Source organism: Diceros bicornis, chromosome 18 (genome assembly GCF_020826845.1).
Source record: "Diceros bicornis minor isolate mBicDic1 chromosome 18, mDicBic1.mat.cur, whole genome shotgun sequence".
NCBI classification, from domain to species: Eukaryota; Metazoa; Chordata; class Mammalia; order Perissodactyla; family Rhinocerotidae; genus Diceros; species Diceros bicornis.
Window position 1 is genome coordinate 30,424,897 of NC_080757.1, and position 71,510 is coordinate 30,496,406.

General features: G+C 46.4%; 1 protein-coding gene and 1 long non-coding RNA gene across 4 annotated transcripts; both read right to left on the minus strand.

Moving 5' to 3' along the window:
* Nucleotides 1-292: 292 nt before the first annotated feature.
* On the minus strand, nt 293-29,999 carry AKAP1 (A-kinase anchoring protein 1). Of its 3 annotated transcripts, none has more exons than XM_058560603.1 (11): nt 29,927-29,999; nt 11,732-13,370; nt 8,939-9,072; nt 7,221-7,347; nt 6,523-6,650; nt 4,977-5,154; nt 3,338-3,488; nt 2,797-2,864; nt 1,294-1,367; nt 1,012-1,074; nt 293-474 (listed from the first exon to the last, which is right to left on the minus strand). In XM_058560603.1, the coding sequence occupies exons 2-11, from the start codon at nt 13,344-13,346 to the stop codon at nt 400-402; spliced, it is 2,613 nt and encodes an 870-aa protein (XP_058416586.1). In that variant the 5' UTR covers nt 13,347-13,370; nt 29,927-29,999; the 3' UTR covers nt 293-399. The 3 variants fall into 3 exon arrangements, with proteins under 3 accessions (XP_058416586.1, XP_058416588.1, XP_058416589.1); XM_058560605.1 differs by lacking the exon at nt 29,927-29,999 and adding an exon at nt 28,578-29,310; XM_058560606.1 differs by lacking the exon at nt 29,927-29,999 and adding an exon at nt 28,161-28,284.
* Nucleotides 30,000-35,002: 5,003 nt separating this feature from the next.
* On the minus strand, nt 35,003-50,896 carry LOC131417319 (uncharacterized). The gene is made up of 3 exons (XR_009222704.1): nt 50,553-50,896; nt 35,248-35,331; nt 35,003-35,165 (listed from the first exon to the last, which is right to left on the minus strand). It is a non-coding gene; the product is annotated as an uncharacterized LOC131417319 (long non-coding RNA).
* Nucleotides 50,897-71,510: the final 20,614 nt, after the last annotated feature.

Below are 71,510 nucleotides of genomic sequence, written 5' to 3' on the forward strand. Positions count from 1 at the left end.
CCTGAAGAAAGATTTTGAAAAGAAACCCTCTCGAGCAAGCAACACATTCCTTGGTCTGTTTGCTACAGTTGGTTTGGTTTTGGGTAGAGGAAGTAGGAAGGAGTAAAGGAGAAATAGGACAAGCTGGTTGAGATAGTTTTTCTTCCACTTTTTTTTTTTAAACAGCTTGGAAGCAGGTTATACCGACTGGCTTGTTAAACACCATCCTATGGCTTGAAAAGAACCCACAGTTCCCTCCTTGTCTCAGAGGCGAAACGTCTTCTTAACACGACTCGAGTATGAAAGAAAGGACTTTCTGGGGAGGACGTTTGTTATTCTGATGTCAAGTCTTTGCCTGGAGTGCCAAGCCCAATTTCAACAGTGCAAAAAAGACTCCAGAATCGGCTGTGAGGGCGGGGGTCAGAGGCTCGCGTAGTAGCTGTCCACCCACTGAGCAAGTCCTCGCTCCACCAGCGACCGGTTTATCAACACCACCTAGAAGACAAGGTCCCCTTGAGAGCTTTGCCCACAGCACGCAGGGGTCATTTCTCAAGCCAGCGTGGGCTCTCTCTACGGTGCCAGGCCGCCACCGCAGGCAACAGGTACAAGAGTGATGGGGCGGGGGGCATGACTCATTTTCTAGGCCAACAGGGGTGTTTACTTAAGCGTTCTGTTGGCATGAGGACAGGCTTTTCAATACACTGAAGAAATCTAAGCTTTAATACCATGAGATGGAGGAGAGGAAAACCAACGGACAGAAGGTCCAGAAAGTTCCACTGACATTTTGTCGTGGGGCCTGTCCTGTGCACTGTGTGGTGCTCAGCAACATCCTCGGTCTCTACTCACTAGATGACACTAGTATCACCACTCCCACCTGTGGCAAACCAAAAACACCGCTGGAGATTGGATCAGTGCCCCCCAGGAGACATTCAGCATAGTTATATCCTCTGATTAGCTTATGAGGAAACAATGGTAGAATCAATCCATTCCTGCTGGCCAGTAACTTGGAAGGAAAAGAAGGACAGAACTTACTTCATCTCCAACCACACTCCATAGCTGAATCAGAGGAAGGCCAGTCGGACTGTAACTTGTCACCTGAAAAAACAAAACAAACAAAAAAAACCCAAGCATGTTTAGAAGCTACCCCATGCACCTCTCATTAAAAACTGCCGGCCAACCCAGGGCCCAAGCCACAGGAAGGAAGGAATGCAAACGTCAGTTCCCACGAAGCCCAGATACTTGATAGGCAAGGCCCAGAGGCTCCTCAGACGGACCCTGTCCAGCCCGCCCCCCTCCCACCCTCCAGCCACACACCTGAGCCAGCAGCGCTGTGTTTCCTGTCATCTCGCTCATAGCTGCATCCGCCTCAGGTGAAAAGCGGTCGTCATCTTTAGGATGAGAAGGGAAAGTGGTATTTAGATTCTCACTGCAACAAAGTATTCTCGTCACTTATACAACTTCCGGAGTCTTCCAAGTAGAACGCTTCAGACAGTGCTATGGAACTTGAGAAGAGCCCAGGCCTCCTCCTGACTCCAGCTGGATACACTCAGGGTCCCTGCTACATGCTACCTACCCACTGGGGAGAGAGGACCAAAGGGACAGAAACTCTGCCTTCAGTGGAAATATCACCACCACCACTACTGGGGAGCTGAATGGGCTGAGCACGTTGTATATGTTCTTCCACCGAATCAGTAACACCCTATGAGACGGCAGGTGTTATCCCCGCTTTCCAGGTGAGAACACAGAGACAAGGGTTGATGGCCAAAGGCCAACTAGCTCCCAGAGAACTGAAGGTGGATTCAAATCCAGGCAGTTGGCCACACAGCCCAATCTGGGCAGTGACTCTATAGTGGGCAGGGCACCGAGGCAGCCTTCTTCTTCACATAAAAGCTACATATAAGAACACACCCACGGCAAGAGATGGTGAGGATGGGAGAGGCAGGTTTACGAACGTCCAGGAAAGGCTCAGGAAGGAGGGAGTGTTTCAGCTGGGTCTGGACAGAGTGTTTAGATGGACAGAGATGGAAGGAAGGCTGGGCAAGAGCAATAAAGGAAAATAAACAAAGCCTTTGCCCAGCGTTCTAGCTGACAGGACTCCAGCTAGGCTGAGGTGTTTCTAATGCACTTTGTTGCTTTAGACAAGATCAAGATTAGAAAGGGCAAACCTGGGAAGGGAGGAGTGTGGAAAGAATGGATTCGTACCTACAAATATGCCCTAGGACCTGCCATGAACAGCTGCCACGTGACCACCGTCCACCTACCAGTTGCTGGGTTAATGTAATTCCCTCGGCCACCCTGAAGACAGGTGCTACCCCCATTTTCCAGAGGGGAAAAGTCAAGGCTAAGTAACTTGCTCAGGATTGCACTACCATTTCCCCTCCCTCCAGTGAGGCGATCAAAATCTAAGACACCACACAGGTGAGTGTTAGCATGGTCCCCACAGTGCCACCAGGGGCCAGGGCCCAGGTGTGCAGTGCCATGGGCCTCAATGCTTGCCTTCAACCACAGGTGCGAAGACTCAGGGTCTCAACTACGTTCTGGAAGGTGCCTGTGTTGGAAGCCTCTCAAAGTTGGAGGCCTGGCTCAAGTCTAGAGCAGGGGACCTGAAAAAGTGGTCCATGGACCAGCAGCACTGGCATCACTGGAGAACTTGTTAGAAATGCAAGTTCTGGGCCTCCGCCTGGAACTAGTCAATCAGAAACTCTGATAAAGGCAGCAGTCTGTTAGCATAAGCCCTCCAGGTAAGAATGAGGGCTCCCAAAGAGAAAGACCTGCTCTCAACAACTGCCCCCCTAAGCCAGAGGCCCCACCTGTTACCTGACAGGGGCATCACGCTGTCCAGAAGGACCTCTGCTCCCTGGAACGGCAGGGTCACAAAGTCAGACCTACAAAGGCAAGAAAGGAACACATTTAACACGGACTTGAATGCCGACTCCACTCCTGCTGGTATTTACCTTCTGCTTAGCGCCATGACCCCCACAACACAGGATGGAGCGAAGCCGAGGCACACGTGATGGGCGGCAGGCCACAGCTCCCGGCAGGCTTGAATGCAGGCCGCCAGCCTTGCTGCAGCCTGACCTCAGAGCTACTTCTCGCAACAAACTCCCTGAAAGAGGTCTGCTTCCTCTGCTGTATGAAACTTGGGAGAATTCTTCCACAAGACAGGCCTTTCTAGCTCAGTTTAGCTGAAGTGAGCAATGGAGTTTGTTGATACCAGACTCTGCTAAAATAGAGTAGGCAGCAGGAGGGAAGAATTAACCCGTGTCCCAGGCTTGTAGAACTGAGCCAGCTATGCAGAAGTCACACATCTCCTAACAAGCAGGGCATGTGCCTGTCTGTCTGAGGGGTCTTGACTCACCGGATTTGCCGGAGCACGTCCACTTTCACTCTCTTATAGCCACCGTAGTCCACATAGCGAATCTCGACTTCGTTGGTCTCCTCGTAGGAGGCCACCACTTGGGCTCGCCACCAGGCACCATCCACGCCAGGAGCAGCACAGATGACCGTTACTGTAGGGTAGGAAGAGAGCGTGTGGACACACCTGGCCCAGGGCAGGGCACCAAGGGTCACCCTGCTCAATGCTACCCACCTCCCCATGTTACTTCTCAGAAGCCTGAACCTCCACAGGGCAGAGGAACGGCAAGGAGTCCCCAAAGCCCCTAAGCCCAAGAGTGGTCCACGGAAGGACCTGGGCATGGGAAATTCGGCCTAGCATGTGTGCTGCCCAAAAAGCATTCATCCAGATCCATTGACTCTGAAACTTTCCAAAGCCTGAGATGGACACAGACTAACTGGAATAAACAAAGTAAAATCCAAAACTCAGGGAATGGGGACTTATATTCTTAAGGGAAAGTCCCAGAAAGAATCAAGACCCTCCAAGTGCAGCAGATCTCAGTGGCCTGGTATCTAGAGTCTGTTCTAGTCCACGACCACTCAGAAGTTGATCAGAAGGGGACTCCCAGGCCTAGAGCCCACTTCTAGCCTTTACTTCAGGAAGGTGCTGAGAGCTCTGATGCCCTGGGGAGCCAACAAGGCCAGAGAGCAAGTGCCCCAGAGGTCACCAACCCCACCCTGGGACAGCAGGGGCGGGACAGATGGAACCACGGGGTGACGTCACCCAGCAACACCCTTAGCAGCTGCCCCCGGCCAGCTGGGATGAGGGCCTGTGACACAGCTGCCCACACTGTGTCCTGACCCTGACCCCTGGTGCAGTCACCTCTGGGACTCTAGTTTGGTCTTTATCGCTGGGTTGAGGCAACATTAGAAAATCTGAGAAAAACTAAATCCTTATTCCTCCAAAGGAAAAACCATACAAAACGCTACAGATAATGTCCAAGGTTTTCCTGATGCCTGGAAGCCCACCGGGGGGGAGGGGGGGGGTGTCTCCAGGTTAGGAGTCCCTAATGGGATGGGTGGAGAGATGGTCTGACGTTCGATTCTTGCTAACAAGGACAAGACCACAGTGACGAAGGACGGGCTCGGGAGTGCAACTGGGTTCAGATCCCAGCTCCTGCTCAGGTGTCACTCGGGCAAGTCACTTGACTTCAGAGGCTCAGTTTTCTCATCTGTCAAATGGAGACAGCCAACCCACCGCAGGGGTCTGCTGCTCTTGCAGGGAGCTTCTACAGAAACCAGCATCTGCATCAGGTACTTTACACATGACACATACAGTACCCAACCCTAAGTCCTGGGACAAGCGGGCATCAGCCCCATTTAAGAGATGAGTGGCAGAGCGGGGATCTGAATGCATGTGTCAACACTCCACTCCAACCCCCTCATTCTCTCCACCAATGGAAACACCAGCTTGGGCTAGCCAGGACACTCAGATCAGAGTACTCCACACCAGTGGCAAGAGCTTAAGGAAGCTGTTCCCATGAAGGATTCCAGAACAGCCTCCTCCTGGTCAAGACCAAGAGCAGAACAGGCCACCCCAACACTTCTCCCCATGGCCTGGTCAGAGCCCAGGGCTCCCCTCTGACTTCTCGAGCAGCACTTACTTTCCACCGGGGTGGGCAAGGTGGGGATTCCAGGCTGGGAGTAGCAGAGGTACATCTGCTGGTCCAGGCTGCGCAGCGCGTGGAAGGTAGGGTGTGTGTGCTGCTGCACAAACAGGTGCCCAGCGTTGACCTGGTTGACCACGATCACCTCCACAGTGATGCCGTCGGGGAGCATGAGCTGCAGAGAAGAGGAAGGGGCAGCAGGCACTGCAGCAATCCTTCTCATGTCTGGGAGAAGCCCCAAGGCCCAGGGCAAGTCTCTGAACTGGCGTATGTTCCAAACGGGCATGGCAACCCAAAGCAACATGGCACCCAGATGGTAGAGGTTCAAGGAAAACTACTTTAGCCATGGAAGGTGTGTGACCCCACTGGAGCCCTTGTCCTGCAATACCATGAGTAGCCACTACAGGCGGGCGCCTCACCTCAGGGCTGGGCAAGGAGGCTGCCAGGAGCCAGCTGTGGATGTAGGGTTGAGCTCCCCCTGGCCTAGGCCAAGTCCACATGCCAGAGCTTCCCCTCCCCCCACCTCCTCTGATGAATCAGTAACATCCAGGGAAGGCAACCCAGAATGAAGCAGTCACTGACAACATGGAACCCGAGAATAAGAGGTGGGCAGGCCTTCAGGCCCTGCAGCCAGCTCCTTTGGGCCTGCAGCTGACCCCAGGAGCTGAAGGTTTGACAATGTCTCTCTACTCTGCCTTTCTGCCAGCAAGGGTCCATTTTCAAGGTCTGCAACAGTCTGAGTCATATTTGCTCTTCTTCTCTACACTCCAGACATCCTCCCAACTGATACTCACTTTGGAACTTGGAATGTAGGTTTGCTCAGTTGCCAGGCCCCCCATTAAAGGCCTTAAAGGGGCCAAGACTGGTCTCTAGAAGACTTGTCTTTAGACACCAGTTTTGCTGATGCTAAGCTACAGGCAACATCTAGGTGTCCCGGACACAGTAGGGGGTCTAGTCCACTTTCCAGCCAGGTGGCCTCCGCCCCTGCCCCCAGAGCTGCTGGTTGAGGCATCTGGAATCTCTCCTCCAGTCCTACCAAGGCACGCAGAGAACAAGGGAAGGGAGCCTTACCAACCACTCAATTATTTAAAAATAAAGGAACACCAATGACCCATTACAAGCCCATCCAAGCCCACAATGGTGGGTCCCACCCAGGCCTCAGAGGTGTTGGACTGTGACCCTGGACACACCTTGGAGTCCCAAACCAGTCTGGACACACCCAGTCTCCTGGATGGACTATAACCCTTTCTAGGCAAATGCCTTGAAAACACAAAGGGTGCCCAGGTGGCAGAGCCAGGGGCGAGTGGTCCTTCCAGGTGGGGCATGAGAGGCCTCTGGCTTCCTACCAGCACTCCAGCCCCAAACCTGGCCCAGAGAGAACACAGGCTAGAAGAAGAACTGACCAGTAGAGGCCAGAGGTGAGAGGACACAGGCCTCAGTGAGCTCTTGGCCTTCTTGGCCCATGGTCTTGGGAGTTTCTTGTCTGGGGTAGGTTGCGGGGAAAGGGGCACAAGCAGTCCTAGTCCCCTGGAAGCATGCTCACCCAGGAAGTCATTGGAAGAGAAGGCAGTGCCAGCGAAGGCAGTGGGGGCGCGTAGATATTGGTGAGGTTCAGTTCCTTGAACTTCTTCCCAATCAAGTTCAGCGCTTTGTCTACATGATGCTGAGAGCCTAAATGGGGGGTGGAAGCAGGACACAGTCAGAGTGGGTAAGACAAACACAGCAAAACCAAACTCACACACACTCCCCATTCCACCGGACGTTTCCTACAGTTAAGTACATCTTTAAGGTGTCAAAATGCCAAGCTTTGCCTTAGGAAGAAAGGCATCTCAAAGGGCTTGAAACCTGTTGACCTCTCAAAGGATGCTGTGGTGACCCGTGCTCTGAATGCAACAGGAGGCAAGCAGATGTGCAAGACTCGGTCCTCAGCGACCAGAGGGGACCCACACTTCTGCTCTGTGAGGGAGCCGTGTGGGGCAGGGGCCTCTGTAAACCCAGGACTCCGGCCCACCCGTCCGGGTGCCCACGCCTCCCCTGGCCAGATCTGGGAGAGGGACCCAAGTCTCCTCAAGCACCTGAATGGGAGAGGAGGGCTGAAGGGAAGACACCCAACGCTCCCCTCACCTGGGCTGAGCAGGGTTCTCTATTCAGAGACTTAGATCCAAAAGGGGAGCAACTGAGACTCAGATGCTCTATATTCCAGGGAAGAAAACCAAACACAGGGCAGCAGCGGCCCCTGACCTTCTATGTGGCAGATCTGGATGTTCTGGGTGTAAGGCAGGGTGGAGATGTAGATCTTGGCACCAGATGTTTGCTTCAGAAAACTCACATACCGTCCCTGCTTGCCGATTAGCCGACCGACTAGGTGCTTCCAGAGAGAAAGAAAGAGATGAGAGAGTTAAGGGGAAACCAATTCCCTACATTCCCAAGACCTGCCTCTGTTTTACACAAGGTCAAGGTCAAACACATCATTAACCATTAACATGTCAGCACTCATTTGCCAGGCACTGTTGTAAGCACTCACATTTACTCAAGTACCTATGAAACAGACACCTTTATCACCATTTTACAGACGAGGACACAAGCCCAGAGAAGCTAAGCAACTTGCCCAAGCTCACACAGCTACTAAGCAGTTGAACTAGGCAGTCTGGCTCCAGGACTCAGCAGTTCCCATGTCATCCCCGACAGCGTGACCCAAATCCAGAAAGCTGCAAAGGCAGCGTCTTCTCCCAAACCCACACTGTGAGATGCTTCACCAGCACAAGGTCGACTTACTCCTCCTCCACCTCTTCCGGTCTACTCACGTCCCAAGATAAAGGGGCTCACTTTGAAAGTAAAGGTCCAAGAAAGAACCCCTGGGCTCCTGCTGCCAACTGACAGCAGGCTGGAGCCTCAGAGCACAAGTGCCAGCACACCAGAGCTCAAGGCGGGCAGAGGCAGCCAAACTTAGGCATGAGCTAAGACAAGCTCTGAAATCATCCCAAACGACCCCACCCCAGCAGAGCAACCAGGGCCATGGTCCCTCGGCACCCAGAGCAGCCTGGATGTGCTCTCTGCAACCACTGAAGGAGAAAAGGACAGGATCACTCGACCTTAGGGTCACTGGGGGAGGAGGCAACCGAGGCAGCCAGCACCCCAGGTCAGAGCAGCCTGGGGACCCAGAGTTCAAACCTAGCCAAGTCTCCACCGCAGCAGGGAGCTAAGTGCCCCAGGAGAATGCAACTATTTCAGAGCCCCAGAGATAAAAACCAAGATCAAGCTAGTAAGTAAGTTTGAACAGCAAGAAGCTAGAAACCACTTAAGCACCCTGGAACTGGGGACCGGTGAAGTAAACTGACATTCACACAATGAATAATGCAGTTAAAATTACATTTTCAAAGAATAACACAGGAAAATTAAATTGTTAAATATTTAAAAGCATTAATTAAAGCAACATAATCCCAGTTTTGTTTAAAAACCACAGGGTGCAAGACAAGGAAGAAATAAAAGTCTTCCCAGTCGCTCTCGGGGGTACAATTAGAGCGGATTTTTATTTTCTTCATACATTTCTATACTTCTCAAGTTCTCTAGAATACAGATTTACGCTGTGCTCAATTATAACTACACTCCGCGCTGGAGAGCTTGAGCAGAGCGAAGGGACTCCTGGCTGGCCCATGTCCTCAGTCTGGTCTTCGCTGGCACCTCCAAACAGATCTGAGCCCCAGCACACATAAGAAAAGCCCCAGGGGAGGCAGGTAGGCCTGTGAGTTAAAAGAGGACAAGCAGGACACCCCTGAAGGCAGCAGGAGGAATTCCATTCTGCAGGAAGCTCTCTGAACCTTGCAAAGTGTGGCGTTCCCTTTCCCCTCAGCCTCTGGCTCACTCGGGGGCTTCTTTTGGTTTGCTGTCCCTCGCTCGGACCCCTCCCCATAAACCTGATGACCCTGGCCCCGAGGGAACTGTGAGCTTGCAGGTCTTACCTTGGGCACCTCGATCTCCCAGATGATGAGGTCGACCTTGTTAGGACTGGAGCCTGCCTGGGCACTCGGGAAACCATCAGTCTTCCTCAGGCCACAGCAGCCATCCACCGAGTCCATGCTGTTCCCGTCCGAACCTGCAGGGGAGTAAGCAGCATGCACAGACACACAGACGCCGGCTCAGAGCAGTTAACAATGCACCACTTCCAAACTCACACTCCCGGGAGGCCCCCGCCCCACACCCCCTCCTCAAGCTTGGCAGGTGACTGTCAACTCGCAGTCTAGAAGACTCAGAACAACCCCAATGAAAGGAGGACTGGGGGTGTAGATACACCTAATTTTAGCCTGTCACTTACAGTCCCACTTGCTTAATTGGCAGCCGCGCCCAGCCACAGCTGCTGGAGCAGAGACAAGTGGTGAACTGGGAAGAAAGACGCTGGCCCAGGAAGGGGAGGCCATGGGGCGGGGGAGGGGACAGGCCAACAGGTCCACATGGTCCCAGGAGCTGGGTATTAGGTGCAGGCCTCCAAGAAGGCCAACCAGTCACAACTGGTCCACAACTTTCCAACTATGCCAGCCCCCTCAGATGAAGGGTCCCTAGTCCCCAAGGCCCCAGGCCTGCCCGGGCTCATGGGCAGTGGCCTTCGGCCAAGCAGAGCTAGACAGAGTCCTCCCTTGCTCTCATCCCGGATCAGGGCCCTGCCAGCAGTGGATGAAGGAAGGCCTCCCTTCCCTCTGCTCGGGCCTGACTTGTGCAACTCTGAATGCTCTTCTGGGCTCATGGCAGGTCTTAACCCCCTGGTCAGAAACTGAGCTGAAGCTCACTCCCAAGAGGACAGAGTGGGAAGCAGCACCCTGGCACCCACTTGGCTGCTCCACTCTCTCTCAGGAGTGCACCAGGGGGACCATCACAGCAAAAGGGGGGCCAGACCAGCTTAAGAAAAGTGGCTGTGGCTTAAATGTGGACGACTCAATCGCCAGAAATAGATCACTCCTGAGATTCTACTAATTAGGTTATTTTCCACATGGTTTCTCCACACCCGGGGTGTAATCCTTTGCCAGGCAGCCCATGTACTATCTGGAGGCAGAGGAGGAAGGCTTACAAGAGATTCCACTCCCAGCTAAGGAAGAGTCACCTTCAAAGTGACCTCCTCCCTCCATACCAGGAGCTCAGAATGGGCTTCACGCAGGGAAACCTCCCCATCTGAGAGAAGCCTGCTTAGCCAGCCTGCTAGAAGGAGAAGCAGGCTGACGGGGGCTCCGCTCATATGCAGCCCCCAGCCTCTGCCGGACAGAACGGGGCTGGCCAATATCTGCCACCCAGACAACACCTAGAGGTGGCTCAGACCACACCAGGACTGTAGCAGGCTGCACTCAAAGGCCAGCTTCCACTCAGCTGGGTGGTCCCAGGACCACTCTAAGACTCAACTTTCTCAGACACAAGGCAAGGCTACCATGAGAATGCACGGAAGGCACGAGCCTGGAGCTTGGCGCCAGTGAGCGCTCGGGGAATGGAACTCCCAGGCTTCCACCTGCCGTCCCCACCCATCACCTCGGCTCAGTCACAGCCTTCACTTCCGCGAGGCTTGAACTCAGAAGCCTTCAACACATCTGAGTAGCTACTACTTTCAGTCTAGAGTTGGCATGCCGAGGCTCAGGGGCTCGTTAATTAAGCTGAGGGGCAACAGGCAAAAGGAAATCCCTTTATTCTTAAAAGGTTTTCACCCACTTTAGTTTTTTTTTTTTTTAAGAAAAAACATTTTAACATCCCTGAAGTTAGGGTGCACCATACCGTCTCTGGCCTTCTACACCATAATCAGCTGCGTTTTTCTTTTAGAGGTACGTAAAACAGTAGTATCTTAATCAATAGCATCTTAGAGATGACAAAATGTAGTGTGTGGTACACACCAGATGCTGCTGAAAGTAGCAAAATTCCCAAGAAAGATTCCCAGCCTTTCTGGAGCTGAAAAGGTAGGGAATGGCTCCAGGACAAGCAAGTCAGAGACCTACGCGGGGACGTGGCGGCCTCCTCCATGAGATAAATGAAAACACCCCGGGATAGCTGCAAAACCAGCGTCAGGAGCTGCTGACCTGTGAGCTAGCGGTCTGAACTGTCTACGCTGGGGTCAGCACTCGAAAAACCCAGGGGACACTTCGTTACCAAAGGGCCCCTCTTTCCCGGGAGGCGGAGCTGCAGCGGCACAGAAAGAAAGTGGCTGAGGCTTTCTGCGAACGAATGGGTGACGGCAACACGGCGGGGAGCGCGAGCCTCCCGCAAGTACTCAATTCAAAGCTGGGGCCATTCTCTGGGCACTTACCCGGAAAGAGCTTCTGGAGAAGGAAAGCAGGTGAAGACATGGGAACAAGCACATGATTAAAAGGAAATCAACCATTAAAAAAGCTCACACCCATTCTTGGTACTCAAGGGAAGTAAAGCTAAGGATGCCTCTCCATTAATAAAAACCATTAAGAGGTTTAAAAGAGAATGAGAGGCACACACAGGTTCATCAGTGAACCCAACTTAGAGCTGGTTCCTTCAGAAGGGCTGGGGAGGGTCAATGGCTGCCCAGTCAAGTTAAAGCTCCCATGGCTTTGGGGTTCAGGGCAGCCTAACTTCCCAGTTACCCACCAGCTCTACGCTGTACCCCGACTTTCTGCAGGCCAGCTGGGACACAGAGTTGAAAAGACCATTACTGCAGAAGTAGCAAATGCAGAGGCAGACCAGCAGCCTTTCCCTACAGGATAAAGGGACAGCCCCCTGGTCCTCTAAGTAAGGAACACCCAAGACCCTCCTACCTCCCGAATGATCTGCTTCCGCATCCATGGTCCATCCATCCTCAGTCCCCAAGTCTGACAACTCTCCCTTCAGCACCCCATTGCTGAAGGGCACAGTACTTTCTGGCAGCGGCGGGGTGATGGCCTTGTCCCTGGGGCTTGAGTTGGTCTCAGTACACGAGTCTTCGAGCCCTGAAGTGCTGACAGAATCTGAGCATTGCCCAGAGGAGGCCACTGAAGAGACACCCTGGCTGCAGTCAGACGTGCAGGTGACACAGCCAGCTTCTTCCACCAGGACGCTTGCCTCGTCTAGCGACTCTCCGAGGGTGGTGGCCGGTGGTGGGCAGGGGGCCAGGGAGATGTGGTGCGCGGAGTTCTTTGGCTTCCCGTCCTTGGTGGGGCTGGACAGAGGGCTAGTGAGGCAGCTCACGTACGTCTTTGGTGGTGGCAGGTCCTCTGCCGGCAGGCCTGGCGAGGGAAGGGCAGCATCTGACGGGCCCGCGGCTGCCTCCACTGTGGCCAGAGTGGGCTCTCCCACATCTTGCACCAGGGCAGATTTCTGGCTGACCGAGACACAGCTCTCCTCCGCCTGCCCTTGGAGCTGACCAGCTGAGGCCTGATACACTCGACCTGCAATCTTGCCCCTCGTGGCGGCCAGCACTTCTTCGGTTGCCTCCAAGATCACTTTGGAAATGATCTGGAATGCAGCCTGTTCAATCTTCTCATTTTTATCCAAGGTCTCTTCTTTGCCCAGTTCTCCTGTGAAGTCTCCGTCCCAGGCTCTGCTACCTCTGACCTGGGGTGCCGGCATCTCATCATCCTTCGCCAGCTCTGCATGAGCCGACTCGAAGCTACTCAACAACTTCCCTACTGCACCCTCTTCCACCCGAAGCGGGCTGCTCTTTCCTTCCTCTCCCCCTCCTCCCAAGGGAGCTAGGCCGGGAGCCTTGCCATTCTGCAATTCAGAGCCATGCTCCTGGGACAACATACCTTCTTCCAGCACATTTTCTCCCAACACTGCATCACCAGTGCCTTCCGCCCCACCTGTCTCTCTTGCCTTCTCCCCAGGGCCGTGCTTCTCGGTGGGGACTACAGACTGGCCTTGCTGGCCCCGCCCTGCCGTCCTGAACACAGACTCTCGCTTACACGCCTCAACTGCTTCATGGGGGAACGGAACACCCTTCGGGGATGGAAAGGGACACTCTGGAGGAATAGACTTGGCTTCATCGCCCGTCAGGGCTAGTTCCACCCTTGCACTGTCGTCTTTGTGCGTTCCTGGTCGAAATCTCAAGTCCGTGGCGTTAGGAAGGCTGCTTGAGGACTCTGATCTACGATAGGCTGGATGGGCCCACAGCAAGGCTGGGGGCTCTGTGGAAGGATTGCTTGCGGTGGACAGCTCCTTCTCTGGTGGCTGTGAGACACTGGGGGGTGTGGACACTACACCAGGACAGGCGTCTTCCACAGGGAGTGGTTCACTGATGGCAGGGTCGGCCCTCAGCTGCACAGCGCTGGCTTCTACCTGTTTTTCATGGCTGTTTACGTGCTCTTTTTTACGAGAGAAAAACCACCACCAGCCGAGGAGTGCCAGCATTCCAGGCAATGCCAAGGGGAAAAGCGAACGGAACTGGATGGCCATCCTGGAGGCTTGAAGTAATTATACCTGGGAGAGGAGGAAAGGGAGAGAGGGATGCTGTGAGAGCCAGGTAAGAGGATCCTGATGCGACTGCACAGGAAAGACAACCAACAGGTTACGACAGAGCTGTTTGCTCTCCCTTTCCCTGCCCCCAACAAGAGCATCCCTCCCTCTGTCGGCACCCAAGACTCCGGGTGATCCACTGGAGGTGGGTGGGCAGGAAGAGATACACCCCCCTTCTACTCCTTCATCCACACACACTCCCTTGAAACAAGCTGAGCCTTCTCTTGAACCCAACTCTCTTTCTTCATCACTTCTCGATGCCAAATTCTCCCTATGTTCCCTCAAAGGGCTGGTTATGTCTAGTGTTTTAGTTCTCTGAACTCCCAGAACAATTATCTATTCAGGTGGCGTTGGAGCATTTTTAAACACCCATGGAATCCACATATACATATCACTCATACATACCGACGAAATCATGAATCAATGAAACAATAGTTACACAGCAACAGAGAGCCAGAAGGATGAATACGGTTTTTAAAAGGATAAGGGGATGCTCCAGGGTGAGGAACCAGCAAAACACACACAGTGGCATGGAGACACAGGTCATGCTCAGAGAATCAAGTTGTTTAGTGGGCTCGATGAAGGTCCTGGAGCCTGGACTTTATCCAGTAGGCAATAGAGAACCAGTATAGGTCTGCAGGGCTTACACTCCAAACTATGTTTCCAGGTGATTCTGGGAGCAGGATGAATCATATATCAAGCAAAAAGAACCCGGAGACCTAAGTCAGTTAGATCCAGGCAAGGAGAAATGATAGGGGCCTAGAAAAAGGCAGTAGACATGTAAAGGAGATAGGAAACTCAATTTTCTTCATCTGTAAGATGGGGACATGTCTCATAAAGAATGGCTAGTATAAGGATTAGTTGAGATATGTATTAAGTGCTTTGCAGAGTTAGCTCTCATTAGAGCTATGTGATGGACTTATTCTAGAAAGCTTGTGTTCAGCGCCTCCCAGGCCAGCAAATTTTATTCTGTCTGCAAAAATTTATAAGTCTTCTTAAAACCAAAAATCCTTCACTGATATGGTGAATTACATCTTAATTTGGGTTTGCGCTTTGTTGCAGAGATAAATGTAAATGCTTTAACAACGCCTACTGGTTTAATTTACTTATATTAACGTTCTCTGGCAAAACCAGAGCCTCCAGTTCCTAGGGTGGTTCTAACGTTCAGCCAAGGCTGGGAACAACTGCTCTAGGACTTCTCTTCTCAAAGTGCAGTCTATGGACCAGAAGCATTGAGCGTCACCCAGAACCTGCTAGAAATATAGTCCAGAGGTCCATATAAGAATGCCCACTGGGGTGTCATCTGAAACAAAATTCAGAGGAATCACTGCTAAATAGATTGTAGGATCCATGGACATATCAGTGTTAGGGAAGGAAGCTGATCTCACATACTGGCATGGAAAAATCGCTGTGAGCCAGAAAATAAAAGATGTAGACCACCGTGTGTGTGTGTGTGTGTGTGTGTGTGTGTGTGTGTGTGTGTGATCTCTATGTCCACATAATATCACGGAAAAACGGGAGGATCCACACCAAGCCTTTCAGCTGTGGGAGAGGAGAAGGTTTTGTACCTTGATCTTGTATCCTACAACCTTGCTGAACTCATTTATTATTATAATAGTTTTTTCTTATCTGCGAATAGAGACAGTCTTCCTTCTTCCTTTCAGAAAGAGAGATTTTTAATTTCTGTAACAATGGTTCTCCAACTTGGCTGCACATTAGCATCACTTGGGAAGCTTTAAATTCCCAAGGCAGCACCCAGATCAAAGAAATCAGAATCTGAGGGTGAGGCTTGGCACCAGGTTTTTTAACCCAGGTGATTCCAATGTGCCATTAAGTTGGAGAATCACTGTTGTGCAAAAACTTGCACACACCAAAAAAGTGGTAGATTACAGGAGATTTGCTTATGTTCAGTGTCTTTCATGTAAAAACGAGAAGGAAAAGAGGCTAGGCGGGGAAGGTGCTCTCAAGATAAGGCAGTCCGCCCCTGACGGGGCCTGTTGTCAGGAGATCAAGTCCTATCAACAGGTCACACGCAACAGGAAGTGGGGCTGGGGTCTGAACCTAGGCTTTCTTCTCGTCCGTAAATTTAGGTTGATTCCTTATTAACTAGGCAATCCCATTTCAGCAGGGTTTATAGTCATGATTCCCACAGTTTTGTAGCAATTCTCTGATCTCAGAAAAAGATGAAAAGGGGTAGAGAGGAAGAAAAAGAATCCTCTGTCTCAATGACCCATAGGGGGCAGTCTCCCCATTTTACACACCAAGGGCCCAAGGCCAAAGTTACATTGGTGTGTATGTGTGTAAGGGAGGGAACTGCTACCCAAGACACAAACTGCCTCTCAGAACGGCTGGGAGAAGCCCCCCACCTCTCTGCCCCTTTGGAACTTAACAGTTGATCCCGGGGTTCTGCCCCTCCAGCAGTTGCCCTCCCCCCGCCCCCCAGAAGTTGGCTATACTACAATAAGGCAGAGGCCCAACACTCAAACATATCTTCCAGTCTGGCTTTGGTCCTTACCCCAGGAGATCCACACGCAACCCAGGCCTGCCCCACGTGTCGCTGCCCCTCCCCGCTTCTGTTCCCAGTCCTAGTTCACACTGACACAGAACCAGCCACCGGGGGCCACAACACGTGCTCCCTGCCTGCTGCTCTGTAGCTCACGGGTACACTGCTGCCACTCTCCTCCCCAACCCTCCCAGCCCAGCTTGTTCTCAAGAGACTGAGGCTCTAAGCCCCCGGACCCGCACCCACAAGACAAGCAGCTGTAGCTACTCAGCTAGTTACAGCTCAGGAGACACTGTTTCTGTGCCACTTCCATGCCAGATACCCCCTGTTGTGCCGGGAGGGCCTCCCAGAAGGCGTTTAATACTGCTACCCTGAGGCCGCGTCACTCAACCCACGAAATCCTGAATGTCCCACCGGGATCCCCAGCGCCCACCACTCGGACTAGAGCCGAGAGACCCTAAGCTGAGAACCAGGAGCCATCACTTCTACATGGTGAGAGCAGCTCCGGGCAAAGCCCTCCTCCCCATGACCACCTCCAGGGACAGGCACTGCCTGACATGGAGTTGGAATGCTCCAGGCACTTCAGAAAAGAGGTCTGAGATCCCCAGATAGGAGGGGAAGACCCGGTTTATTTTTTCCTTGCTGCCAGGGGACTGTGATTAGTGACATGAGCCATCTCCACCAAGGAGAGAGCCAAAAGCCCGTGGGATCAGCAGCCGCTCCACCCAAAGGTGGTGTGTTGATGGAGCCTAGCCAGGTTTCGCTAAAGGCGCCAGCTGCCTGGAGACACCTCACAGGGAGCTCTGGGTGACTGAAGCCCCCACTTCCCACCGTCACCTCCTTAGCCCTTCATTTCCAACTACCCGAGCCAATCTCACCTCCATCAAACAGACTTGTTGGGAATCAGCGAGGTGCCATTTCCCTGCTTTATGTGGTCTATAGGCCTGGATGAGGTAGCGTAGGATGCACCAAGCTTCCTGAAGTCTCAGACAGGGCACCCTTCACACACGCGCACGTGCGTGCACAGACACATTTCAGCCTTAGAAGGCTCTCTGCTACCTTCCTTTTCTGGGCACAGACTCTTGAGTTGCTCTCTTTGCCCTGGTTTTCTGTGTTTTTTTTTTTTTTTTTTTTTTTTTTTAACCTGAACCTCCCAAGATATAAGTGGCATTTAACACTGTGAGTCCAGGGGCCGGCCTGGTGGTGCAGCGGTTAAGTGCACGTGCTCCACTTCAGCGGCCTGGGGTTTGCAGGTTCGGATCCCGGACATGCACCGATGCACTGCTTGTTAAGCCATGCTGTGGCGGCGTCCCACATAAAGTACAGAAAGATGGGCACGGATGTTAGCTCAGGGCCAGTCTTCCTCAGCAAAAAAAAAAAAGAGGAGGATTGGCATCGGATGTTAGCTCAGGGCTAGCCCTCACAAAAAAAACCACAAAACACTGTGAGTCCAAAGGCCTTCACACTCACAAGCTAACTGAAGGCGGTCCCCCACCTCCTGAGGCCCAGGACACTCAGGCAGACCTGCTTCCAGTCAGGGAAAAGCCCCCCAGAAGGATGCAGAGCACTGCCATCGGGTTGGTGGAGAGGAGACTGGGCTATTTTGAATCTGCTGGAATTAAATAGCTGCCCGCTTATTTTTAGCAGGTCCATTTGCCAGGAATAGCTGCATGCTGGCTGGCTGCCCAGCGGTCACACAGAGCTGAAGGCAGGCACGGGCCACAGCCCCACCACAAGGCCTCGGCTTCCCCTGCTCACTCCAGGTTCTAAAAGGATTCCTTCTTTCTCCCAGAGGAACATGCCCTTCTCAGAACAGCTTACTTCTGGAGAAGTAATGGCCTCACTTCCAACCTCAACGACCTACCAGTCACTGAGGTCTAGAGCCTTCTGCTAAACAAGAAAACCAACCTCCGGGAATGCTACAAAGAGTGTTGGTCACAGTGACTAAGCCAATTTGGCTTCGGTTATTGCGGAAAAAGAGCTACATGTAATTTTAATTGACGGGAAAGTCCATCATAAAAACAAGAGCTTAGGAGCCAAGAGCCTAACAAGTCACGGCTTGGGCCTGGTCAGGGAAGCCACATCCACTCTGTGTTCTGAATGGACTTTTATAGACCCTCTAAGTTGAAATTCAAACATTTCCATTATTCCAGGGTTATCTGTTCACACTGCCAAAGACTGTCCCGGGGTGCTCACCAACAGAAGGAGGCTCAAGACACTCCCTCTCTACAGTGCCCAGCACATCAAGTCCTTGCTGAGGGGCTTTCCCCTTGAAGAAGGCCTTCCAAGGACAGGGAAAAGCTACATGATCCAGAACCTAAAGCCCCGCACTTGCTGTCACTGCATTCAGAGTAACAGTGGGCTGTGGGTCACACCAAGGGGCCCCCTCCCTCCTTCCCCCCATCCCCTCCCCCGAGTATGCTGGAGGAAGACCACAAACACAGAGGTCTTGGCAAGACCACAATAGTGCCTCTTGGTTTATACAGGATGCATTTACCTAATTCCGCATCAAGTTGAGATTACGCACATACATTCAAATATGTTTACATTGCTGCAAGCAAGTTTGTGTCCACCAGAAGCTCACAATCCCAGTGGAAGAATCTCTGTGTGTGTGTCGCTCTCACACACACACACCTGCACCAAGCTGAGCCCGACTTCAGAAGTGGGCAGAGAGAACCCAAGGAAGGCTGTCTCCAAGAAGGGGAGAATTTCCTGAGGTTGCAATGGTGGGTTAAGGACATAAATTAAGGTTCTAAACCCAAGGTGCCTTTGGGGGTGGAAGGGGGCAGCAAGTCCCAGAGAAGAGCAGAACAAGTCTCGGGAGCCGAAGCCGAAGAGCTGGTAGGGGCCAGACAAAAGGAGTTTGACCTTTACTGTCAAGGCAACGGGAAGCAGAGTCGCAGCAGTTGCCACACGGCCAAAGCAGAGCAAGTCACAAGAGGCAAAGGTCTGGGTGATCCCCAAGTGGCGACTGCAGTCTGATATTGGCAGCCACTTAGTCACAGGCAGCTACTGAGCACTTGAAATGTGACCAGTGTGACTGAGGAACTGAATTTTAAACTTTAATGTTAATTTAAATTTAAGCAGCCACATACAGCTGGTGGCTACCTAGAAGACAGTGCAGTTCTAGAGGGTGTTCCCAGAAGACCTGAGGGAAACACAAGAGCTGGATAAATGCTACCATGGCCAACGCCTACCTTGCTGGGCAGTGTCTGGTCCTGCCACTGAGGGTGAAGGACGATGGTAAGCTGGGCCACTCAACCTCAGCAGCATGGCTGGGGCCCAGGAATCAGAGTGCTGGAGCCATGCCTCAGAGGTGTGTTGGTCTCAGCCCAGCCTGGTGTTCACAGGCTTGTGACCCTCATCCTTAGGGGGCCTGAGTGAGCCGTGACTTATGTTGGCACCCTATAGATTCCAAATTAGCTCACAGTGGGGCTGGGAGGTCCTTCCCAGGACTGTCCCCCACACCCTCCATTGTGATGGTCCCGCAGAGCAGCCAGACCAGCCACACGCCCCGTTCTGGGTAAACCCGCAGTCCAAAAGTCACAGGACACTTCCCAGCCCGCACTCCAGGAGGATGGAGGATTATCCCAGTAACATCATCTGCTCAGCGAAGCCTTCTCCAGCCAAAATGGAAACCCAGAGTCAGGTCCCAGGAGCTCCAGCTAAGAAGAGGCAGAAGTGAAAAATCCCATCTCTGGACATGGTCTCAAATTAAGAGCTCTTCTTCCTCCAGTTCAATTAAAAATTAAACTCACTCCCAGTTTGGAAAACTTGGTAAAACAGAGAACCACACAAGGGTGAACGGCCCAGCCTCCCTCCTCCTCTGCTGACCAACCCCATGGCAGGTCCAGTCTCATGAGGCTTCAAGTGATAAAGGATAAAAACAGCACCGCCTGCAAAGGTGTTCCCATTGCTTTATTTAGCGGGTAGGAATGTGGTTTTAGAAAACTTTTTAACAACTACATCACATCCACCCTGCCCCTCATCCCCAGCTCTTGCTTTACAAGTGATTTCTGAGGATGATAAAGAGCAGGTGCCAGGAAAGTGGTCCCGGGTACACGGAGCCCCCACCCACCACCACAGAACACTCCACAAGACTGCCCGGAAGGTATGAAGCTGGGATCTGACAACGAGGTTACTTAAAAGCTAATCAAGATGATACATGCCTTCAAAAGGAATCAGAAAAGATGTCAGTGTGAAGCAAAGACCCTTCACATCACCGCCTCAGGTGGGCAAAGCAAAGGTAAGACACTGATTTTCCAAAAATCAGTGCAGACAGTGCAATATGACCAACTCCGAAATCACAAAGGCATAAGGTAATGTCTATTCAACAAATAGTTATTGGCACCTACAGAGTACAAAGCACAGTGGGACACAGAAATGAATCAGACAAATGCACTGTTCTCGAGGCACTTTCAAGTCTTTCCGTTTCTTTTAGGGCAAAACCCCCCAATGACTTCTTCTCCAGTGGGCCTGTTACTGCCATCCTCTGCCACTGACCAACTGAGAAGTCTGGTCCAAGAATCAGGCAAATGTCTTGGCTAGGGCGGGGGGTAAACAGGAATCAGCCTGCCCGTTTCCCCAGAATAGAACGTTCTAATGTCCTGGGGTGGGGGATGAGAGGATATTAGTCTGAATGCCAGCACTGTGGGAGCCAAGGGGGGTTGGGCTGCACCATTCAATATGCGGACTTTCATTCAGTACCCATTTTCACCACTACCTGGTGCCCAAATCGAGATCCTCTCTCATTTAAACTACTCCATAAAGTAAAGCCAGATCTTCTGCTGGCATGGTAGAAAGGATCTGGGGGCCTAGTCATCTTTGCCAACTTTCTACCAACCCTTCTGTCTTCAGCCACACCCCCCCAACCCATGCCTTCAAAGGGTCCTGTCCTTGGGCATGAATCAGCTTGCTTCTTGTTGACTGCCCACCCTCGCACACCTTCTCAGCAAGCTGCTGGAAGATGGGCTCCACCAAGACAAGGGAGTAAACCAAGAAAGGAGGGGGCACCGACCCAGGAAGCCACCCAAGAGAAGGGTGGAGAAAGGGAGAAGGAATTCCCAGGATGACGGGGAAGCAGAGCCAGGGACGGGGTGCTTCCCAGGAGCACCACAGAACTGCTGAGTACCTGGAGTGTTTAAGCACAATGAGAGGAGTTTCCCACCAAGGACAGGAGCTCAACAACATGGCCGAGGCCCAGGGAAGAGTCAGAGAACTGGTGAGAGAGAGACAGAAAACTAAGCTAAAGAAACAAAAGACATTAACTGGGAGAGGAGAAGGGAGGGGGAGACAAGAAAGGAAACATGGAAAACTAAGAACTTCACAGCCATAAGCAATGTCTACAGCAACGTACACTCCGAATAGCAACTTGACCACGTTGTGCTACCTCTACACTGAGAGCATGAGGGGAGATTAAGCGTAGCACTGAGCCAAGCAGAAAAACAAATCAGATAACATTAAAAAGGAAAGAGGAGGAGTGTACTATTTAGAAATAAAGGTAAATGGCAGCAAGGACAGGGAATTGAAAGCAGCTGCCTCTAGAAGAGAAAGGATGGATGGGGAGCACTCAGGGCAAATGGCTATTCTTCCAAACCTTGTGCAGACTCAAAAGTCCAATCTTTCTACCAGCAATGCTCTGATAGAAAATACATACATTCTGAAGCTATATACAAGTAGCAATGGATGCTCTATTACCATACAGCTTTGTTTCTTGTTAACCATCATAATATATAAATATGTATTAGTGTCAACTCACCTATGTACAAATATGTAATGCTTTATTTTTCCATAATAATAGATGCCAATTTTGCTTCAGAGACCCCAACTGCCCTGCTGACATAATAGCAATAATCAAAAATGAATGTGCTTATTGATAGTTAGACCCTTTGGAGCCGAGGGATCTGGTCTCCCCACCCAATGCCAGCATCAGGTAGCAGGACCCCTCAGGGCTAGTCATTTAATAAAGACTTTAATACTCTACTCACTGTGAGCCAGGTTCCACTGGAGATGCTTCCTCAGGAAGCAAAGGTGGAGGGAGGAGTAGGGAGTCACATTTCAGATAACAGGATAGCAGAGAAGATTCAACAATCAAACATAATAAACCTGCAGCCTCTCTCCACGGTTTCAGAGAACTGAGCCCTACTGAACCCTAAGCATCCCGCGTCAGTAATGAATTAACTATACTCCCTGTGCATCCAGAATGGTACTCGTTGGGAGAGTTGAGAAACAGTCACTCGATCACCTTCTGTGTTCTGTAGTTTAGATGAAGAACTCAGGCTGAGAAAGGCTGGATAAAGCATGCTTGGGAGAGCGGGGAGCTTTAGATAGAACAGTCCGGGAACGCCTCTCCGAAGAGGGGGCAACAGAGCTGAAGCAGCCCTGCCAAGATCAGAGAGGACAGGGAAAGGAGAGGGGGAGAAAGTTCCAGGCAGGGTGTGCCAAAGTCCTAAGGCAGGAACACTTGGCTGACTCAAGAGACAGCAAGAAGAGGAGGCGAAGATGAGGTTGGAGGGCTGCTGCCAGAGAAATGGCTCCCAGCGTCACTGGGCAGGAGCATTGCTGCAAGTCAAGAACCCAGAGGAACAGGTTCCCCGAACTTCCTCCAGAGAGGAGAACAGAGTTGTACAAAGAGCAAAGGGGCGGTAGTTTCCTAATTAATAAACAGAAGCTGATTCCAGAATCTATTCCAGAAACAGGATGCTTCTGTGGCTGGTAGCATGACAGGTACACAGGGACTCACTTTTTACTTGGTTTTCAGCAAATGCATTCGCCAGGAAGAGCTGGGTTTGCACCACACATTAGCCTTCGAGATCCTCTGCTAGACCCTTACCCTCAGCTCCCACTCCCTCAAATGACTTTGTTCGGGTAAGGTGGTGTTGCCCCCAGCGGGGCAGATGGGGACACACACACAGCCCCACACAAGCCCTTACTGCTACTTTGAATCAGACTTTGCGAAAACAACCTCGCTCTCCAGCCAACATAAACCATAGGCAACAGAGGGCCTTATATGGCTCGAAGCTTTCTTAATCAGAAACAAATAGATGGGCTGGAGTTGGCAGCTCCAAGTTAGACGGAAGGAGGAACAAAAAAAAAAAAAGAGAAAAGAAAGGATGGCCGTGAGGAACATAACTTGTTTGTCAAACTCCTTTTTCATATCTCTTCAGCCTCAGTGGCTCCCCACTAAGAATTCCTACTGAGGGGCACGGCTTTGCCTCCTCTCATGTTTCTATTTTGGTTTAAGCGAAAGGACTCCAGTAATCAGGCTGCCAGCAGATCCACAGTTGTACAGGGTTTTTAGTGTTCGTTTAGTGGCCTGCCCTTAGGTTGGGCGACTTCCCATAAAAACGAGATTATGTGATTTCCTGCGATTGGCTGCTGAGGCACAAGGGGTCCTCATTCCCCTGGGCAGCAGTCCTGAACTAGGGAGTTCCCAGCTCACTGGGCTCCCTCGGTCACATGCCTGCCTGGCCCAGGAGGCGGAGTTGGGCCCCTGCCACAGATCCGCAATAGAAAAGGCAGCCCCAGAGACCTGTTAAGGAGCCACCTCCCACACATACACACCCTATGACAGTTTCTAGGGTGGCTTTTTTCTCCTTCCTCTCCTGATTTGGAGGCAGCAGCAGTGTTGGCACCAGGACCTGCCCGGTACACTGAAGCCACATGCACTCGGCCCTCCTAAAGGATGCCACCTGCTAAAAATAGCACAGCAGCACATTCTTGGCCGGGTGGGCCTCACCAAAGTCAGAGGACAAAGCAAAGAGGCTATTCCCAGCACAGCTGTTTCTCACCAGAGACAGAGCTTAGGGCACACCAGAGTGCAGGCCTCCTTCCAAGGCAGCTCAGAGCAAGTTCCTCCTGCTCCTTTCTCTTTGGAGGGACAGGAAGGAGGTGCAAGAAGGAGATCTAGAGAAGACTGTACTGGCTTTCAGACGGCTGTCCCAGGCCAAGGCCGGAGGAGAAGGGGTGGGATGGCAGTGCAGCATGCGGCTGAGGACTGGGACTGAGCAGATCGTGTTTCCTCCTTCAACAGGGACCAAGCTACTCCCAGGTGACAGCCTGTTGAGGGCCAGGGGATGGTCTCGTGACCTCCATGTGAGGTCTGACAGGCCACATTATTATTAGCTGGGGAATGAGTTAGTTCAAGGTTGTCTTTTCAACCAGGCGATTGAGCTAAACCCCAGTCTTCAGAGCAGTTTTCCAGGCCCTAAGGCACAGCTACTAGTCTAAGAGGCTGTCTTAGTCATGGTCATTACTTGTGTATCTCCAAGACACTGAATGGTTGCATAATTCTGATGATAAAACATGGCTTTGGAAAGACAAGGGCATTAAAGAGTAGGATCCGGAGCTTCAGTTTCCTGGAAAATGAAAATGTTCTATAAAATGGGTACAAATACCTCCCTCATAGAGCTGAAATGAGGCTGAAATGACTCAAAACACCTAATAGTCTGACTCAGTTTGTGGGACAAATGATTTTAATCTTTTAAAAACCCAGTTTCATTTTCTGGATGAGGATGGAGGGACAACGGGGCCGTAAATATGAAACGGTCTCTGAGCATTGAGCTGGAGACAGAACCTCGATCTAGGTCCAAGGCCGGTCCAGCCTTCACTGTGTCCTGGGATCAGCTGACTTCCTCAGGGCCTCAGTTTCCTCATACAAGCTAGAAATACTTAATCTCATAGGGTTGAGAGAATAAGAAAGAGAATAGTTTGAAAAGAACCCTCCTAAGATGCCAGGTATACAGTAGATGCTCACTAAGTGTCTGTTACGCATCTTATGCTGTCTGGCTCCAAGAAAAGAGAGATCTCACATTATATGTCAAAGCACAGTCTAGCAGAGTTCAAACTCAGCATGCTCAGGACGAAACGAGGGGGCATCTGGAAATAAAGCTCGCTCCCCAGAGCTAGCCTCACACCAACACTGCAGGAGCCCCACTGTGACCCACCTCTTCTCAGTGCCTTCTGGAAAAATGGACTGGAGGGGCAGGATAAAAACGACACTAGTGGGGCCAGCCCCGTGGCGTAGTGGTTAAAGTTTGGCACTCTCAGCTTTGGTGGCCTAGGTTCACGGGTTCAGATGCTGGACACAGACCTACACCACTCGTCAGCCATGCTGTGGTGGTGACCCACATACAAAATAGAGGAAGATTGCTACAGATGTTAGCTCAGGGCTAATCTTCCTCAGCAAAAAAAAAAAAAAAAAAAGCCACTAGTTTGTAAGGGTCTGCAATTGGTTGAGCAGCAGGCCCACACTGGGATCCCACAGGAAGTCATCAGGTGGGTGAAGGACCAAGCAGCAGGTGTGCTGATATCTGAAGACCAAGGACAGTGAGTGCAAGCCTTGGAGAACCAGCAAGGACCTTTATGATAATAAACAGGCTCTCAAACCAAAACAGCTTCCTAAGGGCTTAGTATCTGGCCCTTGTGCCTCATGCTTCCATCCCCAGACCCCTCACTAGGCTCCTCTCTCAAACTGTTTCATAATTGATCATTGCCCTCCCACCTGGCAGGCTGGAACTTATTCTTAACATGCCATGGAGAGAGCTGATACGTAAATAATTTGTCACCAAAGCGGCTGGGTCTGTGGACTATGGAAGACTAAGCCCAAACATACAGAGCTTTATAAGGTAAGGCAGCTTTTAGAGTCGGGCAAAGAACTAAGACCAGCACTGTCCTATAGAACTTTCTGTGATGATGAAAATGTTCTAGACCTGCACTGTCCAGTACTGCAGCCACCAGCCACATGAGGACACTGAGCACTTGAAACATGACCAATGTCACTGAAGAACTGATTTTCAAATTTCATTTAATGCTTAAAAAAGTTTAACTAGCCACACACGACTAGTAGCTACCCTATAGGACAGGGCAGCTCTAGACCCTCTCTGCTAAGCATTGATTTAGGAGAAGAGAATAGAGATATCTTAAAAATTAAAAATATTTAGCACAGTAGCACCTTAGAGCTAAGAGAACTTGAGATGCACCTGAAACAGTGGGTTGAGTTTTTTTAGTCTTGCGAGCCCAAACACACCTCTCCCTCCCAATACACAACCCTGTAGGCAACTCCATCTTCCCGCAGCCCCAGGCACTTCAGTCTAACTCCAGGGCTCCCAGGAGCATAATCTGAACACCTTTGATGCTGACCAACCCTCTTTTTCAGCTAAAGAAACTGAGACCCCCAGGGGTCCAAAAGACCTGCCTAGAACCACAGCCAGGTTTCAGCCCTCATCCCCCAATCCAGGGCTCTCACCAGCTAAACCCAGCAGTAAAACAAGCCTCCTCAGCCCTCAGCGCTGTGTACCTTTACTTCTAGAACTCACCGGGGACCCTGCTTTGTTCCTAAGTGCATGGGCCTCAGTGACACCCTGCTAAGTGAAGGCAGCCAGCCAGTATTACCAGATAGGAACAGAATGTTTACTGTCAACTGCTGCAAACTATCAACTGAGCTGTAGAAATGTCCACATGGCAGGGACCTGGAGAGAACTAAGATCATTCAGTAGAACCATCTCAGTAGGAGGAAAAGAAAGTTAAGGACACCTTGAAAGCTACTTATTACTGAAAGCCAGTCCTCCAAATGCTGAAGGATAACACACACTCCTTCACTGCAACAATCAGCTTAGAAAGATGAGGAGAAAAACCCATGAATTTGACCTCCTTGGTCAAAAGCCTCCCAGAGGATCTAGTTTAAGTCCAAACCCACACCTGTCAGTCTCTCTACCCCTCAATTTGTATTTTCATTAGCCACTGAAACAATCCTGATGGCCCGCAGCTTCACCCTCCTCCTCAACTGTACTCAGAGGTGTGAGGATTAAAGGATTAGGGACACGTTTGCTTGTAACTCATCTAGCACAGTAACTGTCAAGGAAAAGCATCCTCTAAACATCAGTTCCCACATCCCCGCCAGCTACTTCTCCAGCCAGACTGTCCTACTCAGAACATTGTCACTGACATGTTTTCCACAACCCAAGTTTAAAACTAGGTACTAGGGCCAGCAGGTTTGCCCAGCGGAGTGCCACATACAGTGGGTACTTAATGCTGAATGATCACAAAGGTGAAACCCATGTGAGGCATTACGCCAGAAAGGGATGTGGAAGAAACAGAACTTGCCTTAAGAAGCAAGGTTTCGGATTAAAATACATCCCACGTAAATTAGAAATTCAAACAGTATGAGATTATTCCAGTGGGACAAGAGGCCCACAGGACCCACCACCTCCCCAGAGCAGAGGAACACTCCTCAGAATGGCCAGCTGAAAGTATTAACACAAAACTGTCAACTGCCCCACAACAGCACAGACCAACCTGCACTCACAGGGAAGATTAGGAAGGAGCGGCCTGGGTAGAATGGGCTGGCAGGCAGCAGCTCGTCAAGGACATGGGGTGCACAGTCCCCCAGGCCCTGAAACGTGTGTTCCATCGGGTCATGTTGTTGCAGGCTAGAGCCAGGAGGCTGGCTGGCAAAGTGTGGGGAAACCACTTTGTTTTCCTTTTCCTTTCAACCAAGTTTCCAGGTCAGAGGCTGGAGGGGAGGGGAACTTCTAATAAAATTCAAATCACGCTAGTGATTCAAGAGAAAATGTTAGTCTCAGAATTCTTTAGGAGGAAAAGCAACAATGCTTGAGCACTATCATGTACCAGGCCTAGCGCCAAGTCTCACAAACACTATATTATCTCAATATGTCTTTGGGATGAGGAGAGAGAACACCGCAAAGGGTAAAATTCACCTTCACCACAAACGATGGCTATGAGTTGGCTGGGTCCAAAGCCAAGAATAATGTGGGTTACCAGGTAGAGCAAAACAAATTGCTTTAAAATATTGATGCTCAGCAACCTTACACTGGAGACACATCCACTTGGCACCTGAGCAGGCCACTTACATCAGACACCTTCACTGTCATGCTGCAGTGGCCAGGTGTGAATGTATTTCCTAGAAACAGCTGGGAGGAGGAACTGACATTCATACAAAGGGCTCCAGCTAGACACAAATCCATTCACAGGCTTGGATAAGATCAGTTACCTGCAAATTCTGGGCCATCACCTAACAATACACGTGACAATACAGCCTATTTCACCCAGGTAGGCACTGAAACTTCTGTGATTTGCATACCTGTAGGATCTAGAGGACCTCCCCTAGCCCTGGGCCATACTTCATCTGAGAATATACCCAGCAATTATTACCCAGAACCCACAAAACTAGTGAAGTGGTGAAAGAGCAAAGGTTCAACACAAGTCCAAAAGCTCCCAAAACAAAACTTAACTTGTTTCCAGTGCTCAGAAAGTCTTAAATAATCAGCAGGTGAACCACTTGAGAGCCAAGAACAGAGGAATCTGATAAATGTTCAAATGCTGCTGCTCTCTCTTCATTTCAAAGATGCTCTGTACCTTTAAGAGCAAAAGAGATGGATGTTGCTTACTAAGATTCCAAGCTTTGTTTTCTAAATAGTTAAAAAAAAAAAAAAAACCACTAATTTGGGGAAGACTTAGTTACAAGAGCACAATAAGGTGTTCCTTCATCAGTAATTGTGAGCAACCAACAGATTATGATGCACCACGGGGCCAGAAGCCCATAGCTCCCTGCAGGAAATAAATTTAAACACCAAGAAGCCCGCTGCAGCCTTACTTCAGTAAGGGCAAGATGGCTTGTTTAACCTAATTGCCGTGCCCAGACACCCTACCTGGCTTGAGAGGCCTCCCCTCACACCTGGAGCGAAGTCCACCGGCTTTGTGTTAGCGGCGGCCGGGGAGCAGGAAAGCGCCCGCCAACCTGGGCGTCTCCGCCGGAGAGGAAGATCGCGAAATACCCGGCACTTCCAAGCTGTCTCGGGTCAGGTCGGCACCGCCCACCACCAACAGCTCCTTTCCTTCCTTAAGCCTCTCTTGGAAGGGAAACGGGAGGAACCGTATGCCAGGGCACAAAATAGTTGAACTGGCGAAAGCCCGCCCCCGAAGCGTCCAGACTACAGCCTCTCCAAGCATAATTTTGACCCTAACCCCGAAACTAGCGTGGTCCCTCCAGACCGCCGGCCGGCTGGGGGCGGTGTGCAGGCGGAGCGCGACATGTGACCCACGCGCCCCGGGGCATGAAGTCAGCGGGCGCACCGGGCAGGACGGCCTCGCCTCTCCGGACACCCTTTAAGGGGCTGCAAATGCTTATCCTCTCGAGACACCAAGGCTTTGACCTCGGGACCCTAACTAGGTTCAAGCGGTCCCTCTGCCCAAAACAGGGTTCCAATCACAACCGGTCTCCTAGCCTATCCTCCCGGGTCCGCAAACCAAGCCCTTTCTCCTGGTTCGCCGCACTGAACTCCCAGGGGCTGAGCTACCTGCTCGGGTGGGCAACCGCCAGGCCTAGGTGGGGAGCAAGCCAGGGCGAGCTAAAGGGGCCCAGAAGTCGGGGAGGTTCCTGAAGTGACCAATTCAACTCCAACCCCTCAGGACGGGGAAACGAGTGCCCGCGGGCCGTAGGGGACCTCCTCGCCCTTCTGAGCACCAGGCCCTGCCCAGAGCCCGCCCCCCCGCCGCCGCTCCCGGCTAAGACTGGGTACACACGACCTTTGAAAAGTAAACGCGTGTGGGGTTGGGCGACCTTGGGTGGGACGCGCTCAGGTCTGTCTCACCGGAGGGCGTGCGCGCTCCGGGAAAGTTAAGCCGAAGACCGGTCCCCGGGGCGTCGCGTCCTCGCCCCTCGCCCCCGAGGATGATGACGCGCGTGGGGGGCAGAGCGCGGCTGCAGAGCGCGCCCCCCAGCCACGCACACGCGACCTGTCAGCAGGAGCCCGCGGGCAGACAACCCTGGCAGGGGAGGACGAGGGGGCGCGCAGAACGACGAAAGGGAAAGAAGGGCCTGCTTGACAGCAGGAGACGGGCCGGAGACCCTCTGCACGCGCTCGGCGTCCGGAGCCTTCGGTCCCCGGGACACCTGGAGCGCGCGTCGCACCCCGCACCTGCAGACTCGGCTCCCCATCACCCCGACGGCGTCGCCCTCAGGGCCCCGGCAGGTGGTCCCGAGGCGGCCCCAACTTACCAGCTCCTCGGCGACCGCCGGGATGCAGAGTCCTGGCGCCGCCGCCCCCCGCCTCCCGCCTCGGCCCCGCGGCCCGGCCCCGCAGAGCTGCGCCGCGGCCGCTCCCCCACGTGCTCGCCCAGGCCGGTGGAACACAGAGACATTAAATACTGAGGACGCGCAGCGACGTGCCCGCGGCGCGACGCAAGGCCCCGCCCCCCGCCCTCGCGCCCCCGCGCCCGCTCGGCTCACCTGCGCGTGCGCGCCGCCGGCCGTTCCCGCCCAGGCCTCTCCCAGCTGCGCCAGAGGGGGCGCGGTCAGGAGGGCTCAGCCAACATCCCGCCGCCGCCGCCCACAGTCGGGTCCTGCTCGTGCTCTCGCGAGATGAGCTGTAATCTCGGCGGAGCTCGGGAGAGGGGCCTGGCCGGAGCTTTCAGAACCCCGGGAACCTCGAAGTTCTGCCCCGCCCGGTCCCAGCGCGGGTTCTCCCGCCTCGGCTCTGGGCGATCTCGAGCGGTCAGTTAGACCATCTGCCTGCCTCGTCATGGAGAGCCCCCTGAAAAAGGCCAAGGGGCCGGTGAGGGGCAGGGCTCCCTTTGCTTCCCTGCAACTGTCATTACATTGTATGCATAATCAGGTGGCCATTAATAATTGCTCAATAATAACCGCGTAATGGGAGTACTTGCCACCACTTAAATGCAAGGTGCTTGCCCATTTTCACACCTTGGTGATGTCGAAGCGAAACACTTTCCTCTAAGTGGGTTTGGCTTTTGGAATAATTCCCATGAAGAAATAATCACCATGAGTCACTGACTCCGCTAGGAAACTTGGGAAAATAAATTGCCCCCAGACAAGTGGACAGGGTGGGGTTCCCGCTGGCCAGGCCTGCTCTCAGTCTTAAGGCATAGGGACTTTAAGTGAACATTTGTTTGGGCACAATATAGAAAAGAGATCATGCTAAGAACAAACCATTACTTGGGAAAATGCTTCATCTTCATTGGTGATCAAATGCAAATTTAAATGGCAGTGAGATAGCATTTACCTATTGAGTTTTAAGTATAAATTCCTATAGTATATATGAATCCCGATTGCACGGTGTGATTAATGCCATGAAGGAAACAAATAGGAAGCTGAAATAGAAAAGAAATAACAAGAAGAGATCTATTTTAGGTGGTGTAGTTGGAAAAGGACTAAGGTGAAATTTAAACTGAAGCCTACTAGGTGAGAAGGAGCTGGCCTTGCAAATTGTATTTGGGAGTAGGAGTTGGAGAGTATGCCCAGCAGAGGCAACAACACAGGCAAAACAGCTTCTTGTGAACTGGAAGATCAGGGTGGATGGAATCTCGGGGGTGGGTGTGTGTGTGGGGTGGGGGGACAGTGCTGGAAAAGAAGGTTGGAGACCTAGAGGGAGGAGGTTTTATTTTTTGAGGGAACTGCGCTGCCTTACAAACCATAGTAAAGCTTGAATTGTATTCTACTCTGCTCAGCCCCAAAGCCAGGCATGCTTCTGTCTCAGGGCCTTTGCACTTGCTATTCCCTCCAACTGGAATATTCTGCAGAGCTCACTCCCTTACCTCTTTCAAGTCCTTTGCTCAAAGGTCACCTACTCAGTTTCAGTGAAGCCTTCCCTGGACTCCCTATTTAAAATTGTAACCACACACACACACACACACTTCCCTGTTCCTTATCCCTTCTTTATTTTTCTTCATAGTACTTACCACTATCTACATACTATATACCTCATTTGTTCATGAGAGGACACATTATTGAGGGCATGGCACATGGAGGACACTCAGTAAAAATGGCTTCAGTGAATGAATGGGAAGCCATTAAAGAGAGTTAAGTAGAGAGTGACACAACATAATTTCTGTTTTTAAAAGGGAGCTGTAGCTGCCGTGGAAAGAATGGATTAGAGGAAGACCAGCACAGAAGTGGGGAGACGAGTTGGGAGGCTGATGCAGTGGTCCAGGTGAGAAATGATGCTGGCCTGAGCTAAGAGTCATGGCAGTGGGTATGAAGAGACTGCTTGGGACTCAAGATATATTTTGGAAGTAGTAGCAACAAGACTCACTCATGTTATTGGGGGTAAGGAAAAGGGGACAATGAATGATGCTTCCTCTGGCTTGAGTTACTGTGTGAAATGGGGTACAATTTATTGAGATGGGGCAAGATGGGGGCAGAGAATCCATAGTTTCATTTCGGACCCCTTACGTTTGTACTGTGTTTGTGACATCTAAATGCAAACAGTAATTAAGTTGGATGTGCAAGCCTGGAGCTCAGAGGAGTGGTCTGGGTGGGAAATACAAATATGTATTGAAAATCACGTACAAAGCAGATATTTTAAAGAAGGACAATGCCCTGGTGATGGTGGAGGTGGGAAGTGCCTACAGGGAAGAAATTGAAAAAATGATGTCTAGTGGGGTAAGTCCTGGAAGCATTGGTAGGAAAAAATGAGGAGAGGGAGAGAGTAGAAGAAAGAGGAGATGAGGCTCTGAATGTGGTGATGAGAGGGAGGGACAGAAAGCAGGGGGCAAATGCGATCAATATGTCAGTCATATCCTGTGCTTGGAGACAGGGGCAGAGCCTGCCAGGATGGAAGGAATGAGGAAGAATAAAGGAAAGGGGTAACCGGAATACAAGGGAAAGTACAAGACAGGAGTCAAAGGGGAGAGCACAGGATGAACTGAAACCACAACCAGAGATCAACCCAGCAGCTGTGGCTGAGGAGGTGGCCACAGGTCAGGGCAGTTCAGAGGTCACGGGGTGGCCCTAGTATAAGATTAGAAGGTGCTATGAGAAGGGAGGTGAGGGTGGAAGGTGATCCTAAGAACTTGGCCATGAGGAAAATAGGACTACATTGTTAGACTTAAACTTGAACATCAGCTCAAAATGGGCAAAGTGTCTGCTGAAGGCAAAGATTTTAAGATAGGATGCATAAAACAGCTTCAAGGAAATCCACGAACCCCCTGAAATTGCTCACATGGTTTTATAAGTATGATGTTTTTCTGCAGAAATAGTTATGGATAACTTCTATCAGATTCTGTGATCCTGACATAAAAAAAAAAAAAAAGAATAAGGATCTGGTAAATAGAGCAAGAGAGAAGGTAATGCTGTATCTAAAAAAAAAGATTATGTCAGTCAGAAGGAAGGGATGAATAATAAAGCACTAAAAGGAGACAAAAAAGAAGTGGGCAGTGCCCACTTAAGGGAGGAGGTCCCCAACACAAGCTAATGTAGAAGCTGCCTTCTCTGATAAGTGGAAACGGTCTGATCAGAAGCCGATGCAATGATTCATTGAAAGTCTATAACGCACACCACCCTTCATTCTGACTCCATCCTCACCAGGCAACCTTCTGGTATAATTCTGCTCAAGGAGAGAAGTCGTGGTTGGACATGTGGAAGGCACTGGTCCGCCTGAGAGGTAGATTTTTGTCATTGTAAATTACGTAAGTGGCCCTCTTGTTTTCTACATCTGGTGTGGTTTGTGAATGCTTTTTGTTTGACTCAGCTTTCAGTTCTGGGACTCGAACATGGTGAAGTTTCTGAGCCTGTCATAAAGCTGAGTGAGGGCTTGATGCCGGGCCTTAGGGAATTTCATCAAAACATCATCTTGTGAGGCTCTTTTATAAAGTCAGCCAGTTGTTTTCTCTTGATAGCCCCTCCAACTTAAGGGGGCACATAGTTGAGAAATGTCCTGCCTTTCCTACTGGAAGCATCTACAGAAGGAACTTTTTCAGTGCAAACAAATATGAACTGTCTCCTTTATGGGCAATACAGTGAAGGAGTGTCTTTACTCCTTCAGTTTAACAGAATAAACAAGTGGAACCCAACCCCTCCCACTCTCCACCCCACTCGCTATTCCCTTAAACTGAAGAAGCACTTGGTTATGGCCTGGGGCCATGTGTGTTTGCAGGGAAGAATAAATGATCTGCTCCTAGACGAGTCAATGGAAAGAGATGGGGAATAACAATATTAATGGCCAATACTTAATGAGCACTTAATGCCCAGCACTGTGCAAAGTACTTTATCCTAATCCTCCACCAACCTCAAAAACTAGATACTCTTGTTATACTGTATACATTTTACATTCCCTTTAGTCACACAGCTGCAGAGGCAAGGTTTTAACGCAAGCAATCTGACTTGGAGCCCATGGATTAACCAACTCACTAACTGCTGCTGTAGGCAGACCTAAAGATCCTAGGAGCAGATTTATACAGGGGCATGTCTGCTATAGATTGAATTGTGTCCCCCCCAAAAAGTTATGTTGAAGTCCTAATCCCCAGTACCTCAGAATGGGACCTTATTTGGAAATGGGGCAGATGTAATTTGTTGAGGTCATAGTGGAGTAGATTGGGCCCCTAATGCAGTACGGCTGGTGTGCTTATAAGAAGATGGCCACGTGAAGACAGAGATACACAGGGAGAACACCGTGTGACAACAGAGGATTGGATTTATGCATCTGCAAGCCAAGGAAAGTCCAAGATTGCCAGCAAACCACCAGAAGTGAGGAAGAGGCTGGGAAGGATTCCTCTACTGGTTTCAGAGGGAGCTCAGTCCTATTGACAACTTGATTTTGGACTTCTTTCCTCCAGAACCATGAGACAATAAATCTACTATTTTAAGCCACCCAGTTTTTGGTACTTTGTTACAGCAGTCCTAGGAAACTGACACAGTGCCCTTCTTTCCTGAACCCATGGATGCCAGGTAGAAAAAGGGAATGTGAAGTCATTCAGCAGGTGATAAAAGGGGGCTGTCCCCTTCCTCCCCTCCAGACCCAATGTGCCCTGGCTTCACAGGGCAGAGGCCCCATCCAAGTGGCTATGATGAAGGGGCCTCGAATAGACACTACCCAGGCTCTGGCACCAACACCACCACATACTTTCTGGGACTTTTCTAGCCATGTAGTTAAGTTCTTAATTCTGGTTCTGTTCAGTGGTGGCTGGCAGGGGTATGGCTGGCCATTTCCCAGAGTACCCTCCAGTTTTCCCAGCTTCTTCGAATGGTGGTTCAGTTTGGAAATTGAGCCTAAGAAACTCTGCAAACTACTTCAGGCAGGGTGAAGTTCTACCCAAAACCAGTTTAGGCCTTCAACTACAGCCATGCTCGTGCATGTAAAGAAGCAATTAAATCATCAGAGACTGTTACCTACCTCATTTTATTCCATGGGAGGTGTCTCTTTCTGGCCCAATTGTTAGATCCTCCCAGGAGGCCACCTGACCATGCTGGGCACCTGTGTATGGATGTTTGAATTGCTTGGGCTCTGTAAGAAAACTGTTGTGAGCCCCCTCTGGGTGGGGTTTATAATCTGTTGTACAGTGTTTTTTTTTTGTTAGTTTGCATACCTTTCTATGCACCATTGCAGCTGGGATGGTCTGAAACCACAAGATCCAGGAGTCTCAATTAACTGCAGGGAAACAGGAACTTCCCTGGGGATGAGACATTTAGCCAAGGTGACCCACTCCCAGGAGAGATGAGGCAGAGCATAGAGCAATATGGGAGCTCAGACACTTCACCCAAATTTTCCATTGTCCCCAGCCTCCACACACCCCCTGCCATTTCACTTACTCTATTTATTCTAAAACCTGGCAAGTTTCTTAGTAACCTCTGTCTACTGTTTGATCAGGCACTGCAGTTTCCCACAGACTAATGCATTCTACCTAGGACTGCCACTAGGCCATACAGTGGCATTGAGCAAATTAGGCAACAGGTGTCCCTTCCCCCAGACACATACTGCCCTGCACCAGGCCCCTGGTGAGCAGAGTAAAATAGCACAGCCTGGATTTCAGCTGCCACTGCCCTTGGGCTGGATGCCCTTCTGCAGGACATGACCTGCACGACCCTCCATGACATTCCTGCAGTTGGGAGCAAGTCCTAACAGAGCTAGTGCTGTCACCAGGACACAATCAGCCAACCAGACCTCTGCGAGTTTTCTGCACTGCACTGCAATGGCTTCATTCATTTAATTTCTGCCAAAGCCTGAAGTATTGGCTTGCTTGGCAAAGGTACTTAAAGAACACTTGTTATCTAAGTAACTTTACCTAGCCTCTCAGTTTCCTCATTTGTAAAATGAAGATAATAATCGAACGCTACTTCATGGGGTTGTTGTGAAGATTAAAAGTGATAATCCATATAAAGTACTTTGCACAGTGCTGAGCCCAAGAAATAAAAGCTATTATTCCATTTCAAGTGCTTTCATCAATCAATCAAGAGCAAGTCAAGATTCATTCAACAAATAGGCATCAAACAACTATTCTGTGCCAGGCCTCATGTAAGGTGCTGTGGTTACCAAGGTAAATACCCCAATCTGGTAAGGAAGGTGGATATGAACACACGTAAAGGGGTCAGTGCTGTGACAGAAGTAAGTACTAGGTGGGATGAGAGGTAATAAATGTCTGTGAGTTTCATTCTGCTTCTAAAGGGTTAGGGAAGCTTGACTGTATCACTGGTACTCTTTCTGCATTTGACATTCATCAAAATAAAACGAATTGCTTCAGTTACCTCTTGTTGCGTACCAAACTACCCCAAACAACCACTAATTGTTAGCTTATGAGGATGGTTTTTCCTGCTCCACATGTTGTTGGCTGGGGGACTTGATGGAGGTTGGAGGATCCAAGATGGTGTCACTCACAAGTCTAGTGCCTCAGCTGTGATGGCTGGAACAGCTGGGATGGCCAAGCATTTCTTTCTTTCTCCCTGTGGTCTCTCCAGCAAGGAAGCTTGACCTCTCTACATAGTGGCTTGGGTCTCCAAGAGGATGAAGGCTGAAGCTGCCAGGTGTCTTCAATCTAGGCCCAGACTTGGGCAGCATCACTCATACTGCATTCTCTTGGTCAAAAGAAGTCCCCAGGCCAGCCCAGGTTCAAGGGGAATGTCAATAGACTCCAGATGGGAGAAGAGGTAGAGAATTGAGGACATTTTTAACTTACCACTTCTATTATCTAATATTCCACTTCACAGCCAATTTATGACTTGGGAGGTATCTAATTGGTGAGATTCTGTGGCTGCTTCAGGAACCAGTGGTGTGAAATGCAGCGTAGCATAACAGTGGTAAAACAGAAGGTTCAAATCTTCATTTCAGTACTAACGCGCTGAATGACCCTTGGGCAAGTTGCTAAACCTCCCTTCCCAGCCTTTCCTCATCTGTAAAATGAGGGGCAGTAAGATCAAACCCCCCCTGGTTGTTTTGAGAATTAGAGAGAATGCAAGGAAAGTGTTGGTGCATGGTAGATGAGGTTGCTGAGCAGTGCCCTAATACTGTTGTTGTTATTAGGTTTCTTGCCTTATTCTTTTTTATTTGTGAGGAAGATTAGCCCTGAGCTAACATCCATTGCCGATCCTCCTCTTTTTGCTGGGGAAGATTGGCACTGGGCTAACATCCTTGCCCATCTTCCTCTACTTTATATGGGACACCACCACAGCATGGCTTGACGAGTGGTGCATCGGTCCGCACCTGAGATCCGAACCTGCAAACCCCGGGCCACTGAAGTGGAGCGCCCAAACTTAACCCCTACGCCACCAGGCTGGCTCCTCTTGCCTTGTTCTTAAGTAAGGTAATATGACGGGTACATTTGGAGTCATTCCTTCCGTCATGGGAACACTCAACAGACCTCTAGTATTGCCTGCCCCTCCCTGAAAGCCTCAGCAATTAGGCCATGGAGTTGGGGCATGGCTTCGTGAATTTCTTCAACCTTTTGGAAAGCAATTTAGTAATCATTAACAAGAGTCATAAAAAACGTTCATATCCTTTGACCCAATAACCAGATTTTCAGAAAATTATCCCAAGGGAATTGGTTCAAAAGGAAAGCAAAATCCATACACATCAAGTTCTTCATTGCCATTTTCTCTAGAGCAACTAAAAATAGAGAAACAGCTTAAATGTCCAATATAGTAAGGGAATGGTGAGCTAAATTTTGATACAAAGAAGTACTTGCTAGGGTATTATACAATTCCTAAAATGACAGTTATAATCACTATATGATAGCATGGGCATTTTAAAAAATAAAATTCTAAGTGACAAATTCAGAAATCAAAAATTTCTCTACATGAACAAGAACTAGAGCCAGACATGGAAACAAACATTTGTTAGTGTTTGGGAGGTGGGCTTGGAATTAATTTGTTTTCTTTAAAAATATTATTTATTGGGGCCGGCCCGGTGGCGTGAGCGGTTAAATGCGTGCTCTGCTACAGCGGCCCAGGGTTCGCCGGTTCAGATCCCGGGTGTGCACTGACGCACCGCTTGGCAAGCCATGCTGTGGCGGCGTCCCATATAAAGTGAAGGAAGATGGGCATGGATGTTAGCCCACGGCCAGTCTTCCTCAGCAAAAAGAGGAGGATTGGCAGATGTTAGCTCAGGGCCGATATTCCTCACACACACACACACACACACACACACACACACACACAAATATATATATATTATTTTAATCTAAATTAGAAGAAAAATTTAGGAAGGCCGTATGGAAAAATGGTTTATTAAAGCAGAAAGGCCACAAAATAAATGCCAGAGACTAAATTGCACTTTTAAAAATACAAACGCTTAAGCTTCTCTGAAGACTCTGATTCAGAGGTTCCCAGGTAGGGCCCAGTTATTTATATTTTTTCAGAGCTCCACAAATGATTTTGATGTACAGCAGGGTGAGACCCACTGAGATAGGCACTCATCATTATCCTTTCAAATGATCTAATAAACACTCTCTCTGATCAGGAATAGCAATACAAAGAAAACTTACATAATTAGAACGTTTTTACCCTAATAAAATATCTTCCTACTTGTGGGCCTTTTCCATTTCCATTTATTTAGCTGTGCTCTGACAAATTTGTAGTCTTTGTACATAATCCAGAATACGGAAAGGACAGCTTTTGATAAATTTGTGTGGTTCTGTACCTTGTAAGGAAAAAACATGGCACAAGAGCTGATAGTCTGGGGTTAGCAGGAAGAGGGACAGAAGCAAAAAAAAAAAAGTCATCTCCATGTCACTCAAAAGGAATTGACGGAATTACAAGGATGATCTCCCACTGTGACCAGCTGTGGCCCTTTCCTGAGGAATAGAAGTAGTGGGTAGTCTCATGAGATTAATATGCATATTTTTCTTTCTTTTATAATGCTGGCATTAACTCATAGGGAGTTATTGTTAAAGACTAAAGAGTAGAAACAGAAAAAGCCAAATAGAGCCTTGTTCTACCTAGCTTAGCTTTCATAAAATATAGTGAAAAAGACAGTCGATTCTTTGAAAAAATCCTAGAATTAACTAGTTTTCATGATGACTGTGTTTCCTGAGACCATCATTTCTCAAAGTGTGCTCTTTGTAAAAAGTAGTTCCTCAGAAGGCTGGAAGGTATTACTTGAAAAGAGGTTCCATGATGAAATAAGTTTGGATTGCAGGATGTAACAAGTTAGAGAGGTTTCTTTGCAGGACTTCTCAGGGCCTTTGTGAATCTCCAAGAAAAGAATATAACATGAAATATGAAAACCTTCTCTTGGTTGATGGAACATACTTTGCAAAACGCTTCCATAGACCTTGTGATTTCCAGTAAGAGCTAAATAAATGTTACTTATGAAAACAAGAGAAATTAATACTGGGTATTATGGTCCTATGTTTACATTACTTAATTTGTATTTTTCGCCTAAGGAAAATTAACTTTCATGTGAAAATTAGGAGATAATATATAGAAAATTCAATAGCCTCTCCAGAAAAACTCTTGGAACTGATGATAAAGTTCATTCAAGTTTCTGGACATAAGATCCTTGCCAAAAAAATTGCTTTCCTATACACCAATAACAAACAGTTAGAAATTTTAGTTTTAAAATTACCATTTCTAATAGGACCCAAATCTGCACACTGTCTACGAATAAGTATAATAAAATATGGTCAAGACTTCTATGGAGAAAACTTAAAGTCTTTATTGACAGACATAAAAGAATTCCTAAACAAATGGAGAGATACCATGTTTGTGGTTGGGGAGACTCAATGTGGGAAAGATGACAATCTCCATTTTTCACATCCTTTGCTTCCTAATTAAGACATATTTCTCTTCTCACCTTTCAGTCTCTTGTTTCTTGTAATATCTAAAAATGAAGAAGGTATCAGCTCCTTCATTGTCGGAATTCTTCTGCCTGTCTTAGCAAGCCTCTAGTGAGACATGTTTAGAGCTCCATCTGGAGACGCCCAATAATATCCTGGGGATTGTTTGTAAGCTTTCTAGTATGGTGCAAAAAGTTCTTAAATGTATTAGTGCAGTATCAGATTCCATGAGTGGCCTATGCAATTTATTTGTGTCTTCCAATTAGCAGATATCTCCTTGGATACCTTAGCTAGAAAGAGCTTTTCTTGTGCTCAAAATTGCCCAATTTAATTTACAAAATGGAGTGCCGTAGATATAAATGAAGGTGTCTTCTTGGCTCACAACAATACTCCCAGTGGCCACATTTGTGCTACATTTCTTCTGATGATAGAGTCAACCCCACGTCACGGAGGTAGGCAAGTGATCCAGTGTGGGTCAGTTATAAGGCCTCATTCCTCTGGCCTGTAATTGGACCAGGTAGTGGACACATGACCCAGGCTGGGCTGATCAGTCTTTCCAAATGGAGGAAAGAATAAAGCTAACAGGAAAAGAGCAGAAGAGATAAGGACTAATATTTTTGAACTTCTGGCTCCAGTCACCCCTGCATTTTAATGGTTGAGGATATGAGCCAATAAAGTTCCCCCTTTTTGCTTAAATTAGTTCAGTATAGCTTTCTGTCTCTTGCAACCAAAGAATCTTCACACTAAGTAACCAGGTGGAAGCTTCCATGCTTCGATTTCCCAGGAGTCTACACAGGCTACTACTAGTAATACAGCCAGAAGTTATTCAGGGAAGCAGAAACACTACAAGTTATGGGAAAACGAATTGAGTACAGGAAGGAGACCTTACAGAATGGTGGGAGGAGCTGGGGAAGTGAAGGACCAGGAGGAAAGTTGGGGATCAGAAGAGAGGTCACCATTTGATCAATCTGAGAAGCTAAGCACATCCAGCACTGAAATGGCATGGCTGCGGCAAGGCTCAGGGAGGTCAGTGGAAAGCCGTGCCTCTGGGTAGCTACTCCGTGTGTGGGTCACTGTCAAGGATCTGGCAGTGAGCTGAGGGCCACTGTCAATCAATAGGGTCAGCAGTTGGTAAGAAGAGGTAGATGGGGAGCAGAGAACAAGGATAAGCTGGAGCCCAGGGGCACCTCTGCATCTATCTGTAGCCACTTCTAACCATGACAGGCTTCAGAGGGTAACGGCTACTGCTTTATCTCCACCTTCCATCTCATGCAAATTCCTCTTTTGACCAACTCCTACCTGAAACCATACAGAGAAGGGAACTCTGGGAAATGTATAGCCCAGCTTATTCAAATTGGCACAGTACAAATTGCCCTAACCTTTATCTAGGCAGCCACACGTGGAGAACTTCCTGTGAAGGTTCTCCTGTAGACAAGGCGAACCAGATGCTGCAGCAGTGGACTTGACCCTGCTCCGCAGCAGTCTGACACTGAGCTGCCAGCTGCTCTTCTCATTGGGCAATTTTTCTCACACGCTTCCAGGTTCCTAGCTCTGCAGCCCTCTTCTCTATACTTAAGAGCTTTTGATCCTCCTCCCAAATCTGTAGGCTCAGCCCTGCCACACTTTTTAGGACTCATTCCAACTTTAGAAAAGGAAGGTTAAGGATGGTTAGTCTGCTGCTTGGGGACACAGCACAAAGTTAAGTTTGCTCTGAGATCAGCTTTGACTTCTTGCCCTTGTCCTAGGTTCTCTTGGCTGCTTTCTGCCTTGCTCCCGGAACCAGAAATGCCCTTTTGATTATCTGCTGAGCATTCCCTCCAGGTCTCCCAGGACTAAGTGCCTGCCTTGCTTCAGCGTTCCCTTAGCCCCACCCGAGTCCTGCCTCTGAACTCCAGCCCGAGCAACGGCTGCTACTGCAAACATGCTTTCCCAGATATCAGCTCCTACAAATTTGATTTCTGATTGTGGCAAACCCATGATATGCTTGAGCAATACTCTTCCAAGCCATTTTGAACCCCTACATTGTTTGTACAGGTGACTCCTGTTCTCCAGAACCAAAGGGTCACCTGCTCATTGTGCATAGCCTCACATCACATGTTCACCTCCTTTTCAACTTTCACTAAAATTTAACTCTCCCTTGATGACCAGCTTTTATGCATACTCAAATTCAGTTTCTTTTTTTTTGTGTAGAGTACAAGTGGACCTGTTCATCTCTTCAAGCCCAACCCAGCTGGGTTCGACATTCAGTTATATTTCATTTTCTGATTAAATTTCTCTTCAGTTTAATACCGGCATCAGCAGCTGACTTTCTGTTCCAAAGAAAAAACCATTGTGTTTATTGTTATTTTATAATTACCTAAGGAATGTTTCTGCATGCCCAACCATGAGCCAAGAACCACAGAGTCACAGTGGGATGGAATACCGATCATTCACTCAACTAGTTCCCACGTGCTAGGTGTTTAAGATGCCTGTCCTGGTAAAATGACAAACGACTACATGTCACAGATCTTTGGGGTCACTCAAGAGTATTTTAAGTGGTGACTGTGGCATCCAAGAATGCCAAGGGTGTTAATTTATTACCTGCTCTGTTGCTACCCTCTAACCTCCTCTTGTCATATAGGATGACCCTGATGCCTCCTATTTTGCTGAACAACTGCTTATCATCAATTGCCCTGCTCCCTAGATTCTGCGTCCTGCCTGCCAAACTGGACCACCTCCCAGCACCCACACCTGTGGGATACCTTCCCAGGGCATACCCTGAGTGGATGTGTCAAGTGTCAGGTCCCCACCCCTTCCAGTGTGCCTTGTTTCTTCAATGCTCTGGAGCAGGTTGGCTAGGAGGACCACCATTACCAATAACACATTGAGCACTGGACGTACTGAGTCATGGAAATAGTTTTCAATATCTCTGCTTGCTGCAGAGAAATATACCAAGAGAAAATAAAGGCATCTGTGAGATATCTTGGATCATTAAATAATCTCATATGAGCCATCCTAAATTCTAACAAGTTGAGAAGATTATCCTTGACCACATGATAGCCATCAAATTGGGCTGTACTTCAAATGTGTGATCCAATGGCCCTTTTATGCACTCTACAGCTCTCTGGACTCCTTGTGTAATCATTGTGCAGAGTCCATTTAAGCCCATTTTATAGGAGTTGGAGCAGCACACTTTTATTGTTCTAGGTGATTACAGATTTTATAATCTTTTCTCTTAGGATGTATTTTTAACCACATCTCTGACTTATTTAGTGCTGAGTCCTTGGTCAGGAGCCCACTGTAACATTTTAACAGTATTCCTTTATGAAAATGAAACATATGTTCAACTTTTTACTCAGTGAATATTTCAATTTTTAAAAGATCCACTCTACCATGAGCATGTTGTGAATTCTGCCTCTGATTTGTGCACTGAGGGGGGTGTGTGTGTGTAGCGGATAGTGGGGGAGCAGGTGGCATGGAATGGATATGATCCTTGGAGGAGAAACTCTGTTCTAGGACTGGTAACTGTGACAAGTTTCCTAAATGGTCAAAAAAAAAAGGGAGGCTGCTGGTTGGGATGACCTTGAGCTAGGTTTTCCCCCTATCACACAACACTTTCAGCTTCCCCCTAGTTTTCCTCCTATAGAGTTTCAGCTCATTCTTACTCTTACTCTGGACAAAATGGAGCTGTTCCTTTTTTCCCCTGACCCTATTTTGGCTAGAGGCCCTAGCACTTTCCCCTGAAGCCTTGGCCTCTCCTAAAATACCTGTGGTAGATCAAATAATGCCCCCCAAAGATGTCCACATCTTGATCCCCAGAACGTGTGAATATACTACTATATGTGGTAAAGAGGACTTGGCAAGTATCTTTAAGTTAAGGATCTTAAGATGCAGAGATTATCCTGGAATATCTGTGTGGGCCCAACGAAATCACAAGGGTCCTTATAAAAGGGATGCAGGAGGGTTAGAGTCAGAGAAGGAGATGTGACTATAGAAGCAAAAGCTGGAATGATGTGGGGCCATGAGCCAAGGAATGTGGGCAGCCTCTAGAAGCTGGAGAAGGCAAAGTAACAGTTTCCCCAAAAAGAAGGCAGCCTGACTGATATCTTAGCCTGGTAAAACCCATTTTGGACTTCTGATCTCCAGAACTATATGAGAATAAATTTGTGTTGTCTTATGCCACTAAATTTGGGGTGACTTGTTACAGCAGCAATAGGAAACTAATACAGCCCCCTGCCAGCATTGACTGGAAGGTAGAGACAGAGGGATTATCTACAGTGGTGCTGCCCAATATGGTAATCACTAGCCACATGTGGCTATGGAGCAACTGAAATGTGGCCAGTCTGAATTGAGATGTGCTGTAAGTGTAAAATATACACTGGATTTTAAGGACTCGGTTAATATTTTGGATACATTGGGTTACATAACATATATTATTAAAATTACTTTCACCTGTTTATTTTTTGTTTAAATGTAGCCACTAGAAAATTTAAAATTACACATGTGACTTCATTCTGTTTCTATTGATCAGCACTGCTCTAGAGATTTGGATGAATCTAATCCAGTTTTTGACGTCACTGTGAGACCCAACTGAGTTGGCCCAGACCTTCTGCTTCCAGCACCTCTGGTTCCTGTTGAGTACTCCAGGACGCTGCTGGAAGGGGATGTGCCCTGAATTACCCTGAATCTGACTGGCTTGGGCCCTGGTATCCCACCTTAAGTTTTTCCAACTTAAGTTTTGTGAGCTGGGGACCATCTTTAGGAGAAAGAACACAAAATTAGGCTTGGGTCTTGGAGCAATCTGTGCAAGCGAGGGACCTTGAAGCTTAAGCTTCATTAGCCTCATGGTAAATCTGCCTCTGCCTTCTCTCGAATCTCACCTGAGGTGGCTCCTTTCTCCCAGTCTCTAGTCTGCCAGGGATCCCACTCTTCAAAGATCTCTCACTAGTTCCTAAGACAACATCCCAAGTGTCCAGTGGCTCCTTTCTCCCAGTCTCTAGTCTGCCAGGGATCCCACTCTCCAAAGATCTCTCACTAGTTCCTAAGACAACATCCAAAGTGTCCACCACTGCCCTTTTTTTTAAAAAATAATTTTATTTATTTATTTTTTCCCTCAAAGCCCCAGTAGATAGTTGTAAGTCATAGCTGCACATCCTTCTAGTTGCTGTATGTGGGATGTGGCCTCAGCATGGCCGGAGAAACGGTGCGTCAGTGCGCACCCGGGATCCGAACCCGGGCCACCAGCAGCGAAGCGCGTGCACTTAACCGCTAAGCCACGGGGCCGGCCCTCACCACTACCCTTAACCCAGGCAAAAGGAGCCAGGCCTTGAGCTTTGGAGGACCCCACGTATCACGAACACAACAGATGGGTATATCAAGGAATGTAAGGGTGCCCATCAGTTGTGATTTGGCACTCAGTGCTGGCACAGCACAATCCATAAATCCTAAACATTTGTTCTCATGACTTACACTGTTCAGGTCCCAAGAAATTACTTCGTTAACATTTCTCACCCTACGTCCCTCAAAGGAAAAGGGCTCAAACCAAATGCCGTGAAGATTTCTAAGCTGTGTTGCTGCTAATGGAGAGCTAGACACTGCTTCAGAGCACAAGCAGGAGGAAGCACTTAAGAAAAAAACACAAATCAATTAACTTGTCAAATCCTTCCTCTCGGCTAGCATGAATGCAGTAGATTCTTGCATAACAAGGTACCTTTTCCCAGTGGTGCATGGTTCTGGTGTTTGCAACAGTTGCAAATGACAGCTAAGGAATATTTTGTAACATTAAATAACTCATATTACTCTTCAATTTGTAGATATGCAGGTCCAGATGCAACATTATATAAACATCATATGCATTGGCAACTAGATGTCCATTGAATGTTAGAATTATGAATTTTTATAAAAATTTTAATAAGATGTAAATTTTCCAAAAATTTAGATATTAATTTCAGCTTTATTTAAATAATTTTGAAAATGAGTGCAAGATCACCAAAGAGATAGAAAATACAAAAGTGGAGCTCAGAGAAGAAAAAGGCTGAAGGAAAAAGAAATAGAACATAGTCTGCTTAAATTTCTAGAAACTGGATGGGGCTGGCCCTGTGGCGTAGTGGTTAAGTGTGTGCGCTCCGCTGGTGGTGGCCTGGGTTCGCATCCTGGGTGTGCACTGAGGCACCCCTTGTCAGGCCATGCTGTGGTGGCGTCTCATATAAAGTGGAGGAAGATGGGCACTAGATATTAGCCCAGGGCCAGTTTTCCTCAGCAAAAAGAGGAGGATTGGCATGGATGTTAGCTCAGGGCTGATTTTCCACACACACACACACAAATTTCTAGAAACTGGAAACAATGGAAGGAGCAGACTTCTCTTGAGCATGACCCAAATAAAAAATTTGCAGACAGGACTTTACATATTCTTTATTTAATAAGGATTTCATTACTAATTAAATGAAAATGAACAAAAAAATCTTCCAACCCACAATTTAAAATCTCATATGAAATTCCTGCAACTTCATATTCCTTACTAAATGAAGACAATTATTGACTAAAACAATGAGAACAACAACAACAAAAGAATTATTCATAACAAAGTCATAACTCAGAAAGCCAAATACAATTCTGGCCTGTCCATTAGCATATGAAGAAAATTGCATTTATAAGAGCTACAATTGAATGTGAAAACCAAAAAACCTCTGGAGCTTTGCTATGCTTATTGGATAGTGATCCTGAAAAATGGCTGTCTCATCCTTCTGACAGTGTAAATATATTCCTAGCAAAATGCAATTCAATTCAGGTTAATAATTACAACTTTCCATTACATGAATATGGTAGAAAATTTAGTATTTAATTTTACAGAAAAATTATTTTATAATTTTATTTATTTATTTATTTTTCCCCCAAAGCCCCAGTGGATAGTTGTAGGTCATAGCTGCACATCCTTCTAGTTGCTGTATGTGGGACGCGGCCTCAGCATGGCCGGAGAAGCGGTGTGTCGGTGCGCGCCCGGGATCCGAAACCGGGTTGCCAGCAGTGGAGCGCGCGCACTTAACCGCTAAGCCACGGGGCTGGCCCCAGAAAAATTATTTTAGATGGAGAAAGAAATTGTAGAAATAGCTTCTATATGTTTTTATATCATAGGCCCAAAAACAAGTGTTTTATTACTGCTGTAACAGAGTTCTACAACCAATCCTCAGGATCAGTTTTGGCCAGTTAAAGTGTTTGTGCCTAGAAACACTTAGGTTCTTGACTAAAGTGAAATAGCACTTGTGCACAAAAAATGCATATGTGACTACTAGAATTATTTTTTTTTAAGATTGAATAAAGGGCAAAACAAAAATAGTATTCAACAGAGACAAATGATGTTCTTATATGATGTAGGATGTTCTTATAAAATAATATTAATGTCTAATATTTAATCAAACGTAATGATGCTTTTTGTGGCAATGACAGCTTAATATTTACAGAAAATAATGGAAATTTTCTAGATTTCATGGAAATTATTTCAAAATGTGATGCAAAAATGTTCAACATGTAATATAGGTTTTAAAAATGCATCAAATGATCACCACATAGAATGAAGAACGCAAAATGAGATTATTAATTTCATGTGTTTTAAAGTAAGAGAAGAACTCATATATAACATATTTAGAAGTAAATCTTAGTTACTCAATTAGATTATATTACAAAATATAATCAAAAGTAGTATATTTCTTTTTCTTTATTATTATAAAAGTAATATATTAGACTTCAGAAGTCATGGAAACAAGTAATATGTATTATATATAGGTGAACCACCAGAAGGAAAAAAAACCAAGGAAATTGAAATTAATATGCGTTGGTTTTACATCTGCAGTAATAATTACATTCAATCATATTTGTTGTTTTGCTGGCTTTCAGTTGTATAAAAACCACAGCTTTATGGATATTTTTTATTTTATTGTCATGAAAGTATGTTTGCTGTGTTGTGATGAAACCGCTAACCCGTGGCTTAGCGGTTAAGTGCGCGCACTCCCCTGCTGGCAGCCCGGGTTCGGATCCCGGGCGCGCACTGACACACCGCTTCTCCGGCCACGCTGAGGCTGCGTCCCACATACAGCAACTAGAAGGATGTGCAGCTATGACATACAACTATCTACTGGGCCTTTGGGGGAAAAAATAAATAAATAAAATTATAAAGTACATACATGTGACCTATCTCTAAAAAAAAAAAAGAATGTATTTTATTTAACCATTTGTTAGTTTTATTTTAAACTTTAATTATTTAGACATGTGGTACATGAGTCTTTCTTTGTATTCTTACCTGGGCCCAACAAATGTTGGAAGGAGGCCCAGTTGCCACCCACCAGGTCTGACTTTCTCAGATATGGAGCCTCGGAGTCTTCAGGAGCCCACCAGGCAGCCACATCAGTTTGCCAAGTCTCGGTCACCCCAATCACCAGCTTCTTCCTCAACCTACCTAGCCAGTTGTTGATGTATCAGCAGGTCTCAGAATCAAGTATGCATGTGTAACTACAATAAAAGTCCCCAAAGTATAAAATGTACTAAACCAAGCACATGTGAGGAGCAGCCTCACAGATGAACTAGGAATACTGAGAACACTTTTACCAGCTGGTGAAATGATCCTATTCCTTTCTCCCACCCTCCAGACTCCCAGGTCATCAGTATTTGGTAAGCATTTGAGAATTGTGAGTACCAGACCTGTGGGAAGTGAAGAGAGATTTAAGGTTATACTAATCTTCTTCACTCAAAGCCTAATTACTTAAGGTCATTGGTCTGTGTGAACTCCTAAGGCTATGAAGAGTTAGGGAAGTCACATATTAATTATTTAAATGATTGATCTGATATATGAATTAGACCCTCACCTTTCCCCCATGTCTCAGCCTCTGAGGTGCTTTCCCCTCTTATCAGCCACTCTGTACTGTGGGATACAAGCTCTTTCCAGTTGCTGGAGCAGTACATCTGCTGGTCTAAAAAATAAGAACTAAGTACACGCAGACTGTAACATTCTGGGCTCAATCATCAATGGCTTAGAAGATTTCCTCATGTTTTATACACTGCTCCTTTCTATTATCACAGGCCCTCAAGAGTAGCCGCAAAGAGAAGAGTTTACTGGCAAGCTGTGCCCACATCCAGATAAAGGACAGACTGCTCCAGGCTCTTCGAAGTCTAGGAGAACCTAGAGTCTGTGGGGTAGGATTTCCCTGAGAGCAGTATTTCCATTCATCAAAGACAGCCTGGGAGAGTGAAAAAACAAACATGCAGAAAAATAAGACTACTGAAGCCTGCAGAGATAAGGTGGTACGTTATGCATCCCAGGGCATCTAGTCAGTGCAGCTTTGCTAAGCCTTCCAGAAAAATCACTCACTGTTTCTCTTTCTTTTATAGTGACATGCTTTCTTATTATTCCATAAGCAGTGACTATGTATTGTACAAACTACAAGAATTACAGATAAACAAAATAATATACAGCTAACTGCAGATGAACAAAGTAAAATATAATAAAACAAAAATCACCTGTAACCCTACCCATACTATCACTGCTAAACTTTGGTGTATATCCTTCCAGTTACATGGTTGTGTGTGTGCGTGTGTGTGTGTGTGTGTGTTGTAAATGCTATTTGACAGTCTGCCTTTTTAATCCTCAATATTATGAATGGCTTTTCATGGCTTCAAATTTTCTGCTATATTACCTTTATTATTATTATTAAAAATAAATTCTCAAAATATGGTAGTTACTTTTATGTGCCATGCACTATGCTAAGAGCTCCACTTATGTCATGTCATTTAATCATTTCTGTGACTTTAGGAAGTAGATATCATTATCTCCGTTTCACAGATTAGGAAATGAAGTCTCAGAGCTTGAATAATTTAAAATATGCCACAGAGTTAGTAAGTAGCATAGCAGATTGGAGCCCAGTTCTCACTGCTGAAAAAGCTCAGGTTTTTTAATCAATATGATAAGACTTCTGATTAGCATCGTTGACTTTTCTAATAATCTTTTGAGCAGAAACATGGATAGATCAACAGGTAGTAGATAGATCAGGCAATTGACAATCAAACGATATATAGAAACAAATGTAAGTATAATCGAGCATATCATCATATATATGGATGCGTATGGGTGTTCATAGACACACACAGAGGTATGACAATATAATCCAGGATCAAAAGAAGGAAAACTAGAGGTGAGAGTGAAGTCAGAGGAAATGACTTGGAGAGTATTTTTCATCCTTTCCCTGGGTGAGTTGTGGACATCTCTGAGAAGTAGAAACTACCCTTTATTTCATTTTCATCCTGGTACACCAGCCACCTTTGGTGGCTCCCCCTCCTCATCTCACCCACAAGCTGGGGATATTTCCCAAGGAAGACCACACTTTTTTCTTTCATTTTCTCCCTTAGGTTTCTCAGGCCTCTGGATAGCCTACTTCATATTGTTAGATGATTTTCCAGTTAATGTCTAGCTCTCCCCTTTATCCAGAGCTATGCTTTTGCAGCTCTGGACTGTGGACTGCTCTACATGTATATCCCGGTCATTTCAAATTCAAGATGCAGAGCACAACTCTCCCCTCCAAAATCGATTCCCCTTCTCACCCCTCAATTTCTCTTAGTTGTGTTATCACTCTCCCACTCTCCAGGTTCCAGTCTCAACTTACCTTTGATGGATTCCCTTCCATAGTCCACTTCTAAGCAGCCCCTCCCCACCACACCTTGCTGAGCGAAGCAAGCTCTATCCTTTCCTTGAGCATAAATTGAAGAGTGGTAGCAGCTGTAAGCCTGGGGTCACACATTCCAACAGGGTTCCATCCCAGGGGCATCTGACCCACCACAAAAGGGAAGAGAGATGATGAATATCTTTTGTTTTGGCCTGCCCAGTGTCCCTTCTTCTAGTAATGGAATCATCTCTTCATTTGGAGAAAACAGCCCTCCCCCATTGTCAGTCCATGTTTGTCAAGTCCCAGCTCCAAGAGGGTGGGCACATGAGTCAGGCCAGACTAATCAGGGTCAGAGAGAGTGGATCAGGCATGGCCATGTGACTCAATCTAGGCCAGTGGAAATCATTCCAGGGACTTTCGTGGAACACAGTAGAAAGAGACTCCCCCTTTGGTGGAAAATAAGCATGAAACTACTTGATGGCTACTTTTGTCATGACTTGGGGAGACACTAGCTGAGAATGAAGCCCAGACAAAAGAGAGATGGATCACTGAAGACATCTTTGAGTACCTAGATCCAACTGTGTTTGAAGCTAGACAACCCCTAGACTTAGGTGAGGCAGCAAATTCCCTTTTCTGCTTTGGCGAATTTGAATTTGATTTATGTCATTTGCAACTGAAAGAGATTTGTTGCATTCACAGGCTCTTCACAAATATCCTGTTTCCTTCTTTCCAGACACATGATAGGAGTGTAATTCCACATCCTCTTTGAAGTTAGATGTGGTTAGGGACCTGCTTTGACCAATGACATGTGAGCAGACATCTTAAAAGCCAACACAAAATCTGCCACTTTCTCTCTGCCATAGCAACCAGCAGCACTCCAGACAGCGTTTCCCCATCAGCCTGGTATCCAGAGTAAGAGTAATGTGGGACCAAGCCCCCAGCTGATCTGCAATGGACATGTAGCATGAGCAAGAAATAGACCTTTATTTTTTCAAGCTACTGAGATTTTGGATTCTTTTGTTCCCATGGCATACCCTAGGCCACCCTGATCAACACTGATGCTGACTAATTTAGAGAGGAAAGGGACTGTTGCTTTCTTAATCTGTTATCATTGTTGTGTACAGCACAAGTGAATGTACTTCATTGCCATTGAACTATACTCTTAAAAATGGTTACAATGGTCAATTTTATGCTAAATATATTTTACCACAATAAAAAAAATATCATCAGCAGGCAATCAGATGTTTATTAGGGCTCTAGGAGGTAATTCTATGTAAATGGCTCTGATGGCCAAAAAAATGTTCTTTTGTGCATTCATTCAGCAAACCTTTATTGAGCACCTCCTCTGTGCCCATCACCATGCTAGGCACTGGGGGTACAGACACTTCTGACCTTGAAAAGCTTCCTTCCAGTAAGAGAGCACTTGTCACAGCTGTTTGCCATCCTAGACCCGCCCCCACACCCTTTTAGCTTTTTGCTTTATCAGCAGACCCATCTAGTGCCCTCATCAAGCAGTCGTGGCTGAAAGCCATTGTAGCCATTTAAGAAACACTTTGTCTGTCTAATCTTTTTGCCCTCATCCTCACTAGCTCAGTGTTGAAGAGGACAAGCTCTCCAGTCTAGCAGGCCAGACTCAAATCCCAGCTCTGCCAAATGCTAATTTTGTGACCTGGGCAAGCTCATTAAATTTCTCTGTGCCTCCATCTCTTCATCTATAAAATGGAGATAACAAATAGGGCCTGCCTCTTATAACTGTTGTGAAGATTCAATGAGATATTTCATATAAACACACAGACCAATGCCTGGCACAGAGTAAGTGCTGAATAAATATTAGTTATCATTGATTAGTTGTTCTAAGCTCCTGGTTTACCCTGTGACAGTGCTGGCATATCCAGCCCACTAGTGGAAGTTACAGCCAAGGATTCTGTATCCTGGACTTCTCTGTGCTCTCCATGTACTGAGACCTACGTACTTATGGTTTGGCTCACACTTCTTGTCTCTCTCTGCAGGGGACCGCTGCTGGTCCACAGCCACTTGGGAGCACCCTCGAGTTAGGTGTGACCTGTTCTTCCTCCTGACAGGTGGCTCAGTTCCCAGCCGCAGAGCTCAGTGAGAACCTTTCACTTTCACATCCAGCCAGAGCCGGGAACTGGGTGTGTCCTCCCAGACACTTGGCGGGAAGCTGCTTCCCAATGGTTACTAAGCAATAAAACCGAGGCCACCCCTGCAGAGGGAAGGCTTCTGACAGCACAGTATCCCAACCTCCGTGGAGGCAATTCCCAGAAGTGTTTCTAAGTGTGGCTGGATTAACATTTTAAAGTTCCCCCTCATTCTCATCAAATTCCCAGAGGACCTCCCTGCACACCCCACCCTTTGTGAACATGAGTCACCCTTCCATGGAACCAGAAAACAAAGGCAGCAAATACAAGACGGTTACATGCAAAAATACTGCTGGGTAAACAAAGAGAGGCTGGAGGGCATGTTTGCAGAGTACATTTGCAGAGTACTATGATTGTGTATTTTTGTCTGTCTTTTACATTTTTTTTTAGGATTTCCATTTTTCTTGTTGAAATGTGCAATGAGAACTTGGAATCACTCAGAGGAAATCTGAATGTAAAATCCTTCTAGATGGTAATAATTTTCTTCCAGTCATTCATAGTTATCTCAACCAAATCTAATTTCAATGATTTTTTAGCAACTCTCATTGAGAAATTCCAAAATATCTAATTTGGATTGTTTTCTTCCATTTTCCTTATTTTTTAAAAAATTAGCAGACAATTTTTTAAAAGCAGTTTTAGGTTTATAGAAAAATTGAGTAGAAAATCCAGAAAGTTCCCATATACACCCTCTCCCCAAGTACACACTTCCCCTATTATTAACATCTTGCATTGGTGTGATATATTTGTAACTATCAATGAATAAATATTGATACTGTGTTATTATTAACTAAGGCCCATAGTTTACATTAAGCCTCATTCATTGTGTCATACAGTTCTATGGGTTTTGACAAATGCATAATGCCATATACAGTATCAGACAGAATAGTTTCACTGCCCTAAAAATGGTCTGTGTTCCACTTATTCATTCCTCCCCTCCTTCCCCCCAACCCCTGGCAGCCACTGATCTTTTTACTGTCTCTATAGTTTTGCCTTTTCCAGACTGTCGTATAGGTAGAATCATATAGTATGTAGTCTTTTCAGACTAGCTTCTTTTATTTAGCAATATGCATTTAAGGTTCTTCCATATCTTTTCCTGACATGGTGGCTCATTTCTTTCTTTCTTTCTTTTTTTTTTTTTCCAGCTTTATTGAGGTGTAATTGACACATAACATCGTGTAAGTTTGAGGTGTACAACATGTTGATTTGATACATTTATAAATTGCAAAATGATTACTACCATAGTATTAGCCACCACCTCCATCCCATCACACAGTTACCATTTCCTTTTTGTGGTGAGACATTTAAGACCTATTCTCTTAGCAACATTCAAGTATATGATACAGTATTTTTAGCTATAATCACCATGCTGTAATTAGATCCCCAAACTTGTTAATCTTATAAATGGAAGTTTGTACCCTTTGACCAATATCCCCCCATTTTCCCTACCCCCAAACCCCTAGTGGCTCATTTCTTTTTATCACTGAATAATATTTCATTGTATAGATGTACCACAATTTGTTTATCCATTCACCTATTCAAGTACATCTTGGTTCATTCCAAGTTTTGGCCATTCTGAATAAAGCTGCTATAAACATTTGTGTGTAGGTTTGTGTGTGGACATAAGTTTCCAACTCATTTGGGTTAATACCAAGGAGTGTGATTGCTGGCTTGTATGGTAAGACTATGTTTAGTTTTGTAAGACACTGCCAAACTGTTTTCCAAAGGGGCTGTACCATTTTGCATTCCCACTTTTTGGATTCTCATTTTTTTTTGTTAATGTACAATGAAAATTTGAAGTCACTTCGAGAAAGTCTGAACATAGAATCTTTCCTGAAAATAATAATTTTCTTTCAGTCATTCACAGTTATCTCCATCAAATCTAATTCCAATGATTTTCTTTTTAAGCAACTCTCCCTTACTGAGATATTCCAAAACATCTCATTTGGATTGTTCTTCTTTTTTCCTTATTATCTTTTGAAAAACTTTTTATTGTGGAGAATTTTGAACATAAGACAGTTCAAGGACAGGTCAGTATAATGAAGCCTGTGTGTAAGCATTACTACACCCTGCAATGAGGAATCCAGGAACAACCCTGTCTCATCCATACCCCCATCCACTTCTCCGCCCATATTTTAATTTTTCAACTAGTACTTTTATTGAAGTATGCTTTATTGAGGTTATACCTTTATTAAGGTATAATTTATGTACAATGAATTGCATTCATTTTAGTGTACAAGTTGATGAGATTTAACAGATATATACACCCTCGAAACCACTGCCATAACCAAAATACAGAACATTTCTATCATCCCCCAAATTTTCTTGTGCCCCTTTGCAGTCCATTCCTCCCTCTGCTGCCATCCCAGGCCACCATAATCTGCCTCTTTTTTGAGAATATATATTCCCCCCTTATATGATTTTGAAGCAAATGTCAGATATCATTTATCTATAAATATTTTAGTATACATCTCTAAGAGACAAGACCTCCTTAAAAAAATAACCACAATGCCATTATTGCACAACATAATTAACAATAATTACTTAATATTATCAGATATCTGGTGCAGAGCAGGTGCACAGCCATACTAGGTAGAAGCCTCCAAGGGCTGGGGAAAGGGAGAGAAATGGAGATGGTGAGCAGATCAAGAAAGCAATATCAATTGCTAGCTCCACAGAGCTCAGGAGCATTCTGCCTGCACCCAGTTGTCCCTTCTTTTGCTTAGATGCTGGGGACCATCCCCCGCAGTGATGCCAAATTTAGGAAATAAAAAGACAGTTGAAGAGTTGAATTTGAATTTCAGATAAGCAATGGATAATTTTTTAGTATAAGTATATCCCATGCAATACTTGGGGCATACTTATAATAAGAATTTATTCATTGTTTATCTGAAATTCAGATGTAACAGGAGTCCAGTACTTTGTCTGGCAACCCTACCTCCCCTGCTTCCCTCCCTCTGATTGATAGTAGCAGGATGATCTTCTGGGCCCTAAACTACACCTCAGCTCCATGTGACTCTGCCTCAGGTGCAAGTAACCACCCCCCAAGTCTAGATATAGAACGTTGTCGTGAGCCCGGGACCTCTAGAGGGCTGGTAACTCAGCAAGCAAAGCTCCATCTGACCAATGGGGGACTGAGCAAAAGGAGCAAAAAAATCCCCCAGAGATAGGACATCTCCCAGTCCCCTCCCCCCATCCTCCCCGTGGACAGGCTGACTTCAGAATCCCTCACGTATTTCCAGCTGGTCCGGCTTCACGGACTCAAACAGAACCCAACCTAGAAGTCCCCTCTGCCTTTTCAGCAGGTTCTGAAAGGGAATAAATTAAACTCTAAATGATCTGAGGGGCCCCAGGAGTGAGCTTTCCCACACACTTTTGTGCAAAGTTGCTCTTTGCTTTGTAAAGATCTAAGTGGCTGTTGTTACAAGGTGAATCAGGTTTCATTCTTCAGCAGCCCTTTCAGGAACAGAAAAAACGCCAACTTGCTCAGACACGTTGTATCAAATGGAAACGGGGTCTCACCAAGCACTGTCCTCCTCAGAATTTATTTTGGGTGTAACACACCGTGAGAACATAGTGGTGAGCCGGGCTGTGAATCCATCTGTGTAGGAGATTGGTGAAGGCAAAAAGACCGTATGCCCCTCGTGTCTCTGACAAAGAGCTCTCTACCTGCCATCACAGGTGCCTGCACCTGGCAAACAACGTCCCACTTGACACAATTGTTTTTATTGTAATTTTTTTGACTGGGAGATATGTCATACTTACAGAGGAGTAAATAAAACATATATATGTACAGTTTAATGCATCATTATAAGTTGGACACCCATATAACCACCACCAGATCTAGAATAGTACTCAGCCCCCCAGATGCCCCTTGTGTAACCCCTTATCACATTCCCCACCTCCCCCGGAGATGGCCACTATCCTAGTTTGTGGAAATCATTTCCTTGCTTTTCTGTTTAGTGTTACTGCTATTTGTGCACTGCTAAACTAGCGCCTGTTTTTGAACTTCATATAAATGGAATTATATTGTATGTATTCTTTGTGACTTGTTCTTTCCTCACAATTGTTTTCAGACTAGCAATGTTTGCAGGCTTGTGGATTCAGGATTATGCTGTCTTCACAAAAGTTACTGGCCTGGAAGTCACATTGACCAGCTTTGGCTTCCTGGCTCTGCCACTTACTTGCTAACTGTGTGACCTCTCTTTTCCTCCTTTGTAAAATTGAAACAAACTATACCTCTGGACATGAGCACCACAAGAGCAGGAAGTGTACTTCATTTGTCTTTCTGTTTTCGGCAGCTCACAGGGCCTGATACCTGATGAATCTTGAGTGAATAAAGGAATCATGGGAGATGATGTAGATAAGGGTCTAATACCACACCTGATTCATAGCAAGTGTTCAATACATGGTAAAATTATTATTGTCATTAGTGTTGTTTATTTGAATATGCACCTGCATATGGTAGCCAGCCTCTAAAATGGCCACCGATGATCCCTACCTCCTAGTATTCTTGTTCTTGTATATCCCTTGAGTATAGACTGGATTATTGTGTCACTTGTGAAAAACAGAATGTGGCAGAAGTGATGGGATGTCACTTCCAAGATTAGATTATAAAAGGCTATGACTTCTGCCTTGGGTTTTCTTTCTCACTGTCTCTTGGGTTGCTTACCCTGGGGGAAGTCAGTTGCTGTGTCATGAGGTAGTCCTGTGGAGAGGCCCATCTGATGAGGGACCAAGGCCTGCCAGCAATCATACAAGTGAGCTTGGAAGCATAGTTCCCCTCCAGCTGAGCCTTCAGATGAGACTGCAGCCTGGTACAGCTCAAGACTGTACAGCCTGTACAGTCAAGGTACAGCTTGACTGCCAAGTCATCAATGACCCTCAGCTAGAGGCGCCCAGCTAAGCTGTGCCTGGATTCCTGACTCACGGAAATGGTGAGATGACAAACGTTTCTTGTCTTAAGTTGCTGCATTTTGGGGGCAATTTGTTACACAACCATAGATAACTAATGCTTTGTCTTTTCTTGGATGAAATTTTTAGAGCATGTGGCAGGCAAGGAGATGCACTGTTCAGATCCCCATTTAAGGAGATCTTAAATGCCCAGATGCAAGGAGTACAGTCGGCCGGCAGCCTTCAGGGTCCAGCCCAGCTTTCAAGCTGAAATCTCTCTGCATGGGGTGCTCTCCCCAGCCGATGGGTGAACTGAGGTAGTGGTACAAGGGCCTACCCATCTCTGCCCAACACAGGACCCCTTTAATGGGCAGTCTTTGCTTTGGAGCTCCATGTTAGGCTGGCAGAGACTTTGACAAATCTGCACTGGAGACTTGTCTGTCCATGAATGTCACTCCCCAACAAACCTTTTTCATTCTCAACCCATCTCAACCTATGCTTCCCAGATAACCAGTTCTGCAACCAAAGGCAACACCGGCTTCACAGAAACCCAAGCTTTCTAGTCAGTGCAGACCTGGGTCCACATACAGACTCCGCCCCTTGCTAGCTCTGTGACCCTGGGCAAGCTACTTAGCCTTTCTGAGCCTTTTTTTCTCACATGAAAATGGGTGATAAGTAATGTGGGGCTCAAGTGGGATATTTATAGAGTGTAACAGAATGCACAGCACATAGTAAGTGCTCGATAAAGGATAAATATTGTCTATCCACAGACTACCCACCAACTAGCCACTTATATTTTCCATAAAGTTTTATTGGAATTAGTTCAATACATTGTATCTGTAGTAGAACTTTGACATTAATGAAGATTATACCCGTTCTCTTTATGAAATCCCAAACTACCAAATGCCACCATAGCACATACTGTCACCCATAAAATGAAATAAATTATAACTCAAAATTATACATGACTCTTTTAGATCCCTAAGAGTTCTTAAAACAAGGAAGTAAAACTTTTAAAGGTGTTACGTTATGCCAAAGCAATTTGGTAAATTGTTTCTCTTGTTTGCATTGCGCTTTATCACATCAGAGGGCTGAGCCATCTTTGAATGCCAACCTTTTAATAAACCCAGACATCTGAAATTTAACATGTCCAGACCTGTTCCTCCCACAGTCTGCCTCACTTTGATAAATAATTCCAAGCCAGCAAAGGGCATCCGTGGCACCTCCCTCTCTCTCATTCCCCACCTCTAATCCAACAGCATGTTTTGTCTATTTGTTCTCCCTTCAAAATGCCCTAAATCTGTACACCTCTTTCCTTCTCCACTGGCACCACCCCAGCCTCTTCTCTGTCAAGAGCCTCCTAACTGGCTTGCTCTTGCATTTAGAATAAAGACCAGACTCTTGATCAAGGCTTAAAGGTTCTGCCTGAGCTGGCACCTGCACCCTCCACAATCTCACCTCCAGTCACCAAACACTACCTCCCATGTGTCAAGCTCACTCTTGTCTGAGAACCATCCCACACGCACTTCCTGTGTCTAGAACTCTCCTCCACCCACTCTTGGCATTACATCCTCCTTTTCCTCCTGAAGGTCTGAGCCTAAACATCACCTGTTAACTGCTTTCTAAAGCAGGTTCCATCATGCACAGCCTCCTCCCGTTACCCTCCACCATGGCACCCAGGTCACTTCCTTTGTTGCATGCATCCCACTTTGTCATAACATTTATTTGTTTATTGAAGGTTTCCTTCTGCTCTTTGCAGTTTCTTTGGGTGCAGGGATCTTATCACTCTTGTTCATCCAGTGCCAAGCCCAGTGCTGGCTACAATACAGGCTTGGTAAATATCTGTTGGAGGAATTTTCTAGCTAAGAATATCACTTTTATCTTTAACAATTATGTTAAATTCCCCTCTGTTGCAAAAGCCATACCTTTTCATTGCAGAAAAGATTAGAAAGTACAGACACACAAAAAAATAAAACCATGTTATCTCACATTTAGAGATAGCCACTATTAGCCTTCAGATATATTCTTCTAGGGCATTTTCAATGCATCTCTATCCACATGTATAGGGATATATATACTCCCAAGTCCTTCAACTTCCTGTGGTCACTCTTTCAACAGCCAAACAAAATGTCTTGGTCCCCGTGCAACAGGCTGAGGGAAATCAAGTCTACTGGAGGGGCTATAATAGGGCTGGACATCCTAGGAGGAGTAAACATTACAGATGGTGGCAATCCACTGATTGCCACCAAAAGCTTTTGGTGAGGTCATTGGAAGGGGAGAGGGGCACCTAACATAGAGACCTGCCCAAAGCTGGAGGAAAAAGGGAAAAGTTTGGCTCATAATAAATGTGTTTGACTTAGTTTATTCCATCTTTAGCCAATTTTACGTTTCCCACCAGTTCTTAAAACAGCCCATATCGCCAAACTGACCCAGTCATATTTCAGCCAACCTGCCCAGCAAGACTCTAAGGCGAGGCCACCTGCATTCTCAGACAACACAGAGGGAACAGTTCCCACCAAGTGAATTTAACTCCAGCCAAACTTAACTGAATGTGGGGAAAGTTTGATGTCCTAGGTGACCCCAGAGCTGTTCAGAGTATGTGGGTAGCAAAGCAGAGCAGGGCAGGGGAACCACCAGACCATTTCGTGATCAAACCAGATGGACAGGACTTGGCCGGGCACTTTTCATGTTAGTTCATCCTCCCAACAAGCCCGCCAGTGAGGTGTTTTTCACCTCTTTCACAGGGAGATTAAGTAATTTACCCGGAGTGACACAGCCAGAAGGGGCAGACCTGGGATTGGAACCAAGTCTGTCTGGCTTCAGGACCTGAACTCTTTCTGTGGATCAGAAAGATGGATAGAAGGATAGCCATCAGCGTTGCTGGGCTTCAAGGCTGCTTATGGCATGGTCCCATGTTGTTGTTAGAAAATAACTAACATTTATTGCATTGTGCTAAAATGGTACATAATCTCATTTAGTCCCCCTAATTACTCTATGCAACACTTTTGCAGATGAGGAAATTGAGGTATAGGGAATCTGAATAACTTGTCCAAGGTCACACAACTAGTAAATGGCTGAGCTATGATTCAAACCCAGAGAATGTGTCTCCCCAGCCCACGCTTTTATGCCCCGTGCTGTGCTCCTCCTACCAGAAACTGGGGCCAGCAGCTCTCAGGCACTAATTCCAACAGTTCTAAAGCCCTGTCCAGGGGCAGGAGGAGGGACATGACTATCCAGATAATTAACGCATGAGCTTTGGAGTCAGGCAGGGCTAAATTCACATCTAGCCTGCAGCCCTCACCTGGCGGGCTGCCCCTCCGTTCAGCTTCCAGCCTCCACTTCTCCACCCAAAAACAACTTTGGCTGTCATCTCCTTCCTCCCATTTTCCAGGACTGTGATGTGAACACCCAGAGGAACAAAGGTGCCACAACCCAGCTGCTCCTATATGCTGTGTCCAGCACTGCTCCCTCTTTTCTTCACCCAGTGTCAACAGACCACAGGACTCGGCACCTCCTCAGTTTCCCCAGAAAGAACACACCCACCCACACTCACAACAACAGGGGACAAGGTAAACTTTCCTGCAGATTTCAGAGCAGAGCTGGGGCAGGGGATCTGTAGCCCACAACTCACAGAAAACAACATTCCATTTTATTTTTCAGTGCTTCTTTCCAGCCCGCCACTCATTCATTTGTCACTTCCTCCCACCCCTGGGGTGGCAGGTGGTGGCCCAGAGAGGACTTCCCTCTTCTCCTTGTCTTTTCTTCTCCCTGTGCCCGACTCACACCCTGGACACACACAAATCCCTCTTGGAGTCTTGCTCCGGTTAGCCACCATCTTTTCTTATCTAGCACATACTTTGGGTACCTGCCTCCAGTCCAGGTGGTTTATTAAATATTTATTTCAAGTAAGTATTGTTCTCTCCCTGCTTGGAATCCTGGTTAATACATTAGCTCCCTCTACCAAACCCCCTTCACTGAAGCTCTTTAGAAAAATGAAGACAATGGAAATGTCTAGGCAGAGCTGTTGTGCCTGTCTTGGGGGAGGGGGGTGGGAGGTTCAGCTGCCTTTGCCTGCACTGGCCTTTCCCCCACTTGCTCCCTTTCGAAAGGTCACTGGTTTCAAAGGTCTCAGCAAGTCTGTCCTGAGCTCCTATTTTTCCATCTGTGGGTTTCTAGCTCCTTCTAACAGCAAGAGGGATTTGTCTCTGGTGAAGGCTGCCAAAGGTGGTGGCAGGAATCTTTCAGAGAGCAATTACCTTGAAGAGCCTTCCCTGGAGAACAGGCTTGTTCTCTTCCAAATTGGAAAATTCTCGCATGGTGCCAATTAGTCTAGAGGGCGCTTGGAACTTAACCAGCCTAAAATGCTAACAACTCTTAAAGGGAAAGTGAGCAAGGAACAAAGGCAACCTTCGGGTGCCTTGGCAGCAGGCAGGTGGTTTTTAAAGAAAAAAAGCACAGGGTAATAATGAGCTGTTACCCTGGTGGAACACACTGGAATATAGTGTTAAAACCCATCACCAATTCAAGTTAAATGCAAGCCTTTTTTCTTTTCCCCCCAAAAGAGTATAGATTTCATTGCCAAGTTCTACAACCATCTCCTTTACCCTAGAGGTGAAATATCTATTCTGAAAAAAGACATAACATGAGAAACCTGCCAAAGTCCATACGTAAATGGATAGTTGGACCTGCTGAAGGTTAATTATTTATCATCATAATACAGTGGCCCAGGACGGTTGCATGCTTCTTTTTACTCACATCGGCTTTGGGATGCACTATATGGTTTCTTTTGAGACAGATTTGCTACCTAAAACAGCACTCAACTTTGTTTGCTTCCCCCAGGTGAGCAGCCACTGACTGGAGTAGTCCAGAGGTGTGCAGACTGGCAGGAGGAAGCTGGCTCGCCGTGTGCAATCTCAAACCGGATGGTCCCCCTGCAGCTCGCTGGAGAGATGACTGAGCAAGCACCTGGAGGTTCAGTCCGGGGTGAGTTAGGGGGAAAGAGGGAATCTTGCAGAAACTGGCCAGACCCATCACACGTGGTTTGGCAGAGAGCACAGTGAGTGGGGAGATCTGGTCCAGAGAGAGTTCTGTACCCAAAGGACATCAAATTAAGCTACGTGATTGACGACGCTATTTAATTCTGGAGAGAGTCACCTGGGTATAGCTCTTTGCTTTTGAGTCTGACCCTGACTTTGTTTTTTTGCATTTTTTTTGAGTTGAAGTATAGTTGACATACCATATTGCATTAGTTCCAGGTATACAACATAGTGATTCAACATTTATTTACATTACAAAATGATCACCCTAAGACTAATAACCTTCTGTCATCATACAAAGTTATTACAATATCTTTGACTACATTCCCTATGCCATACATTACCTCCTCATGACTTATTTATTTTATGACTGGAAGTTTGTACCTCTTCTCCTCTTCACCAATTTTGCTCAACCCCCACCCCCGCCCCTCTGGCAACCACCAATTCGTTCTCTGTATCTATGAGTCTGTTTCTGTTTTGTTTTGTTTGTTCATTTGTTTTGTTTTTTTTAGATTCCACATGTAAGTGAAATCATATGTTTCTTCTTTCTCTGTCTGGCTTATTTCATTTAGCATAATACCCTCTAGATCCATTCATCTCGTCACAAATGTGAAGTTCTCATTCTTTTTCTATGGTGGGGTAATATTCCATTGCATATATATATATATATATATATATATATATATATATATATATACCACATTTTCTTTATCCATTCATCTACCCATGGACACCTAGGTTGCTTCCATATCTTGGTTATTGTAAATAATGCTGCAATGAACATAGGGGTGCAGATATCTTTTTGAGTTAGTGTTTTTGTTTTCTTTGGATAAATACCCAGAAGCAGTATTGCTGGATTGTATGGTAGTTCTATTTTTAATTTTTTGAGGAACCTCTATAATACTGTTTTGCATAAATAGTAGGGTTTATGGTTGTACCAATTTACATTCCCACCAGCAGTGTATGAGGGTTCCCTTTTCTCCACATCCTCACCAACACTTGTTATTTCTTGTCTTTTTGGTAATAGCCATTCTGACAGGTGTGAGGTGATATTTCATTGCAGTTTTGATTTGCATTTCCCTCATGATTTGTCATGTTAAGCATCTTTTCATGTGCCTGTTGGCCATTTGTATGTATTCTCTGGAAAAATGTTTATTCAGGTCCTCTGCCCATTTTTAATTGGATATTTTGATATTGAGTTGTATGAGTTCTTTATATATTTTGCATATTAATGCCTTATTGGGTATATCATTTGCAAATACCTCTTCCCATTTAGTAGGTTGCCTTTTTGTTTTGTTGACGATTTCCTTCGCTGTGCATAAGCTTTTTATTTTGACGTAGTCCTATTTGTTTATTTTTGCTTTTTTCGTCCTTGCCTGAGGAGACATATCTAAAAAAATATCGCTAAGACTGATGTAAAAGAGTTTACTACCTATGTTTTCTTCCAGGAGTTTTATGGATTCAGGTCTTACATTTAAGTCTGTAATCCATTTTGAGTTTATTTTTGTACATGGTGTAAGAAAGCAGTCCAGTTTTCCCAATACCATTTATTGAAGAGACTGTCTTTTCCCCATTGTATATTCTTGCCTCCTTTGTTGTAGATTAATTGACCACATAGGCGTGGGTTTATTTCTGGGCTCTATTCTGTTCCATTGATCTGTGTGTCTGTTTTTATGCCAGTACCATACAGTTTTGATCACTATAGCTTTACAGTATAGTTTGAAATCAGGGAGCATGATACCTCCAACTTTGTTCTTCTTTCTCAGGATTGCTGACTCTGATTTTGACTGCTGACAAATTCTGACGGCAGGAAAGAGCACGCACCAGGATTGCTTCTAAACATCACAGCAAAATGTTGCACTCCCTTCACTGCCCAAGAAATGATCACTTTTTTTGAGGAACAAAAAAACACCTGATTCCCCAATCCTAACATATTTTAGATCTGAGCCCTAAAGTGTCTGTGTTTTCACCAGACTTCATTTACTACAACCAAAGTACATTCTAACACAACCTTCTTTAGACTTGGCATTTTGCTTCTCTTTTTTAGATTGGCAATTTTTTTTTTTTTGTGAGGAAGATCAGCTCTGAGCTAACATCCATGCTAATCCTCCTCGTTTTGCTGAGGAAGACCGGCTCTGAGCTAACATCTATTGCCAACCCTCCTCCTTTTTTTTTGTCTCCCCAAAGCCCCAGTAGATAGTTGTATGTCATAGTTGCACATCCCTCTAGTTGCTGTATGTGGAACGCGGCCTCAGCATGGCTGGAGAAGTGGTGCGTCGGTGTGCGCCCAGGATCCGAACCCGGGCCGCCAGGAGCGGAGTACACGCACTTAACCGCTAAGCCACGGGGCCGGCCTCTAGATTGGCATTTTTTTTTTTTTTAATTTTTTGTTTATTGCAGTAACATTGGTTTATAACATTGTAAAAATTTCAGGTGTACATCATTGTACTTCTATTTCTGCATAGATTACATCATGTTCACCACCAAAATACTGATTACAACCCATCACCACACACATGTACCGAATTATCCCTTTCACCCTCCTCCCTCCCCTCTTCCCCTCTGGTAACCACCAATCCAATCTCTGTCCCTATGTGTTTGTTTATTGTTGTTATTATCTACTATTTAATGAAGGAAATCATATGGTATTTGACCTTCTCCCTCTGACTTATTTCACTTTGCATTATACCCTCAATGTCCATCCATGATGTCACAAATGGCTGGATTTCATCGTTTCTTATGGCTGAGTAGTATTCCATTGTGTATATATACCACAGCTTCTTTATCCATTCGTCCCTTGATGGGCACTTAGGTTGCTTCCAAGTCTTGGCTATTGTGAATAACGCTGCAATGAACACATGGGTGCATGTACCTTTACAAATTGGTGTTTTCAAGTTCTTTGGATAAATACCCAGCAGAGGGATAGCTGGATCATATGGTAGTTCTATCCTTGATTTTTTGAGGAATCTCCATACTGTTTTCCATAGTGGCTGCACCAGTTTGCACTCCCACCAGCAGTGTATGAGAGTTCCCTTCTCTCCACATCCTCTCCAACACATGTTGTTTCCTGTCTTGTTAATTATAGCCATTCTGACGGGCGTCAGGTGATATCTCATTGTAGTTTTGATTTGCATTTCCCTGATAGTTAATGATTTTGAACATCTTTTCATGTGTCTGTTGGCCATCTGTATATCTTCTTTGGAGAAATGTCTGTTCAGGTCTTTTGCCCATTTTTTAATTGGGTTGGTAGTTTTTTTGTTGGTAAGATGCATGAGTTCTTTATATATTTTGGAGATTAAGCCCTTATCAGAAGTATGGTTTGCAAATATCTTCTCCCAATTGTTAGGTTGTCTTTTCGTTTTGTTGATGGTTTCCTTTGCTGTGCAGAAGCTTTTTAGTTTGATGTAGTCCCATTTGTTTATTTTTTCTATTGTTTCTCTTGCCCGGTCAGACGTGGTGTTTGAGAAGATGTTGCTAAGACTGATGTCGAAGAGCGTACTGCCTATGTTTTCTTCTAGAAGTTTCACATTTTCAGGTCTTACATTCAAGTCTTTAATCCATTTGGAGTTAATTTTGTGTATGGTGTAAGGTAAGGGTCTACTGTCATTTTTTTTTTTTTTTTTTTTTTGTGAGGAGATCAGCCCTGTGCTAACATCCGCCAATCCTCCTCTTTTTTTGCTGAGGAAGACGGCCCTGGGCTAACATCTGTGCCCATCTTCCTCCACTTTATATGGGACGCCGCCACAGCATGGCTTGCCAAGCAGTGCGTTGGTGCGCGCCCGGGATCCGAACCAGCGAACCCCGGGCTGCCGCAGCGGAGCGCGCGCACTTAACCGCTTGCGCCACCGGGCCGGCCCCTACTGTCATTTTTTTGCATATGGCTATCCAGTTTTCCCAACACCATTTGTTGAAGAGACTTTCTTTTCCCCATTGTATGTTCTTGGCTCCTTTGTCAAAGATTAGCTGTCCATAGATGTGTGGGTTTATTTCTGGGCTTTCGATTCTATTCCATTGATCTGTGTGTCTGTCTGTTTTTGTGCCAGTACCGTGTTGTTTTGGTTACTACAGCTTTGTAGTATATTTTGAAATCAGGGAGTGTGATACCTCCAGCTTTGTTCTTTTTTCTCAGGATTCCTTTAGCTATTCGGGGTCTTTTGTTGTTCCATATAAATTTTAGGATTCTTTGTTCTATTTCTGTGAAAAATGTTGTTGGAACTTTGATAGGGATTGCATTGAATCTATAGATGGCTTTAGGAAGTATGGACATCTTAACTATGTTAATTCTTCCAATCCAAGAGCACGGAATATCTTTCCATTTCTTTGTGTCTTCTTCAATTTCTTTCAGAAGTGTTTTATAGTTTTCGGTGTACAGATCTTTCACCTCTTTGGTTAAGTTTATTCCTAGGTATTTTATTCTTTTTGTTGCAATTGTAAATGGGATGGTATTCTTAATTTCTCTTTCTGCTACTTCGTTGTTAGTGTACAGAAATGCAACTGATTTTTGTATGTTGATTTTGTATCCTGCAACTTTACCATATTCGTTTATTACTTCTAAAAGTTTTCTGGTGGATTCTTTAGGGTTTTCTATATATAAAATCATGTCATCTGCAAATAGTGAGAGTTTCACTTCTTCCTTTCCAATTTGGATCCCTTTTATTTCTTTCTCTTGCCTGATTGCTCTGGCTAGGACTTCCAGTACTATGTTAAATAGGAGTGGTGACAGTGGGCATCCTTGTCTGGTTCCTGTTCTTAGAGGGATGGCTTTCAGTTTTTCACCATTGAGGATGATATTAGCTGTGGGTTTCTCATATATGGTCTTTATTATGTTGAGGTACTTTCCTTCTATACCCATTTTATTTAGAGTTTTTATCATAAATGGATGCTGTATCTTGTCAAATGCTTTCTCTGCATCTATTGAGATGATCATGTGATTTTTATTCTTCATTTTATTAATGTGGTGTATTACGTTGATTGATTTGCGAATGTTAAACCATCCCTGCATCCCTGGAATAAATCCCCCTTGATCATGGTGTATAATCTTTTAAACGTATTGTTGTATGCGATTTGCTAGTATTTTATTGAGGATTTTTGCATCGATGTTCATCAGTGATATTGGCCTGTAATTTTCTTTTTTTTGTGTTGTCCTTGTCTGGTTTTGGTATCAGGATAATGTCAGCTTCGTAGAATGAGTTAGGGAGCTTCCCCCTCTCCTCAGTTTTTTGGAAGAGTTTGAGAAGGATAGGTATTAAGTCTTCTTTGAATGTTTGGTAGAATTCACCAGGGAAACCGTCTGGTCCTGGACTTTTATTTTTGGGGAGGTTTGTGATTACTGTTTCGATCTCCTTACTGGTGATTGGCCTATTCAAATTCTCTACTTCTTCTTGATCCAGTTTTGGAAGGTTGTATGATTCTAAGAATTTATCCGTTTCTTCCAGATTGTCGAATTGGTTGGCATATAGCTTTTCATAGTATTCTCTTATAATCTTTTGTATTTCTGAGGTGTCTGTTGTAACCTCTCCTCTTTCATTTCTGATTTTACTTATTTGTGCCTTCTCTCTTTTTTTCTTGGTGAGTCTAGCTAAAGGTTTGTCAATTTTGTTGATCTTTTCAAAGAACCAGCTCTTGGTTTTATTAATTTTTTCTATTGTTTTTTTGGTCTCTATTTCATTTATTTCTGCTCTGATTTTTATTATTTCCTGTCTTCTACTGATTTTGGGCTTTGTTTGTTCTTCTTTTTCCAGTTTCTTTAGGTGCATTGTTAGATTGTTTATTTGAGATTTTTCTTGTTTGTTGAGATAGGCCTGTATCGCTATAGATTTCCCTCTTAGAACCGCTTTTGCTGTATCCCATAAATTCTGGCATGTTGTATTTTCATTTTCATTTGTCTCCAGGTATTTTTTGATTTCTTCTTTGATTTCTTCATTAACCCAGTCGTTGTTCAGTAGCATTTTGTTTAATCTCCACGTATTTGTGGCTTTTCTGATTTTCTTCCTATAGTTGATTTCTAGTTTCATACCGTTGTGGTCAGAAAAGATGCTTGGTATTATTTCAATCTTCTTGAATTTATGGAGACTTGTTTTGTGGCCTAATATGTGATCAATCCTGGAGAATGTTCCATGTGCCTTTGAAAAGAACGTGTATTCTTTGGTTTTTGGATGGAATGCTCTGTATATATCTACTAGGTCCATCTGTTGTAGTGTGTCGTTTAAGGCCAGTGTTTCCTTATTGATCTTCTGTTTGGATGATCTATCTGTTGGTGTAAGTGGAGTGTTAAAGTCCCCTACTATTATTGTGTTACTGTCTATTTCTGTTTTTATGTCTGTTAATAATTGCTTTATATATTTAGGTGCACCTACATTGGGTGCGTAGATATTTACTAGTGTTATATCCTCTTGTTGGATTGTTCCCTTGATCATTATGTAATGCCCTTCTTTGTCTCTTTTTACAGTTTTTGTTTTAAAGTCTATTTTGTCTGATATGAGTACTGCTACCCCAGCTTTCTTTTCATTGCCATTTGCGTGGAGTATCTTTTTCCATCCCTTCACTTTCAGTTTGTGAGTGTCTTTAGGTCTGAAGTGTGTCTCTTGTATGCAGCATATATATGGGTCTTGTTTTTTTATCCAGTGAGCCACCCTATGCCTTTTAATTGGAGCATTCAGTCCATTGACGTTTAAAGTAGCTATTGATAAGTATGTACTTACTGCCATTTTTTAACTTTTTTTTTTTTCTCAGTGTTTTAGTAGTCCTTCTCTGTTCCTTTCTTCTTCTATACAGAATTGATGGTCACTTTAGTTTGACCTCTGTCTGAAAGCTGTACTCTTTAACTCCCCTCCTCCCTCATGTTTTTGATATCATATCTAACCTCTTTGTTGTGCATTTGTATCCATTACGTTCTAATCATGGAAATAGATAATTTTTCCTATTTGTGGTCTTTTCTTTTCCCCTTAAATCAGTCCCTTTAACATTTCTTGTAGCACTGGTTTCTTGGTGACAAACTCCTTTAATTTTTGCTTGTCTGGGAAAATTTTGATCTCTCCTTCCATTTTGAATGATAACCTTGCTGGGTAGAGTATTCTTGGCTGTAAGTTTTTTCCTTTTAGCACTTTAAATATATCGTGCCATTCTCTTCTAGCCTGTAAGGTTTCTGCTGAGAAGTCAGCTGATAGCCTTATGGGGTTTCCTTTGTACGTAACTTGACATTCTCTTGCGGCTTTTAGGATTCTCTCTTTGTCTTTAATTCTGGACATTTTGATTATGATGTGTCTTGGTGTGGGCCTCTTTGGGTTTATCTTGTTTGGGGCTCTCTGTGCTTCCTGTACCTGGATGTCTGTTTCCTTCCTTAGGTTAGGGAAGTTTTCATCTATTATTTCTTGAAATAGATTCTCTGCCCCCTTGTCTCGCTCTTCTCCTTCCGGGACACCTATAACACGGATGTTAGTGCGCTTGATGTTGTCCCAGAGGTCCCTTAGACTGTCCTCAGTCTTTTTAATTCTTTTCTCTTTTACCTGTTCACCTCGGGTAATTTCTTCTAGTCTTTCGTCCAGCTCACAGATCCCTTCTTCTGTATCCTCTACTCTGCTTTTGAGTCCCTCTAATGAATTTTTCATTTCCAGTATTGTATTCTTCATTTCTGATTGGTTCTTTTTTATATCTTCCATTTCTTTGTTGACATTCTCACTGAGTTCATCTATTCTTCTCCCCAGATCAGTGAGCATCCTTAACACTCTTAGTTTGAACTCTCTGTTGGGTAGGTTGCTCATTTCTGTTTCACTTAGTTCCTTTTCTGGGGTTTTGTCCTGTTCCCTTACTTGGAATGTATTCTTTTGCCTCTTCATTTTGCCTCTTTCCCTGTGCTTGTGTCTACGTATTAGGTAGGTCAGCTACGTCTCCTGCTCTTGGATAGGTGACCTTATGTAAGTGATGCCTTAGGAGGCTTCCAGTGTGCTTCCCTCAGTTCTCAATGTTCCAGGGGTGACCCCTATGTGTGCTACGTGTATCCTTCTGCTGTGGCCTGTTTGCTTTCCCTGTAGGCGCCCAGGGAGGCTGAGTTATGCTCCTGGCCAGCTGTTGTAATGCTCAGCTGCTTGTAGTTGTTGTGGGCCCTTCAGTCTCTTTATCAGGTGTGGGGAGCCCCAGCACAGTTGGCTGCAAGTTCTAATACCACATTTGTGTTGCAGTATTTCTTTTAAGTGAGTAGGCCCCCACCGTGGCAGGTTGTTAGGCTCAGGGCCTTACAATTGCTGTAAGCCTCTAGCGTATTAGGTCTCTTGTCAGCTCTCTGAGGATTGCAGCTGGGTGGGGCTGGCCTCAGGCACAGGAGCACCCAATTGTTTCAGGTTTTGGAAGGTGGAGCAAACCTCCTATGTGGGTCTTTGAGAAGCACAAGTCTTCTGCGGCTGAGAAGCCCTGCCGCCCACAGGTCCACACACACAGTCAACACAGTCCTGCCCCGTGTGAGCGCCCCGACCTCCCCAAGCGGACCCAGTCTCTCCACGGCAGGAGCCCCACACACTCTGCCACGGCCCCACACTCTCCACCCGCTCCTTGTGCACACCCTGCGCCGCTCAAGTCGGCTCAGTTGCCAGGCTGCAGAGAATCCAGTCACCAATCTATGCAGGCCCACAAGTTGCCTGAGGGCTTGTTGTTGGGTGGGGCCAGTCTCTAGGGTGGGCTGCCTGCCCTGGCTGAGCTGGATTAAATCCGTGCTCTAGGGGGTGGGGCAGACCCTGGGCTAGCAGGCCTCAGGGAGAACTCCAATGGCGTCTGTGTCAGCATGCCCACACCAGGCCACAACAATGGCCGCCGCCAATGTCCCAGTCCCTGGAGAGGTCTCACCCCTCACCGAGATGCACTCAGGGCCTATTAGGTGAGTC

Excerpts from the sequence above, each read along its gene's own strand:
- AKAP1 (XM_058560603.1), bottom strand. The coding sequence starts at position 13,346 with ATGGCCATCCAGTTCCGTTCGCTTTTCCCCTTGGCATTGCCTGGAATG. Across the intron at positions 7,348-8,938 it reads GGGAGATCGAGGTGCCCAAG|CACCTAGTCGGTCGGCTAAT; the intron begins GTAAGACCTGCA and ends TCTCTCTGGAAG. Across the intron at positions 2,865-3,337 it reads GACGTGCTCCGGCAAATCCG|GTCTGACTTTGTGACCCTGC; the intron begins GTGAGTCAAGAC and ends TTGCCTTTGTAG.